The following is a 66,986-nucleotide window of genomic DNA, read 5'->3' as shown; positions in this document are numbered from 1 at the left end:
CATTGCCATGGCTCGTGCAGAAGCCCCGTGGACACTTGGAGGGCACGCAGAGTTCACCCCACAGCAATCCAAGCAGTTCAAGGGATGGAAAATGTCTTCTCTCTTTTTTTTCCTTCAAATTTTTTAATTGATTTTCCAAAAAACGTTCAAACAAACAAACATAAATCTCAACCGTATTTAAACCAAACTTAGTAACATTGTTAAGTGACTTCCTCGTATCCCCCTGGCTGAATTTCAGTGTATATCATTTTAACGGTTTTCAAAACCAACATTCTTATAAAATTAACTTACTCACTTAATATCTTTTTTTTTCCCTTTCCAGTTCAGCATTAAACATATTAATTCATCACATTACATATTTAAATCCTAAGCCTATCTGGTATTTGCAAGCTTCTCCAATTAATTTAACTTAACATATTTAACTAAGAAGTCTTTAAATTTTGTCCATTCTTCCTGGTAATCCTCCTCCTTCTGGTCATAGACTCTTCCAATCAGGTCGGCTAGCTCCGAAAAATCCATCATCTTTATCTGCCAATCTTCCACTGCTGGTACTTCTTGTGTTTTCCAATTCTTAGCTAATAAAATTTGAGCAGCAGTTGCGGCAGATAAAAAAAAATTAACATCTTTCTTGGGCAATTCCAAACCTATTATTCCAAGAGGAAAGGCTTCTGGTATCTTGATAAAAGGGATGGAAAGTGTCTTCTCTACCATGCAAAAGTCCATCTAGGTCAGCCTTTGCCCAACCTGCCGTCCTCGAGATGTTTGGGACTACATCTCCCATCAGCGCCGGCACATCCTGCTCTCTGGGGCTGATGGGAGTTGTACTCCAACATGTCTAGAGGGCACCAGGCTGATCTAGATATTTTAATCCAGTGGCATTTTATCCTTCCCAACATCTCTGCAGATCCTGGCCATGTTCATCCCTCTCAGGGCTTTTTCCCAGCCGGAACTATCCAGAACTCTCAGATGGGCACTATTGCCATTATAAGAGAACAAGGGAGGTAGTCATGGTGGGCTCCAGCACCTCTTTTTCTAGAAAAATAGCACTGACCCCTCTCAGACGCCTTGTTTTGGGCTCCCTCTCTTCTCCTTATTTCTCTAAAGCAGTCTTCCTCAACCTGGGTACTTTTAAGACGTTTTGGACCACATGGCCCTGTTGCCTGGGGCTGCTGGGAGATATAGTCCAAAGCACCTGGAAGGCCCCAGAATGGAGGAAACTTTCTTCCAGCCTCCCTTTCCTAGGCCTCTGATTCTTTTTCTTATATTTCCCTAGGACGTTCTGTCTGCACTTTACTTCTCTAAAGTCGGACCAGTTCATCCACTGGCAGCTGCTGAGATGACAAGAGTTTAGCCAATAGCAATTGGAGACCTAAAGAAAGAACTCAGCCAATTGGTGTCAAAGGCGTTCCTGATTGGTACCCCCTTTGTGACAGCTAGGCAGCTCAGCCAATCACTGTTAGAGTCCACATTGCCACCACAAAATCCGATAGTTAGTTATATTACGGCATCTCTTCCTTGAATCCTTTTGAAGTGATTTACACATTTTATTAATGCACAAAATTCATATAGGACCTACCTCTTCCTGCACAAACTTCCAATTACCCAACAGCTGCTTAACTGAAAGAGTCCTTTATTGGTGACTATAGTGAACAACAACAACTTAGCACTGATTAAGTGCTCTTTCAATAGTCAGAGAGAACAACTTGCCTGGTGATTTCACCTGTTAGGTTTGAGGCATGGACTATATAAGCTAAATTTTACTCTTAGTGCATATTTGAATTCCATACTTGGCAGGTGTTGTCTGGAGCTGATGGGAGTTAGAGCGCAAAACACCTGGGCAACACCAGGTTGAGGAAAACAGCTCAAGGATCACAGGAGGTGGCAGCCAGAAGGATGGGGAAATCCAAGGGAGAAGGTTGCCCAGAGGCTTACAGATGGGGCATGGCAACTAGCCTTCTCCAAATGCGTCAACACTATCCCCCTTAGTTACTAGGTAAGAGTCAGATAGGCTGTCCTCCAGGCGAATAAGCCATCAAGGGCATGGAAGGAATAGGTACCATTATTCCCTGCCAGGCTCAGTCTTGGTGGAAAATGAAGTTTATTCACTTGGGACTACAGTAGCATCCTCTGTAAAGACTGTGCACACACACAACTCACAACACACAACACACACACACATGGCTATACTCTTTAGATGCATTTATGCTGCAGATGTTATTTTGGAACATTACTTGTTTCTTTTTGAAAAGAGGATGCATCCACATCATACATTTAAAGCATTCCCACCCACCAACCCTTGGGAACTACAGTTTCTTAAGGGTGCTGGGAACTGTAGCTCTGTGATAGGTAAACTATAGTCCCTAGGATTCTTTTTGGCATGGAGTGCTTTAAATGTATCTTCTTTGGCGATCACTCGTAGCTGAGTAAGATTGTCTTCCATGAACACAGTCTTAACAGTGAGTCCGTAAGTGACTGTGGAGGTCAATTCTGGACCCACACATCCTTCCACAGTGGGGACATCATAGGTTTCCAGGTGGGAGTTGATCACGCTGAAGGTTTGCCAAATGTGCCTTCCTCTAAGCACATTCCTCCCTTTTGTCCTGAGTTTTAGCATCTTCAAAGTCCACGACACCTTTGGTAAAGGCTGTTCTCCAACTGGAACGCTTGCAGGCCAGTGTTTCCCAATTGTCAGTGTTTACGCTACATTTTTTAAGATTGGCCTTGAGAGAGTCTTTAAACCTCTTTTGATGACCACCAGCATTACACTTTCGGAACAGAGTAGTTGCTTTGGAAGATAATAATCAGGCATCTGAGCAACATGACCAGTCCAACGAAGTTGATGCTGATGAATCCTTGCTTTGACACTGGTGATCTTTGCTTCTTCCAGTACACTGGTATTAGTTTGCTTGTCTTCCCAAGTGATGTGTCAATTTTTTCGGAGACATCGTTTATGGAATCTTTCATGGAGTTGGAGATGGCGTTTATACGTGGTCCATGTTTCACAAGCATACAGTAAGGTTGGCAGTACAATAGCTTTGTAAACAAGCATTTTGGTTCCCTGCAAAATGTCCTGGTCCTCAAACACTCTGCACTTCAATCTGGAGAGAGCTGCGCTTGCAGAGCTCAGGCAATGCTGGATTTCGGCATCAATGTGTGGTGTGTATACAGCCTCTGTTACTCAGAGTCAAAACTGTAGTGACAGAATAACTTGAGAGTGACAACCCAAACTTCCAGTAAATTCTAAAAGGTGTACCGTATTTTTCGTCCTATAAGACGCACTTTTCCCCCTCCAAAAATGAAGGGGAAATGTGTGTGCCTCCTATGGGGCGAATGCAGGCTTTCGCTGAAGCCTGGAGAGCGAGAGGCATCGGTGCGCACCGACCCCTCTCGCTCTCCAGGCTTCAGGAAGCTATCCACAAGCCTTGCAAGCCCGGTGGGAGTTCCCGCGGGCTCGCAAGGCTTGCAGGCAGCAGCCTGCAGCCTGAAGCACGGGGTGCCCTCCGGAGGGCGCCCCATGCTTCACGCAGGTGTCCGTAAGCCTTGCGAATAGCAGCCTGTTCTGGGGGCTTGGGTCGGGGGAAGCTTGGGCTTCCCCCGCCCCAGCCCCGCGGCTGGGGGGGGAATATATTTTTTTTATTCATTTCCCCCCCAAAAATGAGGTTTGTCCTATGGGTCAGTGCGCCGAATAGGGTGAAAAATACGGCATTTTGCTATGATTCCTCATGGGTGTAAACTGACATCGCTCTAGACCTTTATCTATAGGGAAAACCCTATATACTTTTCATTGGAAATTAGTTCAGCTTTAAACTGGAAGTGCTCAATAAAGTCTGCAGTGGGTTTTGCCTCTATTTCTTTCTATATCTTTGTGCACAGCCTTTTTAGCGGGTGCCGTAACTCAGGATATACTCGGAGTCGAGAGTGGATTTCATGCTCTTCATTCAGCTCATAGTGGTGAGGAGGAATGGAAGTTCCCCCAGAATGTCTGCTTTATATAAATTATTTACACAATGGGCCCCATGTTATTGGCTAATTCCGGGATTCACCTGTAGGTCAATCAGGTTGAGGATTCACTTCCACCTGGAGCTGGATTGGGTGGCTCCTGTGGACCAATCAGACTGCTGCATTCTGGACCCTATTGTTCTAGGACCAATCAGACTGCTGCATTCTGAATCCTATTGTTCTAGGACCAATCAGACTGCTGCCTTTTGGATCCTATTCAACTCAGTACATAACACCATAACATCTCTTTTAAACCAGCAACAAAACTTTAAACATCTTAAGTGAGCTATTAACAGTTTCGTGCATGAATCAAGGTCTGAAAAACTGAGTAACCCAAAACATGTCCTGATTGTCTGACTGTTGTCTGGGGAATACTCCCTCCCGCTTGCAGTGACGCACGTTTGTTGTGATTTCTGACTTTCAGTGCTGTATAAGCTATTCTGAATAGAATGGAATAGTCCTTACAAATGCACATTAAGGGCTGTGGATTTTAACAGCCTTAAATTGTATTAAGTACAAATACAGGTATAAAGAACACAGGTAAGTATCAATACTCAACAAAGCCCACCGTAGTGAAATAGCGCACTTTCAAAGAATAGCACCATAAACACAGTGGCTGTCTAAGAGCCTAGCAGCATATTACCATCCCCTCCAACATGTTCCCATTAAAAATAGGAATGTCCTATTCAACAACAACAACAACAACTTTATTATTTATACCCTGCCCTATGACTTGGTTGACCCAGCCACTCTGGGTGACTTCCAACGTATATAAATACATTAGAAAACATTAAGCATTAAACAACTTTCCTACACAGGGCTGCCTCCAGATGGCTTGGGGGTCAGATAACTCCATTTCTCTGATGAAAATAGGGGCATTCTAAGGAAAAGCAGGACATTCCGTATCAAATCAGAAACTGGGGTGTCTTCTGTAAATCCAAGACTATCCCTGGAATATAGGGACTGAAAATAGGGCTTGAAAACAATTTTCTTCCATCTGCTATGGAACAGCTGACTCCACTACCTAGTATTTTATCTAGAATTTCCGATTGGCCAAAGTGATTTAAATTTACAAAGCAGGAGCGTGTGTTCTCAAGTTCCTTTAACTAGTGGCTAAGGGTGCAGCAATTTGCAAACCTGCACCCACGTGCTTCGTTTTGGGCCATGTTTGCGGCGCAGTTGCCTGGTGTGCTCTGCAAGCTGAAATTACATTCCAAGGATTAAAAAATAAAATAAAACCAGTTTGATCAAATGCTTGCGAGAGAAGGCACTGTTCCGAACCACTGCACTTATTTGGAGTCAGTCAGACTTCACTAAGTACACAGAAATGTGTATCCTACATTTCAACAGCTGAAACAAGAGGGCTACAGAAAAATGTAGGCGCAGCCATTTCCCCCACAGTCCTCTCTAATTAGATCCTTCTCTCTCCCCCCCGCCCCCCCAGCCAAAAAAAGTCTCAGAGACAAGCCTATGTCTAATCTCTCTCCAACCAGTCAGTACATGCACTTATCAGGAACCTTGGATCTGGTGAGTTGCCACTTTCACACTTTTCCTTCTCTGGGTGTGTGATGAAATTAAACCTGCATTTGAATTTAGCAGCTATAGTTTTTTTATTAAACAACCCCGTCACTTCAAGCTTTTGCACTTAAGAAGACAGGCTTCATTAAATGCATTAAAGGCAGCGGCAACTAAGGCCTTCAGGGTGGCTTATGAAATAAAAAAATTAAGGTCTCATATAATAAATGTTCATAAATGTACCAGTCAAACACGTACCACCTGTTTGAAGCAGCACAGGAAAATAGCCCTGAAAACCATTTTGACTCCCAAACTGACCAAATGATTTCTCTGCAAAGTCAAGGAAAATTGAAAAGCCTCCCCATTGTCTTTTCATTCACAAATCCTTGCCTTAAAGGTATGTCTGTGTATGAATAGGGTGAGCCTGTGACCTGGCTCGGGAACTAAGTATTTATCATTACAAAAGACTGGCCAGGCTCCCCAAGGTACCCAATCAAGTAAGCATTAACAGGTAACCTCCCAGACCGGAGGTAAACAACGCACTCAGATTTCTGTTGTAGACCGCCCTTTCTGTGCTGTAGGTATGATGTGTCTGGGGGTAGTCTTGGATTCCAGGGTGGGCAATTTAGAATGCCTATATAAGGGCGGGCACACCTTCGTTCAGGGTCCTCCTCCTTCTCCTGCGTTTGAAGGGGGCACCCTGTTGCAACAGTTCAATAAAGATCAGGCTTACTAGCTGCTTTGCTTCTCAATATTCTCTGGTTGGCCTCTGTTCTTTTCTCCGACCGATGGAGTACCTGCAAAGGGGTCTTGTGTCCCCCATAAGGGAATAAGGGCAGATTTTCGTTTATTACACATATGACAAAGTGTATATCAAATCATAACTGGAAGCAAGTTAGACGAAGTTTGAGTGACCAAAGCATACCCTGTACCACCCTTACAACAACCTTGCAAGGTAGGTCAGTATTATTATCCCCACATCGTGGTTGGGGCTGGGGAGGTTAAGGATGAGAATGAATGACTTACTTAAGCCCCCTGTCAAAACAAAAAAAAATTCCTTCCAGTAGCACCTTAAAGACCAACTAAGTTAGTTCTTGGTATGAGCTTTCGTGTGCATGCACACTTCTTCAGATATCTGTATCTGTAACTTAAGCCCCCTGGTGAGTTAATGGCAGAGACAAGCGTCAAAGGAAGGGGTCAGTGTCTTGCACTGTTTACTCAGACCTAAGTTCCATGGGTTAAACCACAGAGTCTAGGATTTGCTGATCAGAAGGTTGGCGGTTTGAATCCCCACGACGGGGTGAGCTCTCGTTGCTTGGTCCCTGCTCCTGCCAACCTAGCAATTCGAAAGCACGTCAAAGTGCAAGTAGATAAATAGGTACCACTCTGGCGGGCAGGTAAACGGCATTTCCGTTCACTGCTCTGGTTCGCCAGAAGCAGCTTAGTCATGCTGGCCACATGACCCGGAAGCTGTACACCGGCTCCCTCGGCCAATAAAGCGAGATCAGCGCCGCAACCCCAGAGTCAGCCACGACTGGACCTAATGGTCAGGGGTCCCCTTACCTTTACCTGTAAGTTCCACTGAGGGAGCTTATCTCTAGGTAAGTGTGCATATGATCTGTAGACACGATGGCATACCAGCTCTTTGCACCCCCTGGTTGCTAAGAAAATATTATTCTCTCTCATCCCCAAAGGCAGTGGCTTTCAAGCAGTGCGCCGTGGCACCCTGGGGTGCCTTGAATGATGGCCAGGGATGCCGCGGGAGGACAGGAGGAGAGAGGCCAGGAAGAAGAGGCGAGCATAGGAGCCAAATCCAGGGGGCCATGGGTGCTTGGGCACCCACAATCCTGAGGGCGAGTTGGCACCCATGGAGATGAGTCTGGCTGGTGAAGCATCACAGGTGTCTCCCCCTCCCTGTTGTCTCCCAGAACCAGAAGAGATGTGAACAGGGAGGAGGAGAGATTAGCGACACCCAGGCGCAGTCTCCGATTGTTGGGGGGAAGAAACCCTGGAGAGGAGTGGACTTAGACAGCTGTGGGGATGTGGAGATCTCCAGTCTCTTTTTATATATGGTGGTACCTCAGGTTAAGAACTTAATTCGTTCTGGAGGTCTGTTCTTAACCTGAAACTGTTCTTGTTATTGTGTTAGTGTTTTGTTGGAAGCTGCCCAGAGTGGCTGGGGAAACCCAGCCAGATGGGCGGGGTATAAATAATAAATTATTATTATTATTATTATTATTATTATTATTATTATTATCTTAACCTGAAGCACCACTTTAGCTAATGGGGCCTCCTGCTGCCGCTGCGCCAATGTTGCACAAATTCTGTTCTCATCCTGAAGCAAAGTTTTTAACCCGAGGTACTATTTCTGGGTTAGCGGAGTCTGTAACCTGAAGCATATGTAACCTGAAGCGTATGTAACCCGAGGTACCACTGTATATATATGTTTATTAGTTTTTTTAACATAACATTTTCAACATTAAACATACTTTTATACAATTTTTTTTATTTCCACCAATCACATCTGAAAATTTTACAATCTTTTCACTTAATTTACATTTCTTACTTTCACTATTACATTTAAATATCATAACTAATGTCTCTCTTCTTTCTGTCCTTTGCAATATTCCGTATATTTCTCCTTACAAAACTTCTTGCAGTCCTAGTAGCGTAATTTGTTCATTACAGTTGCTCTTCAAATAGTTCGTATATTTCTTCCAATCTTCTGTAAATCTCTGGTCCCGCAGGTTTCGAATCCTTCCTGTCAATTTTACTTGGTATTATGAGTGAGGATATTAATAGACAGGATGTTAAATTGTTTTTATACGCAACAACAGCAGCAAGAGTATTGTTGGCCCAGAAATGGAAGCAAGAAGAAATACCGACGAAAGAAGAATGGCAGACAAAATGAATGGACTAAGCAGAAAAGGATAAAGTGACAGGCAGATCTCCAGTCTCAGCATCCGCTTCATGGGGGCAAGACCTGCCAGAGATGAGCTACTGGGCTCATTAGGCCTAACACTCCTGTGCCGATTGTGTTTTGGCTAATAAAGAGTTAATTCCAACTTGCACCCTGGGATTTACTGCTGGCCATAGCTGTCAACTTACAGATTTGAAAATAAGGGACCAGCAGCCTTGAAAATAAGGGAACAGCAGCCAAAATAAGGGATTTTCCAAACACAGGTATGTTCAACTTCTGAGCCCCTCTGAGCCAAAGGCAGAAAGTCCAGCCAGCAGCCAAACGAAACCTCAAGCGGTGGTTCCCACAGCGCAGCAACCCGGCAAAGGGGATGCAGCAAGGAAAACCACCACCACCTCTCCGCTGGGAAGCGCTGAGCAAAGGCGAGTCCCCAGGCAACGCGGCCGATTTGATCGGCACAAGGCATGCAAGCTCCATCCCCCAGTCGTTCTTAGACTCCTTATTGGGTGAGCAACGCAGCCAAGCAACACAGTTGGAGCCTCCCTCCTCCCTGGCTAGCAGGGAGGGAGAGGAGCTGCTTCCTTTGAAACCCGGGAAATTTAAGAGACATCGTCAATAAGGGACAGCACCGGGACACGGCACTGGGATAAGGGACTTTCCCGTCAAATAAGAGACGGTTGACAGCTATGCTGCTGGCTCGCTCCTGCAGCATCAGGGGCTGGTGCTGGGTGCATGTGTGGTCTTCTTTTGCGGTTGCCAAGTTGCACACCCCACCCCACCCTTTTGTCACCTGCTTTGCCGCAGTCACCAACCCAGTATCCTCCACATGTTTCGACCATAGCTCCCATCAGCCTCCTGCCACCCCTGGTTGGCAAGGGCTGTTTTACAGACTGATCAGATGATGAAGAGATGAGAGGGGGCGATTGTATACCCATCGTTCGCCAGCCTTAAAGCCTCTCAGCTAACAAGCAGCAGAAGCCATGGGCCTGATCAGCGCCACCTGCTGCTTTGCAGCAGCAGCAACAACAACATTAAAATAAAAACGCCCCTTTGACTTTGCTTCTACTTGGGGGTTGCTTGTGACTTATATGACCAATCTCATGGCTGGCACATTCCCACTAAATAGGAGTTTATTTGGCAACATTCATGATTGTTTGGTGCGTTTGGTACCGACATTAACCTTCCATTGCACTATGGAATGTATTTTGTACCACTCGTTCTTTTTTAAGCTTTCTGTGATTAGGATGGCTATTATTTTTCTAGCTTGCAATTTTATTCTTCCTGCCTTTATGGCTGTGATTGCTTCTAGCTTGATGTTTTGTTTGTTTGTGGGGGGGAATGGGGGGGGATCAAAATAAAATAAAGATACCCAGACACAGCAGCCAATTGTGTGTAAGGAATAGAGGCTTCTAAAAATGACTTTGGAGGCCAGATATGGAATATGTGCCAGTCCTGCTTTAAAACTATAATTCAGTCACCTTTGGAATAGTGGGTCCAGATGTGGCTACCCACCTAAAAAAGCTGGGAAAGGCACCAGAAAGGTAAATTATAACTATAAAGGCACTGGAATACATCTCTCTCTCTCTCTCTCTCTCTCTCTCTCTCTCTCTCTCTCTCTCTCTCTCTCACACACACACACACACACACACACACACACAGGAGGATGCCTAAAACACTTGGAACACTTTAATTTAGAAAAACAGTTGATTAACATGGCAATCCTATACCAGCCCCATTGAACTCAGTGAAGTTTGCTTTTGATAAGATTTCTCTATCTAGATCTATACAGTGGCACCTTGGATCTTAAAACTTAATCCGTTCCGGAAGTCCATTCCAAAACCAAAGCGTTCCAAAACCAAGGCGCGCTTTCCCACAGAGAGTAATGCAAAATGGATTAATCCATTCCAGACTTTTAAAAACAACCCCCAAAACAGCAATTTAACATGAATTTTACTATCTAACGAGACCATTGATCCATAAATCGAAAGCAATAAACAATGTACTGCAGTCACACAATCAGTCAGTAGCTGAACTGGGTTCCACACAGTCACAAAAACGAAACAAAAAGAGCCGTAAAAACAAAAACGCAAAATAAATAGCAAAGACAGACAGACCTCAGCGTAACACTCAAAATGGAGCATGTTCAGCTTCTGAAAAAAGTTCGCAAACCGGAACACTTACTTCTGGTTTTGCAGTGTTTGAGTTTCAAGTTGTTTGAGTACCAAGGTGTTTGAGAAACAAGGTGCCACTGTATCTAGGACTGCACAGTAAGGGGGGAAAGGTAGGGCAGTGTTCAAAATCTTGAATGATGCAGAAAGAGCACACACATTTCTCCCTTACCCATAGTACACAGAGTTGGGACCACCTAATTAAATGTGTCAGCACTAGGTTCAGATAAAGGAGAGCAAAAAGAAAGCAGTTCTCCACACAACTCATAATTACAGATTTCACGGCCACAAGGGATAATGGAAGCTATTCACTTAGATAGCATCAAAACTGAATCGGACCAATTCATGGCGGCTTGGAGAGCCAAATGGAGGTCCCATGTTCACAGGCAGTACACCTTGAAGTAACAACGGATGTTTCCATCCAGCCTGGTGTTTAAGCTTTGCAAAAATATCCAGCGGGCCCACAACTGGGGAAAGAATCGTGGATTTGATGGGTCTCTGGGCCAAGACAACAGAGGGCTTGTTATGTCTCATTCACATCAATACATTTTCACTGGGTAACACAAAAGGAACCCTTTTTTTTTTTTTTTTTTTTGGCCAAAGGATGTGCACTTCACTTTGCCTAACGTCCTGGGTGGTATAACACTGGTTTCTAGAGTTATGACTCATTGTATTCTGGGCTCTGAAGATCAGGAAGGTTGCCTCCCTTTGCATGTTAAATTATGCTGGAGGACTCCCTGGTCCTGAATGGGGTAACTGTGCCTCTGAAGGACCAGGTGCACAGCCTGGGAGTCATTTTGGAGGCACAGGTCAATCCTGTGTCCAGGGCAGCTGTTTACCAGCTCCATCTGGTACACAGGCTGAGACCCTACCTGCCCGCAGACTGTCTTGCCAGAGTGGTGCATGCTCTGGTTATCTCCCTCTTGGACTACTGCAATGCTCACTATATGGGACTACCTTTGAAGGTGAGCTGGAAACTGCAATTAATCCAGAATACAGCAGCTAGACTGGTGACTGGGAGCGGCTGCTGAGACCACATAACACCGATCTTGAAAGATCTATACTGGCTCCCAGTATGTTTCCGAGCACAATTCAAAGTGTTGGTGCTGACCTTTAAAGCCCTAAACAGCCTCGGTCCAGTATACCTGAAGGAGCATCTCCACCCACATTGTTCTGCCCGGACACTGAGATCCAGCGCCGAGTGCCTTCTGGCGGTTCCCTCTCTGCAAGAAGCCAAGTTACAGGGAACCAGGCAGAGGGCCTTCTCGGTAGTGGCGCCCGCCCTGTGGAACACCCTCCCACCAGTTGTCAAAGAAATAAACAACTATCGGACTTTTAGAAGACATCTGAAGGCAGCCCTGTTTGGGGAAGCTTTTAACGTTTAATAAACTACTGTAGTTTGATATTTTGTTGGAAGCTGCCCAGAGTGACTGGGGAAACCTAGCCAGATGGGTGGGGTATAAATAATAAATTAGTAGTAGTAGTAGTAGTAGTATACTAATTTTTAATATATTTATTTTTATGTGTTCTCTTCCATTGTAACCTGGAAAAATGAATGAAAACAATCCAACACAACCATTGTCGTTAGGATGCACAGCACCTGAGGCAAAGCCGAAATGGTACCCCTTCCTTTGTTATTGACCTTCAGTTCTCATAAGCCTCAGCTGGCATGGGAACATTGACCATCTCTGGAGAAGAGAGTCACAAAACCCTCTTCTCGTGGCAGCAGCATGCTCAAGTTTTCTTGGCATGGCTGGTTTGAGATACCGGTAATATGGGATACAGACTCTGCAGCAATACAACAGGGCCGGATGCGACAGTTTTGCTGTTTTTGAAGCACCTGTATATTAACAAGAACTGTCTCCAGCATCTCATGTCAAGCTATGCAGATTACTGATTCAAAGTAACACCTAAAATGTCCTTCCTAAAGAGAAAGGAACCAAGAAAATGTAGCAAAATCTGTAATTTAAACAACTTCATTTTGAATGGTCCACAGTCATAATTGTACTCTGTGTTTTTAATTTGAATTTTTTTTTATGTTACAGAAATATAAAATAAAAGCAAGAGTGTTGTTGTTTTAAAAAAGAAAAGCACACTCCCATCTCTAATCCCCTTGACTATCAAGCAAAGGGAAGAGCAAGACACTGGGAGACTATAGGAATTGGACTACAATGGTACCTTGGCTTTCGAACGTCTCCATTAATGAACATTTTGGTTTTTGAACGCTATAAACCCAGAACTAAATGCTTTGGTATTCAAACACGCCTCAGAAGTCGAACAATGCCAGGCAGTTTCTGTTGAGTGCAAGCCTAGCTGTTGGCTATTGAGTTTTCAGTTTTTGAACATTTCAGAACTTGAATGGTCTTCCGAAATGGATTACGGTCAAAAACAGAGGTACCACTGTATTTCTGTTGCATAGAGGGTAGCATTTTGCTGTGAGATTTGGAAAATACACGCACGGATCTCTTTTGGTGTCAGAGTAAAGTGAAGCGAATCCAGAAAAGAAGTGATGCTTCGGTCATTTGGGGGAAATGCTTTAAAATTGTTGTTGTTTATATTGTATCATAAGTAGCGTTTAAGCAAAAGGGGGGGAGAGAAATTATCTGCCCCCAGAAGCTTGCATTCTACATTTCAATAACGGAGGGCAAAAAAGGGGTAGAGGAAGGAAGGAAAAGATAATAGTGACAAATTACTGAGCAGTATAGGATTGGAAGAGTTAAGTATAACAAGGGATGAGCAAATGCCAGGACGAACAGGGTAAAGTAAACACAGCCTGTCAAGTTATTAGTCACTTCACTGATATAATTATTGCGATCATGCTCTTTTGTTTTCCACATGTGCTGAATTGATTTTGTTTAAAATAAAAGTTCTGCAATCAAATGCATACAACTTGCAGACCAATCATGTAGTCAATAACCTAGCTTTTCAAAGTCATGTAATTAAATGTTTCTCCTTTTGTACACACATGCTGCACCCTCTTTTGTGATGAAGTGCGTTGAAATCATGGCAGTCTCTGAGAGGACCACCCAGAGTCAAATGGAGGAATGCTTTCACACAACTGACAGCCTCTGGGCTGCTGTTTTTTCATGTTCCTTTCAATCTGTCATTCATAAAACAATAGATTCCTGTACTGGTGGCAAAGTTCAGTTTTCTGCTTATTCATGCTGTTGACAAAAAAAAAAAAAAAACCACCAAAACCCTACATCAAGATTAGGGGAGGGGCATTTTTCCAAGGAGTACATGAATGGGGTAAGATTAGCCAGCTACTAATTTATTTTCTGAAGTTAGCCCACAGCTGTACTCTTCAGAATTGCAAACAAAGGCCACACTTCAGCAAATCCACAAACTGCTAGTCAGTGTTTTGCACATGACGGTGTTGATATGTTGGAGAGGCCCAAAAGATGTTAGCAGATAATATGGCCTGTCGCTTTTCTCAGTTTCTGTAAGACCTCCCTTCTGGTCTTATTGGCTTAGCCCATACATTATCAGCGTGGTTCTGTTGATCCGCTGTTCTGTTGATACCACTGCATTGCTATCCCCTAATTTTATGTTTATATTAATTAAAGAAGTTAAGTGTATTCTTGTCTGCTAAGAGCAAGGGTGCAGAAATCTCTTTTTTTATATAATATTTTTTTATTAATTTTGACATATAAATTATAAAATGTATCACAAAGCTTATCACTTATACAATCTTTTTGGACTTCCATCAGCACCTCTGATGATCCACCATTTTAACCACTTCTTATGCATTTCTTAACTTTATATTGCCTTTACATCTCTCAACAAATCATCCTCCCCCTTATCCATTTTTAGAATACTTCTAATAATACTCCTCACAAAACTTCTTGCAACCCTACAAACGTCGTCTGTTCTTCACCATTACTTTTCAAATAGTCCGTAAATTTACTCCAGTCTTCCGTGAATTTCTGGTCTCGCCGGTTTCGAATCCTTCCTGTTAGTTTATATAATTCTGCATAGTCCATTAACTTCATCCTCCATTCTTCAATCGACGGTAACTCTTCTTGCTTCCAAGGGGTTTGGAAATCTCTTGTCCTCCAGTTGTAGTACAGCAACATCTGGAGCAGCAGAAATTCCTCATCCTTTGCAAAGAGCAGCAAGATAGTTCTGTGCTGATGGATAGCTGAGTTGGTTAGAACGTGGTGCTGATAATGCCAAGGTTGTAGCTTCAATCCAACTGCATATTCCTGCATTGCAGGGGTTTGGACTAGATGATGTTCAGGGTTCCTTCCACCCTTCCAACTATGATTCTATGAATAGTCTTTAGCTTATTCAGACTTGGGGCCTGTCTTTTATCAAAACGTGTACATAGTACCCACTTTTAAGATTTTTGCCACTGCATTTGCTTGTCTCTCCCCAACTTTTCTTTCTTTAAGAACACCCTAAAGAAAAGGAATGGGAGGTGATGCAGTTGACATGCTTCACTGTAGACCACATCCCAACTCACAAACTGAAAACTTGTGTTCTAACTTCATCAGTTCCCCAGGAAAGGAGGAAGGAAGGAAGGAAGGAAGGAAGGAAGGAAGGAAGGAAGGAAGGAAGGAAGGAAGGAAGGAAGGAAGGAAGGAAAGCTTCTGCTCAACTCAGAGCTACCTTCCAAAAGTTTCCTTTTGGAATATGGGATGTAATCCACTGGGAGCAGTCAAATACAACATTCCTTGTTTTGCTAGAGTGGACATGCAAGGAAACGTTTGGTCCAGCCAGTTAAAACTTCCTGTTCCTCCTGGTCTGGAGCATCCTTGCTTGCATGTGACTAGTGGGCGGGCCAGGAAAGTATTAGAACCCAATTCAATCTGGACATGCCAGATTGAATTGCATTTGTCTTAAGAAACTCACACAAATTTGCAACTAGTTTTCTGCTGTGTAAAGGGGAATGCACTCTGCTAAGTAAAGGAAGTTAGGAAGGATATTAATAAACAATATATCCTCTCCTGCCACCCTGAACATTCCCACATGGAACTGCCATTGTGGTATACATATGTGATTTCCGAAAGAAATGAGCTTAAAGTATAAGCTCATTTGGAAATCTAAAGATTTCATTCATACAGAACACTCTGAGAAATAAAGCCTGGAATTGATTAGAAGCCGCAGCATTCATTATGATGTTTGATGCCACGAAAAACAGAGAGAAATGGCTTATGCCCTTGGTCCTGATCTTGCGAAGAGTTGCTGTGTTCCATCGGCCTGGGTGTCTCTGCTGGACTGTACCACGACCAACTGCAAGAGGGGCCCAAAGGTCTGAATGATCTCTCTTGCTAAAAATCAATAACACAAAACCTCCCACTGCGGATGTGTGCCTGGTCTACTCACACATCATGTCAGGGAGAAGGCCAAGATCCTGTGGATGTCAGCTCCTAGACCTTGGGGTATAGATAAAGCGTGGAGTGGAGCTGTTGTTGTTGTTTAGCAGTTAAAATGCTGGAATGCCTGCATCTCAGTACCTGTGTGGCATTTTGTCACAATGCCCAAAGAGTTTTGGTCTAGGGAGACTGAAAGGCAATCTTTGGCAGCAGCGATTCGACTAGAAAATCACAGCTTTCTTACTTCCCGGATTACCAGCTGACAACGAGAGCGTGCTGAGTACTTTGGCGGCAGAACAGCAAGCACTGACGCGAGGGTTCATGTGTGTGATGGAGAATCCCAAGTGAATCCCAGCTTTTACCTGACTCAACCTCCTGCCACTTTCTTGTCCAGAGATGTCGAAGCACCTCCCCTGATCTACTGGAAAGTGATTACGCTGGGATGTAAAACCCTGTTGAATAACAGTAATAATAATGACAAGCCACACAGTGGTGTTTTTTTCTTTTAAAAAAAAGACACAAGGCATGCTCACATCCTGCCATGTCCTCCTGTCGTCTCCTGTGATAATAACAAAAATAACAAACTTGCATTAAGGTTGCCTGTCAGGGAAGAGTGCCAGTTTTTTTGCCCTTGAATATTTACACTTCAGTTTTACTTGCATACCTCAGCTTTTCAGTTCTGGGGCAGGAGCTTTCAACACTTGATGTGCTTCCTTAATTGCCCATCTATCAGCCAAGTTCACAGACAATAGGTGGGAGATGATAAATGAAGCAGAAAGACAGCAGAAAGACTACAAAATGAGCCTTCCCACCAGGTGGCAAGCAAAACCAAGATATATTGGAATAGGCACCGTTTATTTATCTTATTAATTCAATTTCTAAGCCATCCTTCGTCAACTGTGATCACAGGGCAGCCTTAAAACAATAACTTTCCATAAAATAACATGAAAGCAATAACTAAAAGTAAGTCAACTTAGCTATACCAGAAAACAGACCTCTATCAATCTATAGCTGGCCAGGTCAAATCGACTTCTTCCAAAATCCCAGGTGAAAAGGTACGGCTTCAACTGGCACCAAATTGACAGTGGTCCCATTTGTACCTCCAAGGGAAAGGAGTTTGATAAATTAGGTGCCACCACAGAGAAAGCCCTATCTCATGTCTTCACACACTGGCAGGACATCAAGAAGGGCTTCCCCTGCAGATCTTTATATATGTGGGCAGGCTGCTATAGGAAGAGATGCTATTTCAAGTATTTGGTTCCTAAGTCACTTAGGGCTTTGTAAGTTAACAATGAATTGGGCTCAAGAGCATACAAGGTGTGACCGGAATGTTCAGTGAATGGTCACAGAAATCGGACAGCGAGAAATATTTGAACACACATATCTTACAGGCCTTCAAAGTAGGCCCCCTCTGATACAATGCAGCATTGACAATGTTCATAGAACTGTTGAAAACTTCTGGAGAAGTCCTCTTTTTGTACTGCTTTCAGTTCCCTCATCACAGCAGCTGCTTGGATGTGTGAAATGTTGGAAAATCTGTGCCCTTTCAGTGCAGATTTCAGTTTTGGAAAAGAAAGAAATCCGGTGGGGCCAGATTGGGAGAATATGGAGGGTGGGACAACCCAGTAACCTCAGCAACAATTTCACGTGAAATATGCAATTCTTCCGCCATCCTTCAGATGGACAAACACCGATCCCGCATCAATAACTCACGAACTCTGTTGTCATTTGCCGCCGTTCTGCTCGTCAATGGTCTGCCAGACTGAGGGTCATCTTCAGTGGTTTGCCCCCCTTCACGGAAACACTTAAAGCACTCATACACTGTCTTTCGAGTCACAACTTCATCTCTATACACAATTGTGAGCATTTCGTGGGTTTCTGATGTTGATTGTATGTTCGAAAATTTCTCGCTGTCCAATTTCTGTGACCATTCACCAAACTTTCTGGTAATATCTTGTAAAAACGATCAGTACAGATCCTGCAGAATCCATGCTATATAACTCTGATGAGGAGAACCACTCAAAATTCTGCCAGTTGCCAATTCTGAACTGCTGTTGTTATTAATTTAATTTTTTTATCTCCCCCCCCCCACTTTCACAGAAATTTTTAAATGTTTTCTCTGTGCAAATGGCACATAAAATCTGACTAATAATTACTGAAACCCTGTATGGCAGGCCAAGTTATTATTATTATTAGTAGTAGTACCCTGCCAATCTGACTAGGTTGCCCCAGCCACTCTGGGTGGCTTCCAATGCATATAAAAACATGACACGTTATGTAATTACATAATTAATTCCAAAATAACTTAATCCACATATTGGTGATGCTGGGACTTTTAAGGCAATTTGCACTCTGAACCCAAAAACTGTTGTTGAAAACATGTTCCATTGACATCAATTAGACTAATTTCCAAATTACCATTCTGGAAGCCAGAAAGCAATGCCATTATGTTGAATGGGGATAAATGAGTTTTCATTAAAAATCTGGATTATTTTAGTTCACATTGAACTGCTTGTTAGTATATGATCACCATTAAGGCACATGAGTAACATTGTCTGATTACAAGCATTCATGTATTAGAATACTGTACTGATCTTATGATCCATTGCATTTGAATCCCTCTCTTTGGATCTTTTGAATTCAGTACTCTCAACTTCCAGTTTAGTCAAACAGTGTGTTTCCTCTCTCCTCACGTCAGGTCAAACAAGAACAAACAATAAACCTCAATCCTAAATACAATTGCTGTCCAATCCAGCACCAATTTTGCTCCTGAACTCAGTGAAACTTACTCCCAACTAAATGGGCACAGGGTTGCAGTTTAAGGCTATTGTACCATCAATTCTACATTTGTATGAAAACTGATGTACAAATCCACAATGCTTTTAGCGCACTCTGCTGTCTGTTGTCATGAGTGCCACACATTTGTTTTACCTTCCTTGCCCTAAGCTACTGAAGGCAATGGGACCCTTTATATGTCCAGCTGTCCTTTGTCAACAACAAATTGTCGCTGTTTTTTGTGTTGAATATATGCTATATGGTAATTTATGGACCTAATAGGTATCTAACACCATTTGCACACACAGAATAAAGGCATCCTATACAGTGGTACCTCGGGTTAAGAACTTAATTCGTTCTGGGGGTCCATTCTTAACCTGAAACTGTTCTTAACCTGAGGTACCACTTTAGCTAATGGGGCCTCCTGCTGCCGCCACACGATTTCTGTTCTCATCCAGAAGCAAAGTTCTTAACCCGAGGTACTATTTCTTGGTTAGCGGAGTCTGTAACCTGAAGCGTCTGTAACCCGAGGTACCACTGTGTATAGAAATGAGCAAACCAGTGATATTTTAGGGAGCGGGCTAGCAGGTGGGGCCCATTATTTACATCACGGGAGCCTAAACAACACAAAACGCCGTTGCTGTATGTAGGTTTTATTTTATTTGTTGTTTTTTATCTTATATTTTGGAAATTTACATCCAGGTTTTTTTCCCTTAACTTTTTTGGGGGCCCCCAAGAGAGTGGGGCCCTAAGCTATAGTGTATACATAAATCCAGCACTGTAAGGTGGCCATCCAACCTGTGGACCGTGTTGCATAGAATCATAGCATTGTTGACTTGGAAGGGATCCCAAGGGAAGGATCATCTAGTCCAGACATAGGCAAACTCGGCCCTCCAGATGTTTTGGGACTACAATTCCCATCATTCCTAGCTAACAGGACCAGTGGTCATGGATGATGGGCATTGTAGTCTCAAAACATCTGGAGGGCCGAGTTTGTCTATGCTTGATCTAGTCCGACCCCTCCATCCAATCTTGAAACCATGCTTTGCAAAAAGTGCTAGTAGATTTTACTGCTGCACCATTTTTTCTTGGAGGCGGAGCCACACTCTGCTCTTGATTGATACGGCTCTCATTTCTGCCTCAAAGTGTTGTTGTTTAGTTGTTTAGTCGTGTCCGACTCTTCGTGACCCCCTGGACCAGAGCATGCCAGGCACTCCTGTCTTCCACTGCGTCCCGCAGTTTGATCAAACTCATGCTGGTAGCTTCGAGAACACTGTCCAACCATCTCGTCCTCTGTTGTCCCCTTCTCCTGGTCAAAGTCTTGGAGCCTCAGCTTCACGATCTGTCCTTCCAGTGAGCACTCAGGGCTGATTTCCTGAAAAATGGAGAGGTTTGATCTTCTTGCAGTCCATGGGACTCTCAAGAGTCTCCTCCAGCACCATAATTCAAAAGCATCCATTCTTCGATGATCAGCCTTCTTTATGGTCCAGCTCTCACTTCCATACATCACTACTGGGAAAACCATAGCTTTTACTATACGGACCTTTGTTGGCAAGGTGATGTCTCTGCTTTTTAAGATGCTGTCTAGGTTTGTCATTGCTTTTCTCCCAAGAAGCAGGCGTCTTTTGCATATTTTTTTTAAAAAAAACCACACACAAAACAGGCCTCTGAGTAGGAACGAGGAAGTGTCGTCTCTATGGACGGCCGCCTCTACACTTTCGTACTTCTACAGTCACGGAAGTAGCCGACCGCTTCTAAAGGGACGGCTTCCCTCCTGGAGCATGCGCACACGGCTTCAAGAAGCCAAGCCTTGTGTGGGCAGGTAAGGTTCCTTTTTCCGGGTCCTATTGATGTCTTGGGCGCCTCTCACTTTTGCAGAAGGGCTGAAAGCGGCTGGCAGAGGCAAGTCCGCCTTTCCCCTGGAGCTTGATCGGGGCTGGAGTATTGCTTGTTGGGTTTTGTGGTTGTTTCTGCTGCTATACATATTTTGCATCTTTTTTAAAAAAAATTAAAAATCTCATGCTTTTATTTTATTTTATTTTTTAACTCATTCTTCTATTTGATATTAAAATTTTGTGCCTTTATTTCTTTTAACTACTTATAACGTGGCAGTTGCTCCATTTTGTGGACTTTTCGATGCGTTCTGCTTATTGTTTGTGACTGCTTTGCTTTTGTAATCGGGTAATTTTTTTCCCGTGTCGTAAGCTGCTTTGAGCATGGCCTGAATTATACGAATAAAATGATGATCTACCGGTTTGGTAAGCGCAAAACAAGCATTTGCTTTCAGATCTGCCTGTTAGAACAAATGCTAGGAAAGGTCTCGTTTCAAGGTGCAATCTCACACCCACTTCTACCTGAAAGTCCCACTGAATCAGGGTGGATTTGATTTAAAGCAAATCGATTTAAATGACGATTTAAATCATGATTTAAATCACTAGTCAGTAAGACTTGATTTGAAATCATTTTATTTTTTTACAGAAAGGCATTCCTGCCGGTATAATCTTAATATTTACAACCAGATGAAGGTTTTCTTTGTGGAACAATAACTTTTCAGAGTAGTTTTTACAGTTATAACAAAAACGACTGATTTGGTTATACTGTTAGAAATACATAGACAGATAATTATGAAATTATTGTGAGATATAGTAAGTTAACTGCTTATATATATACAACTTTTCTGCTGTACTTTATTGGAAGGAGAAAAATAATCATTTCCTTAATAACAATTTAAACAATTTATTTCACTAATACAATAACGCTATAGCATATGTATCCATGTTTGTTAACTGATGTGGTTAAACATTTTTTTAAAAAAACTTAGACTGATTTTCAGCAAACCTGAAAAACTTAAAACAAATCCTTATTTCCTGTACTATAATGTAACTTAAATAGAAAGCTATCTTTAGAAAAATATTTTCCACCAAAAGCATTTTATTTTTAAAATCCAATTTCAATTTTAAAATATCAGTTTTTAAAAAATCATTTATTTTTATCTACCCTGCATTGAATTCAGTTTCAGAAGTACGTAGCTATGCATAGAACTGTATTGTTGGTGACTAGGAAATTTATTAGGGACGCGGGGTGGCGCTGTAGGTTAAACCACAGAGCCTAGGACTTGCTGATCAGAAGGTCGGCGGTTCAAATCCCTGTGACGGGGTGAGCTCCTGTTGCTAGGTCCCTGCTCCTGCCAACCTAGCAGTTCGAAAGCACGTCAAAGTGCAAGTAGATAAATAGGTACCGCTCCTGTGGGAAGGTAAACGGCGTTTCCGTGCACTGCTCTGGTTCGCCAGAAGCGGCTTAGTCATGCTGGCCACATGACCCGGAAGCTGTACACCGGCTCCCTTGGCCAATAAAGCGAGATGAGCGCTGCAACCCCAGGGTCGGTCACGACTGGACCTAATGGTCAGGGGTCCCTTTACTTTACTTACTTAGGAAATTTATTGGTGCATGAGGCATTGAGGACTTTACCAGACACATGAAGTTGGCAGATGGTCCAGAATTATGGGACCAACACCTGCTGCCTATTCCCCTGGTTGGTAGCTAGCAATCCTTTTGGCTACCTTTATGATTCCACCTGGGGACGCAGGTGGCGCTGTGGGTTAAAGCCTCAGCGCCTAGGACTTGCCGATCGAAAGGTCGGCGGTTCGAATCCCTGCGGCGGGGTGCGCTCCCGCTGCTCGGTCCCAGCGCCTGCCAACCTAGCAGTTCGAAAGCACCTTCGGGTGCAAGTAGATAAATAGGGACCGCTTACCAGCGGGAAGGTAAACGGCGTTTCCGTGTGCGGCTCTGGCTCGCCAGAGCAGCGATGTCACGCTGGCCACGTGACCCGGAAGTGTCTCCGGACAGCGCTGGCCCCTGGCCTCTTAAGTGAGATGGGCGCACAACCCCAGAGTCTGTCAAGACTGGCCCGTACGGGCAGGGGTACCTTTACCTTTACCTATGATTCCACCTCCTTCCTTATCATTATTATCATGGGGGCTGTTTTTACAGCTGGAACTTGCTGCAACTCTGTTCCTGCACCTCTCAAGTGGGCGCCATTGCCATTATAAGAGAAGAAGGGAATGGATACAAAAGCTTATGGGTTATGCAGAAATGGCGAAACTTACTGAACAAATACGAAATCAAGATAACGAACTTTTTAGAAAAGAATGGAAATAGTTTATTGAATATTTGCAGATAAATTGTAAACACAGAAAATTAGCAGGATTAATATAATAACCTTCAGTTTTGTAAGAGTATATATTTACTTTAGATTATTAAACGAGCAAGCTAAATGGATATGAAGAAGATATTTAAAAAATGATTTTAAGGAACCGCAGAAAGAGGAGGAAGTCAAATTTTGAAACGTTAAATTGACTGTAAAACTAATGAAATGTATAAATTGGAAAAAATTAAAAATTAAAAAGAGAAGAGAAGGTGAGTTCCAGTTCATGGTGAGTTCCAGCTCCACTTTTGATAGAAAAATCATTCTTATTTCAATTTAACCATTCCAGGTTTCCGTCTCTGAATCCGGCCATGGAATCTTCTGCTCCTGAAGGGGAGAAACCCGCACTCTCTGCCGCGATGAGGGCAAAGATAGAGCGGAATCGCCAGCGGGCACTGATGCTGAGGCAAGCAAGGCTGGCGACTAGGCCCTACCCTCCTACCGGCGAAGGTTCGCTTGGCACTGCAATGTAATACACGATGGACAGGTCCAGGTAGCATGTGCAGGTTAGCCTCCAGCTGGTAAGAGAGGCATGTGGATAGGGAAGAGGGAAATCTTAGAATTTTGGGATGGAAAGGGACCCCCAAAGCTCATCTAGTCAAACCCCACCTGCAGTGGAGGGTTGATGTTGTGACCAAAGAGCAAATTCTCATGCTTTTCGACGTTGGGCTTGCCTCTGAAGCTTCTGTAGTCTGAGCCAGTTGTGCAATTTAGGGCAGTTCGTAAAAAACTTTAAATAAAAAAAAAAGCCTGCTCCAAAGGTCTTATCTTACTACATTATATAGCTAGATCTGAAATTTCATGCACATCAGTTAATATCTTGACCCTGCTCCACTGAATTGAAATTTCAGCCTTCACAACATAGGAAAACGGCCAAGAAAACAGCTATTTTCTTGAAATTTCAGACCTTTGGAGCAGGCATTTTCAAAAAAAAAGTTTTTTATGAACCGCCCTGTCGTGCATATGGCTAGCAAATGTATACAGGAAAGTAAAAGGCACATTACGATGGGAAGTTGTGGGTTTCCTTTGTGGCTGTGTGATGCTGAAGTCTGTGAGCTCCTGAAGGAGGCTAATGTAGTGTTCCTTAAAAACATCCAGGCAAGAAGGGAAAGCCTTCAATCTGTAATGCTACAAAGCAGAAAGGTGGTTGCCACCAGCTATGGAGTTATGGTCCAGGGATAGAAAATACCTGGGGTGATCCTTGATGTTGACAACCCAAAAGAAGACTTTTCAGAGACCTCAGGCCCATCTTCCTCGTTAGTTCTAGCAATCTGATCCTCCGCCTTCTTAAAAGTGAATGGGGATCTCTTAAATGTATAGAGAGCCAGTGTGGTATTGTCAGACTAGGATCTAGGATAGGTCTTTGGACTACAATTCCCATCATCCCTGACTACTGGTCCTGCTAGCGATGGATGATGGGAGCTGTAGTCCAAAAAACCAACAACCTGTTGGATACCCAAGTTTGGGAAATCCTGATCTAGGAGACCAGAATTCAAACCCCAAGTGACCTTGAAGCTTGGCCTTGGGTCAGTGACCAACCCTCAGCCTGACCTACCTCACAGGGTTGTTGTCAGGATAATATAGAGAGAGGGAGAACCAGGTATTCCACCTTGGATGAAATATAGGATATAATAGGATATTAAAGCAATGCAATAATAATGTATTGGATTTCAATAGATACTCCTTTGTGGGGGGATTGTGGGCTGTTTCTTAACATGTGAGCAAGGTTAGACATGGCTGCCTCACCTACCAATATACTTTATTACATTAGTGTCAGGTACTGATTGCAAAGTTTATTTTTGTGGTTTGTCTCCGCAGGCAGTTCCAAAGTGAAAGCACCTCCAAAGATAATCGATACCGGGGGAGGATTCTTTCTTGAAGAGGAGGAGGAAGAGGAAAACAAAGCAGAGAAAGTTGTGCATCTCCCTGGTAAATATGGCAGTGAGGAAACTGCTGCTGTTGTAGTTAGTGGAAGGTGCCATGATAGAGGAAAATGGAAACTGAACCAAAAGCAAAATTCCTTGCTTGCAGACATAAAAATATTTGTCTGAAAGGCTGGTACAAGCACACATTGCAATGTGTTCTTCTAAAAGACCTGATGAACATTACAGTGGTACCTTGGGTTACAGACGCTTCAGGTTACAGACGCCTCAGGTTACAGACTGTTAACCCAGAAGTAGTACCTTGGGTTAAGATCTTTGCTTCAGGAAGCAATCGTGCGGCGGCAGCAGGAGACCCCATTACCTAAAGTGGTACCTCGGGTTAAGAACAGTTTCAGTTTAAGAACAGACCTCCAGAACAAATTAAGTACTTAACCCGAGGTACCACTGTATTGTGCATCAGTTCATAATTATCTAACAGTCTGGTCTCACAGGGCTGGGAATGTAAAGAACGTTAAAAGGAATATGAAGGCTGCATGCATAAATACTATATTTAGCTATTTAGCTGCAGGACAGAGAGTCAGAAGTCCTTTTATTCCTCTTTCTTTCTTTCTTTCTTTCTTTCTTTCTTTCTTTCTTTCTTCAGGTTTTCCTTTTTCTTGTCTTTTCTCCTTTCTGCCTTTGTTCTTTTTTAGACTAAGTAGCTGTTTTATATCAGTACATTATAAAAAGATACTTTGTAATGGGTATTTTTTGTGTAGCTCTGAATAAATATCAATAAATAAATTTAAAATTAAAAAAAAAAAATTTGCTATCTTGAATGCACTTTAACAGCTTACGCCCTGTTGTTGTTTATTCTTTTTTTTTAAACAGGGCCTGTGTTAGAATTTGATTACATTATTTGTGAAGAATGTGGTAAAGAATTCATGGATTCCTACCTCATGAACCACTTTGATCTAGCAACATGCGATAATTGCAGGTATATAGCAAATAATGAAAGGGGGGAAAATGGCTTGTATGCAATGCTGTGGCCAGCAGGATTCTACTGACCTTTAGCACCCTGAATGGCTTTAGCCCTGTGTACCTGAAGGAGCATCTCCACCCCCATCATTCAGCCCGGACACTGAGATCCAGCACCGAGGGCCTTCTGGTGGTTCCCTCAATGCGAGAAGTGAAGCTACAGGGAACCAGGCAGAGGGCCTTCTCGGTAGTGGCACCTGCCCTGTGGAACGCCTTCCCATCAAATGTCAAGGAGATAAGTTACTATGCAACCTTTAGAAGACATCTGAAGGCAGCCTTGTATTGGAAAGCTTCTAATGTCTGATGTTTCACTGTGTTGTTTTGTATTCTGTTGTAAGCTACCCAGGGTGGCTGGGGAACCCAGTCAGATGGGCAGGGTGCAAGTAATTGAATTATTATTATTATTATTATTATTATTATTATTATTATTACTGGCAAAGCGGCACTCACCTTTTTTCTCATTCTCCCCGCAAAACTGCTCTAGAGCAGGTTTTCCCAAACTTGAGTTTCCAGCTGTCTTTGGACTACAACTCCCATCATCCCTAGCTAGCCGGGCCAGTGGTCAAGGATGATGGGAAGTGTAGTCCCCTAAAAGCTGGAGACCTGTTGGATCCTCCAACTCTCTGGAGCTGATTTGGAGAGTGCACAGAACAGCTAGAGGGGACAGAAAGTGGAAACTCCATTGCGCACATGGAAATATTTTGTGCCAGTGGAGCCACAGCTTGGGCGGTGGCTCAATGCCCTCAATATTTCATATTTTGTGTTCGTAGTTTTGTGTGGTAAAAATTATTCTTGTTTCAATATAAATGTTCTTTGATAAACTTCATTTCAGCAAAGTATGATGAAGTTTGTTAAAGGTCGTATGTTTCAGCTGAGCAAACGGGCACCTAAATTTTCACGCTAACATGAGCTGCCCGATGTAAAGGCGTGTACAGGGTTTGTGAAGCACATGCTCAAGTCTTGCGTGGAATGAAATGGTATTTGAATGTAGCCCAATATTATGTATGTTTACCTGGATGGAATACACACTATGCCCAGTGCAGACCATAATAATAATAATACAGTGGTACCTTGGTTTATGAACGTAATCTGTTCCGGAAGTCCCTTCTTAAACCAAAACGTTCTTAAACCAAGGCATGCTTTCCCATAGCAGTGGGGGAATCAATTTACAAATCGAACACACTCAACAGGAAGCAGAACATGTTCTTATTCCAAGGCACCGTTCACAAACCAAAACACCTACTTCCGGATTTGCGGCGTTCTTAATCCAAGTTGTTCATAAACTAAGATGTTCTTAAACCAAGGTACCACTGTAATTAATAATAACAATAATAATAATTTATTACTTATACCCTGTCCATACCCTAATAAGTGGATTAGGGATTAAGATTGTGTCCAAAATTGCTGAACTTTGCCTGGATAATTGCTGCTTCGGTGCAGTTACTGAGCAACTAGAACCAGGAATGCCTTTTAACTATGAGATGCGATTCATGGCTGGCTTAAGTTTTGTGGGCTGCAATTCTAGGCACACTTAGGACAGTGAGCCACATTAAAATACAGTGGTACCTCGGGTTAAGTACTTAATTCGTTCTGGAGGTCCGTACTTAACCTGAAACTGTTCTTAACCTGAAGCACCACTTTAGCTAATGGGGCCTCCTGCTGCTGCCGCGCTGCCACCGCACATTTTCCTTTCTCACCCTGAAGCAAAGTTCTTAACCTGAAGTACTGTTTCTGGTTACAGATAGGTAGCCGTGTTGGTCTGCCATAGTCAAAACAAAAAAAATTCCTTCTGAAGAAGTGTGCATGCACACGAAAGCTCATACCAAGAACTAACTTAGTTGGTCTTTAAGGTGCTACTGGAAGGAATTTTACTATTTCTGGGTTAGTGGAGTCTGTAACCTGAAGCGTATGTAACCTGAAGCGTATGTAACCCGAGGTACCACTGTAGTAGGATTTACTTGTGTGTGTTTATGTATAGGACTGAAGGGAGAGGGCCATGGCTCAGTGAGAGAGACCACTCTTTGCTCTCAGAAGGTCTTGGCTTCATGCCCGAGCATCTCCTGGCAGAGCAGGGGAACTGCTTCTAGTCAATGTAAGCAATAAAGATCTCGTGGTCCGGGGGACTAACTCTGTGTAACGCACCTTCCCATATCAGATTGCTGACGGACTGCTTTACAGCTCAGAAAATAGCAGCTCATAGATAATAACGGTCTTAGTTTCACTGAATGGGACCTTGTTTCAGAGATGTTGAAGAAAAGCATAAACTCATAACAAGGAGTGAAGCCAAGCAAGAATATCTTCTGAAAGACTGCGATTTAGACAAGAGAGAACCGGTGCTAAGATTTATCCTGAAGAAAAACCCTCATAATCCGCGATGGGGTGACATGAAACTTTACTTAAAGCTACAGGTACTGAGCTTTCTTCAATGATGTGTGATCTCTCTATATAAAAAAACACCCAGTTTTTATTTGCAGTAGTGAAGACAAAAGGCTGCCCTCATGCTCTGGTCCTCAAACTGAGGGAAGAACAAGCTGTGAGGCGCTGGAGCTAATTCAGCTTTTTTTTTGCCTTAGTGCCCAGGCACTGGGGGCAGAGGGAGTGTGGAGGAACAAAATGCATTGGCTCACTGGAGTGAAATTGCCAATTCTCCTGCCAAAGAGCTGAGGCAGTTTCACCCCAGCGCCTCGTGGGACTGGGCCCAACGCAGCTCGTTCCTCACTTCGCTTTTCAACATCACAGTGTTTGGCTGGTGATACATCACGATGTTGAAAAGCTGCTATCGCCAAGCCCTATTCTGAACACTTAGGGACGCGGGTGGCGCTGTGGGTTAAACCACAGAGCCTTGGGCTTGCCGATCAGAAGGTCGGCGGTTCGAATCCCCGCCACGGGGTGAGCTCCCGTTGCTTGGTCCCTGCTCCTGCCAACCTAGCAGTTTGAAAGCACGTCAAAGTGCAAGTAGATAAATAGGTACTGCTCCGGTGGGAAGGTAAACAGCATTTCCATGCGCTGCTCTGGTTCGCCAGAAGCGGCTTAGTCATGCTGGCCACATGACACGGAGGCTGTATGCGGGCTCCCTCGGCCAGTAAAGCAAGATGAACGCCGCAACCCCAGAGTCGGCCACGACTGGACCTAATGGTCAGGGGTCCCTTTACCTTTACCTATTCTGAACACTTGTGTACATTCCACAGCATCCCCTCCTTTACATGCAGGAATCCCTTCTACACGTTAATTCAGAAGGGCAGCGTTGTTATAAATGCCTTTGCTGGATACAGGTTATGTATCTAGTTTATTAAATGTCACACTACTTCTGTACCAACATGAATAAAACAAATGAGGTGGGTATCTGCATAGTTTTGTGTCCCATTTTTATAGTGTGGAGGGAACCAGAGGAATTCCCTTGGAACAGATCCATGCAGGCTTGAGGCCTACACTTGAGGCCTCTGGGAGTAGACCACAGTGCGCTGCAACAGAGATCAAACTCTGAGACTGGTTTTTTGTTTGTTCAAATGTCTTATTCTACAGGTGATCAAGCGTTCTCTTGAAATCTGGGGTAGCGAAGAAGCGTTAGAGGAAGCGAAGGAAAACAGACAAGACAACAGAGAGAAGATGAAACAAAAGAAGTTTGATAAGAAAGTTAAAGGTGAGTGTGAATTGAGCGTTCTCTTGACTACCCCAGCCCACAAACCTACCAGTTAAACAACAGGTGTCTTCATCTTCTAGCACATTGAACGGCTTCCTGGGTACTTGTACAACGCGGGTGGCGCTGTCGTCTAATCCACTGAGCCTCTTGGGCTTGCGGATCAGAAGGTCGGCAGTTTGAATCCCCGCAATGGAGTGAGCTCCCATTGCCCTGTCCCAGCTCCTGCCAACCTAGCAGTTTGAAAGCACACCAGTGGAAGTAGATAAATAGGTACCACTGTGGCGGAAAGGTAAACAGCGTTTCCGTTCGCTCTGGTTCCCATCACAGTGTCCCGTTGAGCCAGAAGCTGTTTAGTCCTGCTGGCCATATGATCCGGAAAGCTATCTGTGGAAAAATGCCAGCTCCCTCGGCCTGAAAGCAAGATGAGTGCCATACCCCAGTCACCTTTAACTGGGCTTAACCATCCAGGGGTCCTTTACCTTTTTACCTATGGTGGGGGGAGGGAGTTAGTCCCATCTATGGGATAGTTTCTCTGTAGTTTGGTCCTCTGAAATATTTCAGTTTGGTATAATTGTTTTGGAACTTCCAATGTTGGGAAGACTTCTGCAGTTTTTCTGCTCTTACAAATCCTGGACTACAATATACAAATCAGGGATCGTGGCTGAAAGCTGGAGCCCATCTCCAGGACACAAAAGAAAAACGTGGGGGCTTCTGGTCTGCCTTGAATAATTTTCTTCTTCATTTTGTATTAGAACTGCGCCGAGCTGTAAGGAGTAGCGTATGGAAAAAAGATACAAGCGTTCATCAACATGACTACGGAGATGAAGAAATGATAGATGAGGACCTTTACAAGAAAACCTGCACGACGTGTGGTCATGAATTAACATATGAAAAAATGTAGTATGTTCTTAGTGTTACATTAAAATGTACCTTTTGTAATATTTTTTAATCCAACGAACTAAGTGCTCAGCGACTTTTTTTACACGCAGCCTTCCTCATCCACAATTGAAATGCAATGTTAAAAATCTGATTTCATGGGAGAACTGTGCAGCCTGCTGAATCATGCGAGTATTGAATTGTATTGTGTATCACTGCTAATAAAATAAAATAAATGAAAACAATGGTATTCTCGTCCCTTTTTTATCTTTCATTGCACCACATTATCTTCAGTAATTCCTGCTGGATATTCTAATAGTGTGATACTAAGTGTGAAGACTTCCACTGGGTGTACATCCCAATAGCATTTTGTTCACTTAGGACAAAAGATGCTATTGAAGTAATTTACTAGGGCTTGGTAATGCTCTACAAAAGTTGGAAGTACAGGAAGTGGCCCTCCTTAAATTATGCACGTGTATGGTTTTGTAGTTTTGCTGGGTAGAGGAAAAGCCAGCGGACCCCTTCCCTTAACCACTTGAGATCTTATTTAGCCAGCAGTCCTTAGCACACTTAAGTACATGTAACTTTCGTTAGTTAAAATGAAAGCTGAGAAGCAGCAGCTCAAGTGTGAATCCAGTGGCATCTCACATATGTACACAAAGCAGTGACTTTATGTCCACCACAGCAAGGGCTTTTAAGCCAAGACAATCTCAAGGCTTTTCAGTAAGAAACAACTTCAGTAACGAGGTGTGTAGAGAAACCGGATGCAAGTTAAGTGTTTGGGGAAATTAATCAGAGGGAAATGGTTCTGTGCAACGAGGAAAGGTAGGAACACCAAGCAACACTTGGGACTGCAGATACTGATGTACACTCCTGTGAGAATGCCTCAGGAGGCAAACCTCAGAGACAAGTTACATAATTTTGTTAGAAGATGACAAATTCATTCTGAATCCTTGTAAGATACCATCCGGATCCGGCAATCTTTTAGTTTTTCAATGCAGCCTAATACTTGGTTTCTTGTCTTAATTTGTCCGACTCCGTTCCTGAGTTAGTCAAAGATTAGAGAAAAGCTAATTTAGACCCGTAATTTAGGACTGCTAAAATACTCTTTTCTAATATGAGACAGTAGCCTGTCCAGTCTTTACCATCACTCCCAAGTTTTGCCCATCCTTTATAGTTGTTCATGGCCAAGATGATATAGGTGAGAAATACAACAGTATCACTCAATTGCAGAATGTGAGGTCTTCGGAAAAAACCACCAAGTCGTCTTCACACAGTCCTTGGGCAGAGAAACAGGTTCATGGCATGTGGGAATACAATTAAGCCCTGCGGTGGATCTGGATAGGTTGTTTCTCCCAGAGCTAAGAAGGGTGTGACCAAGATGTCTTGCGAAGCCATTTCTAACTCCGCACATCATCCTGGCCAAATTCCTGAGCAAGTATGAGCATTTAGGACGATGCACAACATGCATCAATGCTTTCTTATTATTATTATTATTATTATTATTATTATTATTATTATTAATTATTTTACAGCAGACCAGGCTGCTTTCTTCTTAACAAAGTGAGATGGTCTGGAGACAAGGTTCTTCCCAGTCCAGCTCACAATTTGCTTTTTTCAGAAAGTTACCCTGTAATGATGGCTGGAGTAGAACACATTCTGGAGCTTGGGCTGCCAACTTCTGCTAAGTAGGTGAACGCCACACCTTCCACTGTTACGAAGACATAGGAGTCTTAGGCAAGTAACTGTCACTCAAACCCCATCCCACCCTCCATCAAGAACATATGTGAAACACTTAAGAAATCATTATGTATTGTAGTTATTTCTTACAGGATGTTTGCGACCCAAATATAAGTTTCACCTATTCGTTGTGACCCAAAATAAGTACAATAGGCAGATTTAAAAAACATATTCTGATTGTATTTCAACCATGTTTCATACAACCATGAAAATTAATTTTGATAACAAACATATACTCTAGGCTACTCTGGAGGCTTGACCTGTTTAGCATTTCACGTGTCCTATGCTCCCGTCCCTCAGAGAGTTTAATCTTACTCATTGGGAAGCTGCTCTTCAGATTCACAAGCTTTGATGCTTGCTTCACATTATTAATAATGAGGGAATTCATTCTTATGTCAGGGCCAAGCAAAGGTAACCAATCCTATTTATTCCCTATTTTTATTTTTATACAAACAACAGAAGGGGACAAAACAAATGCCACGATGAAGCCAGCATTCAAACCATTTCAAAATTAGAAATCCACACATTATTCCATCCCAGTCACCTAGCAGTCGTAAAACAGAGTTAGGCCTCTACTGCTAAAAGAACTGCCCCGTTTGAGTGCCGAGTAGCTTATCTACGACAGCACGGCAAGCTTGTTTTCCAATTAAAAGCTTCTTTCCTCCTCTTCCCTCATCAATTTTCCCATTTTTGTTTTAAAAAGGTGAAGTCAATTGAGTCCTGTACAAAAACGAAGTCTCTCAGGCCTGCAATGCACAGAACTGCTGAAATACAGCCAATATATGATGATCCAATTCTGCTGTGAAGAGAAGGTTCTCCAAGGTCACCATGTACTGATGGATGATCTGGTGATGCTGCAAACAGAAAAGAGCCGTCTGTTACTCATTACTGGTCTTGGCAGGACATAGTGAGAGAAAGCACATTCCCCCCGCATTCACTCGGCAGCTGAGGAACACCAGAAACTTATTGTGAATGGATAAAATACACCGAGAATGTCGCCTGCAATTCTGGTCATTCCACTTAAAAAAAAGAGAGAGAACCTGAGAAGAGCAGCCAGAAACAGGGAGAAGAATAGTACAAAAATGCTTGAAGGGCTGGAGAGTCTTAATCATGGGTAGGCAAACTAAGACCCAGGTACTGGATCTGGCCCAATTACCTTCTAAATCCGGCCCGCGGACAGCGTGTTTTTACATGAGTAGAATGTGTCCTTTTATTTAAAATGCATCTCTGGGTTATTTGGTTTTTTTATAATATTTTTTATTAATTTTAACATATAAATTATAAAATGTACCACCAAACATCACTTATACAATCTTTTTAGACTTCCATCAGCCCTTCTGATGATCCACCGTTTTAACCACTTCTTATGCATTTCTTAACTTTATATTGCCTTTACATCTCTTAACAAATCATCCTCCCCCTTGTCCATTCTTACAATACTTCTAATAATACTCCTCACAAAACTTCTTGCAACCCTACAAATCTCTGGGTTATTTGTGGGGCCTGCCTGGTGTTTTTACATGAGTAGAATGTGTGCTTTTATTTAAAATGCATCTCTGGGTTATTTGTTCATTCCCCCCCTTCAAAATATACCGTATTTTTCGCTCTATAGGACGCACTTTTTCCCCTTCAAAAATGAAGGGGAAATGTGTGTGCGTCCTATGGAGCGAAGACGCCATAGCCCCACGACCCTCTCCCGGCTGGAGAGGTGACGCGCGGCTATGGCTGGAGCCTCTCCGCTGCACCTTTCCGCTGCTCCCTGACCTGCTCTTTGGGGCTGGTGGTGGGCTTTCCCCGCCAGCCCCAAAGAGCAGGTCAAAAGGAACCTGAAGCCTGCAGAGTGAGAGGGGTCGGTGCACACTGACCCCTCTCGCTCTCCAGGCTTCCAAGGTAGCTGCCTGAAGGCGTCTGAACGCACCTTAAATGGCACCTTGTTTTAGAGCGGGAAAACAAGAGGGGGAAAATCCCCCCCCTCTCTGCGCAGCGCCTCCTGCCGCTTCGCTGAAGGGGCGCTGGGCAGAGAGGGGGAGATTTTTTTTTTCTTGTTCTCCCCCCTCTAAAACAAGGTGCGTCCTATTGTCCGGTGCGTCCTATGGTGCGAAAAATACGGTAGTCCGGCCCCCCACCAAGGTCTGAGGGACAGTGTACCGGCCCCCTGCTGAAAAGGTTTGCTGACCCCTGGTCTTAATCATAAACGAAAGTGACAGGAACAATCAGTCGGTTTCAGACAAGCAAGATGTGCTTCTGTATGGAAAGAGTAAGTGAAACCTGCCTCAGGTTTATATTGGCCTCTAGCATAAACGATTTTGAAAAAGCCCATTAATATGGACTATCAGCCGAATATAGCTTCCTCCTGAACATTTACCTCAAGCAAGTCCTTGCGAATGCAGAATTATCATTTCTGTGCGACCACATTTCTATGCAATTTCTAGTTACCACATTCGTGACTTTGGAAAGGAATGAGACCTACCTGTAAGAAGATCTGCTGCAGCCTCTCTATACAGTTCTTGTACCAAGGTGTAATCACATCAATGCCTCCTGTTTCACATCGCACTAAGTGCTCCGTGAGGATCATAATGAAGCGCTGGAAAGGGCAATATTAGCAACATCTTTCAAATACAGGGAAGTCAACGTCCACAGACAAGACAAGAGAATGAGGACACATGAGAAATAGTATTTCTGAATTAAAGAATGGAAATTTCATGACAGAACAGCGCCACTTAGCGCAGAATTCATTGCTAATTTCCAGAGATCTTTTCCTGGGTTCAACGAGCATGAGAGCAGGCCAGCACAATAGTTTCACTTCTTGAAGCTGGTTGTGCAACAGCATCAGGGCTACAGCAATCTGTTGCTTAACCACAGCTATGAGACTATGCTGCCTTCCAGAGCTTATCCGGCACAAGCCATTCTGCTAGCACATGGGTAGGCAAACTAAGGTCCGGGGGCCGGATCCAGCCCAATCACCTTCTCAATCTGGCACGTGGACAGTCCAGGAATCAGCGTGTTTTTACATGAGTAGAATGTGCCCTTTTATTTAAAATGCATCTCTGGGTTATTTGTGGGGCATAGGAATTTGTTCATTTTTATTTTTCCCCCAAAATATAGTCCGGCCCCCCGCAAGGTCTGAGGGACAGTGGACTGGCCCCCTGCTGAAAAGGTTTGCTGACCCCTGTCCTAGTACAACTAGCAGTTCCCAAATACTTGGAATTGCTTCCTCTACTTGAAACTTTTCATATCATTTATTTGGTTCCATTTATGAATCGCTTCCCATAAAATACCTCAAGCAATTTCACACCAAAAACACCCACAGTAAAACTGGCTAACTTAAAGGGTTAAAATACACATTATAAAGTTTTGCAAAGATGAGGTTCACAGCTTCCCCAACACTCAACAGCCCATCGTCTATTACCGTACTTTTCCATCTATAAGACTAGGTTTTCTTTACTCTAAAATAATTTTTTAAAATGGGGGTCGTCTTCCCACATTTTCATAAATTTCAGTCCCCCAAAATAGGGGTCATGTTATACACGGAAAAATAGGGTAACTCATTTTCCAAAAGCCAATGAATATTTCTGCATTTACCTGGAATATTACAAGGAAGAGGTTTTTTTGTTCACTTTGAGCCGATTCAACTTTTTCTTGCAGGCGTTCTATCTGCTCTTCGAGGGGTCCATCTTCCCTGTCGCTACTTCGATCGTCGTCATCGTCATCATCATCACTGTCTCGCTGGGGAGGAATAGTTAACATTTAACAGGGGGGTCATAAGTGCTCCGAGACCAAAAGGATAGCTAGGGCACACTCTTGTTTCATTCCCTCTTTTAATTTATAGGGCCCTGTCCCACCAAAGTGCCGAAAGCTTCTCTCTTCCAGCTTGAAGTGAGCTACAGTCATGATTTTAGCATGCATCTATAGCATTTACTAAAAGAATAAATGCAACGTGTAAGATATAACAAAATAAAAAGGTACTGCTGCTTGTGTTGCCTGAAGCCATGAAATATTGATCTACAGTGGTGCCCCGCAAGACGGAAAACCCGCTAGATGACAGAGTTTTCCGTTTTGGAGGTGCTTCGCAAAATGAATTTCCTATGGGCTTGCTTCGCAAGATGAAAATGTCTTGAGAGTTCCTGCGGGTTTTTTCCCCTCCCCCCCTTTCCCCAAGCCGCTAAGCCGCTTATCAGCTGATCCACTAAGCCGCTAATCAGCTGATCCACTAAGCCGCTAATCAGCTGATCCACTAAGCCGCTAATCAGCTGATCCGCTAAGCCCACTAAGCCGCTAATAGCGCTAATCCGCTAATGGGCTTGCTTCGCAAGACGAAAAAACCGCAAGACGAAGAGACTCGCGGAACGGATTCTTTTCGTCTTGCGAGGCACCACTGTACAGTAAAGATAAGCTGACCCAGCCCAGGAAACCACTTGGGATTCCCAATATAAGCTGCTCTGGGGTTCTCAGGGAAAGAAAGTGGGTTGTCACAGTGGCACACAATACAATGAGAAACTCAACTCACTGCAAGCATTTCTGATCTCTGCATGTCCTATTAGATTCCCAGCATAATTTAGGCCAGTATTCACTGCACACTTTCTATCAGTGCAAGGACTTTTGGCTGGGCAACAGAGCTTCCTCTCCCCTTGAGCCCCCTAACTCTGTTCTGGGGTTTCCCCCAGCCCCATGGAGCAGATCTGGGAGAATTCAGAGTGTGTCAGAGATGTGTGTGTGTATTGTGCAAAAATAAATCTTGCACTGATGGAACGAGCGGTTTGGCTACTGCCCAATGCTGCAGCTGCAGAGGTCGCCAATGTCATCAGGAACATCGTGTGCAAGGCAGGGGGGTCTGAGTCTTATCAAAAACAAAAGCTTGCACTGGCATCAATGGGAACTTCTCGTGTAAGCCTCATAGCTAGACTAGGGTGCAGCAATTTTAGTGAGGATCATTGATAGGAAGGAATGGGGTAAACCTCTCCTCCTTGTATGTGTTCCTGATGACAATCAGTCAATTGTGCCTGGGATTAAATAAAGAAAAAGCTCAGATGTAGCTGCTTGCTACACAATGAAAGTAACGACCTAATTTGGTTCTTTGGTCTGCCAGACATAACACTCATAATCAACATATTACCTCAAGATGTGGCGATTGCTATTTGCTCGATGGCTTTTTAAAAAAGGGCATGGGCACATCCATGGAAGATAGGTCTACCAATGGCTATTTGCCAGGCTATCCTCCATTTTTCAGAGGCAATGTATCAGATCATGGAGACAAACACAGGATGACGTTTACAGAAGCCTCTGGCTGGCTGCTGCTGAAAACAGAGTGTTGGACTTTTACACAGTATAGCAAGTCTTTCGTTTTTATTGTTGGTGGAAAAGAGTTACAATACTGCTGTTTATACACATCTTTACGTCAAGTAACGTTTTTTCCACAGCCCTGGAAAATGGTTACCTACACGTTTGTGCTGTTTGGCTAATCTCGCTTTGGCCTCCTCTAGCTCCTTTTGGATCATCACCACGTGCTTGTTCATCTTACGGATTGTTGAGTGTAAGATTTCCCAGATGTAAAACCTAGCAGAGAAAGAAACAGACGCTCTAGTTCATACAATATGCTTTGGCTCGTTTCAGTCATAATTGCTAATGTACACATCGTATATGCTCTCTTGTAAAGCTGGCTATTAACTGCAGGATACAGGAGGCTGTGGATTAGGAATAAACAACCTGTACCATCAATGGATCTTCCCTACAATTCATTTTAAGGGGCATTTCATAAATGATGTCTTAGATGTGCAGTAAAACCTCGGTTGTCAAACATAATCTGTTCCGGAAGCCCATTCGGCTTCCGAAATGTCCAACAACTGAGGTGTGGCTTCCGATTGGTTTCAGGAGCTTCCTGCACTCAAGCGGAAGCCGTGTTGGACGTCCAGCTTCCGAAAAATGGTTGAAAGCTGGAGCATTTACTTCTGGGTTTTCGGCGTTTGGGATATGAGGTCTGACTGTACTGTAAACCACATCTCCTGAAGTATCAAGCATGAATGTAACAATTCTGTTTGCAACCTGGAGTGCATTGTACATGTACAGTGGTGCCCCGCAAGACGAACGCCTCGCAAGACGGAAAACCCGCTAGACGAAAGGGTTTTCCGTTTTGGAGGTGCTTCGCAAAACGAATTTCCCTATGGGGTTGCTTCACAAGACGAAAAAATCTTGCGTCCCCCCGCAGGGTTTTTTCGCTTTTTTCGCCCTTTTCTTAAGCCGCTTATCAGCTGTTCTGCTGATAAGCCGCTTAACAGCTGATCGCTGGAAGCCGCTTGACAGCTGTAGCGCTAATCCGCTGACAATGGGCTTGCTTCACAAGACGAAAAAACCGCTAGACGAAGAGAATTGCGGAACAAATTCTTTTCGTCTAGCGAGGCACCACTGTACATGAGAAAGAACCGGCACTGGCTGTGGCCTATTGTCATTCACACACTCTGGCAAATCCAGGTTTGTTGCAGCATAATGTGTGTGCATTAGGCCCAACGCACCAGGATTTTGCTCCCTGCCATAAACAGAAATGGTTGAATTACAAAAAAATTCTGTAATTTCTTCGTGCGAGTTTTGAAAAACTGAGTGAAAGACTGTTTACTCAACGCGAGTATTTTGAGAAAGTTAAAAGGTGATCTGCTGCCAGCATCATTCAAATCACAACCCAAACAATTAAAAAAGGGAGGGGTGGAAGAGGGCGATTTACATCTAGTTACCTAGTGAAATCATGAGCCAGTTCTGGAGAGAAAATCCAGTTTGCTACTGCAGCACAATCCACAATCTGGGTGCGAATCATCTTATCCACCAGAACAGCAATCATCTGTGTGAAAAGGGAAGCAAAAGGTTTCTGGATCAGCTTATCAAAAGCAGGTGCTCATTTGCTACTGAGAACAGATTAGGCAAAAGAATGGCACACCCCTGTCTCTCCTGCTCAACTATCTTATAGTGGTGACAACTCAGGAAGCACAATCTAATGCTGCTTCCTAAATTTTTGAAAGCTATGGTACACTTTTTATTTCTGAAATTTAATTCAGAATAAAAAAAGGTTGCAAAACCAAAACCATGAGATGAGCTTACTCCCCTGTGCTTTGGTGCGAGTCAGAAAAGAGAGTTCAAGGTGCGTCACTTAAGAGAGAAGTCTCTGCATTGGGAGGCAATATTAGCTGTGTTATCCCTGCTGCCTGCAATTTAAACCTAAAGGAAACTACACTCCAAGTAACAAAATAGTACCTTTAATTGTTAAATCTGCATGCAGGGTTTATTCCAGCTTAATTGCTATACAGAAACAGGAGTCTAGGGCACTTTGTCTAATTATTCAAAGATTGGGAATCATTGCTGCATGGGGTGATAATGAGCTATCATGATGATTACAGGGAAAATACATGTGGAATGTTGTTTAATACTACAAAAAAGGTACAGTGGTACCTCTGGATGCGAATGGGATCCATTCCAGAGTCCCGTTCACATCCTGAAGCGAACACAACCCACCTCCGCGCATGATGTCATTTTGACCGTCTGCGCATGTGCGAGCGGCGAAACCTGGAAGCAACACATTCCGTTACTTCCGGGTCGCCGCAGAGCGCAACCCGAAAATACTCATCCCGAAGCTACTGCAACCCGAGGTATGACTGTATTACCGTATTGACCCGACTATAAGCCGCATCCACAAATAAGCAGCACCTTTAAAATTCATGGCATATTTGCGGGTGCGGCCTGCCTCCTGGCACTACCGCGCTGAATGGGGGACGGCCGGCGCTTTGTGCACTGCTCCCCAAGCCAGTGCTGGCGCTCGGCTCTGAATATAAGCCGCACTAATTTTATATGTCGTATATCTTATCTCAAACGCATCATCGATACATTCTAATGTACAATCAATGCAGAGCCTGCAAGAGAAAGTGAACTGCAAAATGGGCAGCGGAAAGTGAAAGGCAAGACTAAAATAATCTCCCACAGATTTACGGCAGGCTTTCTCAACCTCGGCCCTCCAGAAGTTCTGATACTACAATTCCCATCATCCCTGACCACTGGGTCCTGCTAACTAGGGATCAGGGGAGTTGTAGGCCAAAAACATCTGGAGGGCAGTGGCGGAGCTTCATGCTCCAGCACCGGGGTGGGGGTGAAGAGCAGGCGGGGGCGGGGCGCGCTGCCTGCGGGGGCAGCCGCACACTCCTCTTCCTCCGCGAGTGCTGGAAGGCCGAGGTTGAGGAAGCCTGATTTAGGGCCTGGTGTGCAGCAGACAAAATTTACACCGAAATCAATCAATGGAACTTAAAGGTACTTTTTGGATGAGTAGGAAAAGGAGGAAACCTACAAGTCCATTCACTCTCACCTGTGGATGATTCTTCCACACTTCATACGTAACTCTGAGCACGTGCAGCTTCCCTTCATCGCTTTCCGCCAGCGCTTTGAAGACTTCGCGGAATCTTATCAGGACAGGGAAAGATAGCAATGAAAGGCCGTTAAGGGGTAAAGTATATTGTCTGCTCTTTCACTGGCTGTGACCTGACATTCAAAAGCTGATTGCTGAACAAGGGCTACAGCTCACTTTGGACCTACAGCTGTTGAGTGGCAAGGCTGAGAGGGTGAGAAGAAAGCTAGATGATTCTGTGCCCTCCTTTTCGAGTCATATAGAGCAGAGTCTCTTTCAGAATGGGAGGAGGCAAGGACTCTGAGCTCTGACAGTCTCCCACAGGGATCCAACATGCGCTTGCTGTTGTCAACCAACAAGGTGATTTGGGGAAAACTCCACCTCATCTCAAGCGTCTCCTCCGCAGCCCACCTGCTGGTTACAAGTAAAATAAGATAGGGCAGCAGTGATAGCTTGTCTGTTACCAGGAGTACCACACAAGGGCAGATAGTCCTGCTAACCAAGGTGCCCATAGGTTCAGCTGACTGACAGTATGATAGAAAAAGCTGACTGACAGTATGATAGAAAAAGCAATATACCGTAGATCTCATCTCTCCCTACAAGTAAACAATAATGATAAATACTTTAATCGAAGGTTTCTGCAAAACTGTCCTGCAGTTTCTGCCTTGTGAATCAATTCCAGGCAGGCTCTTCATAAAGTAAGAAACAATTAAAACTGGTTATATGAGCCAGTAGCAGTGTGTTATTGATAGCACTGGAAACTTTGTGGTTATACTTACCTTCCCAGAGCACTGAAGGAGTGACTGAATGACTTTGCGGCCAAATGCAGCAGTGTCTGCACAAACACCTCTATTTTTAAAGGATTAAAAGAGAAGCCTTCATCTGGGGGAAAAAAGTTACATTTGAGTCAGTACTTCCAGTAGAGCCTTTGATTCAGCACCCAAATTTTTCTGCCTTAAAAAAAAAGTCTATGCCTACGTAACCAAAGGCAAGTACGATCTCTCTCTCTGTGTAACTAAGCCTAAGTGTGTGCACATGAAACCAAAGAGTAGCCATTTTCTTCCCCAATTTTTCTCCGCTTCTGTTTTCGTCTCTTGTGCCATTCTTTGTAAAGCACCAAATACAGATGTTGCTATATAAACAACAGCCATTGCGCAAAGCTAAACTGTGGTGTGTATGAGGCAGAGAGCAGATGACTGGTGGGGTCAGCTGTCCAAAGAAAGTCAAAAATTCCATGGGAGGGTCATTCCATATCAAGTGATCCATCTTTTTTACCTCATGTCATCCAGTTTCCTTAATATTTTGTACACTTGTTGAATGATGGCAACTAAGTTTAAATCTATGCAATCAGAGAAGACGACGTTGCAATGTAGCACTTCTACAGAACAAGGAAATAAGCTTAAATACAGAAAGAACTAGGAGCACCTGACTACAGCTATCAGAAGTTCTTACCATCATCATCATCCTGATTAGGGTTGGGCACATCCTTCAAAATAGTGAAAATCTCATCGTTGCTTGCTTTGTTTTTAATGGCGATGTTTAAGCAGAGTGCAACGTTGTATCCTGGAAGAGACTCTACAAATAAACAAAGAAGCAAAGTTACCTTTAATTTTTTTTAAAAAGCCAAGACAGCAGAAGCACCATTCTTTGGAAGTCATCATCTTTCAGACTTCAAGGTCATGTAATGAGTAGAATGAACAACCAAGTCAAACTTCACCCTCCTTCTTTCTTTCTTCCACCAGCCTAGATGTTAAGTTTTAAAACTTGTTAAGAATGAACACACTGTTCATTCCAGAGTTGCCTGCACACTAATAGGCTGGCCTGGTTTTCTGCACAGCAGTTTGCCAGGCTCCTCGAACTCTTTTGAGGAGCTCCAAACATAAAAACTGGACTGCCATGCAGGAAACTGACAAATACAGTAGCACCTTGGGTTCACAAACACCTTGGTACTTGCATGTTTTGGCTCCCAAATGCCGAAAACCCGGAAGTGCTTTCAAAAGTTTTTTGGAAGCCGAACATCCGACGCGGCTTCTGCTTGCGTGCAGGAAGCTCCTGCAGCCAACTGGAAGCTGCGCCTTGGTTTCTGAACATTTTGGAAGTCGAACGGACTTCCGGAATGGATTACGTTTAAGAACCAAGGTATGACTGTACATCTTTAGGGGCACCTTCTGCTATCATATTGTTGAATCAAAGCAGATGTGGACCTGGATTATAGATTAGGAGCTGCTTGTAGGCTGTTCTGGACCTTTTACAGCAGCGGTTCTCAACCTGTGGGTCCCCAGATGTTGTTGGACTACAACTCCCATCATCCCTGAGATCTGGCTTTGACTAGCTAGGGGTGATGGGAGTTGTAGTTCAACAACATCTGGGGACCCACAGGTTGAGAAAGGCTGTTTTAGAGGAAGCTCAGGCTATTAGTATAACAAAACAAACAGGGCTAAAGAATTTCCTTGTTCTCTTGTAATCCTTACAACATTCCATCATTATTCTCATATGCAGATGGAGGTTGTAGCTTTGAGAGAGCTGCTTGCTCAAGAATGCCTGTTGAGTCTATGGCAGGGGCCAAATTTGAACCAGGACCCCTCCTCAATCCACAGCTCAGCCTCTTACCCACTAGACTACACCAGTTCCCCAAAGACAGATTCAACAAGACTAGTCCAACTATTAAAAAATAGAAAGAAAACACTGCAGCAAGTGCATAACCCATATACATACTGTTGCTTTCATCTCCGTATTTATAAATACATGCTGGATTTGCAGGAGTTAGGACTGAAAAAGTAGCAGGAACAATATCCACTATTCGTTGGTGGTAGGAAAGCCTAGGGAAAAAAAAGATTTTGCATAAGATGAAGAAGTGATACTCCTATCATGATACAGGTCTATGGAGAAAACCCAGCCAAGCATGAACCCTTACTCAGACTCAGTGAATGCAGATTATAAACCTAGATATGGCGAAATCAAAGTCTATGCTTTACACTGAAACAGGAAAGGAATTATGCCCCTTAAACAGAAGTCAGCTCCACTGATCTGAATAGAAGTTACTTCCCAGTAACTATTTAGGATCATTTATTTGTACGCTCAATTGTTTTCCATTTAGTCAATTTTGTTTTTGTTGTTTGATCATTAGACATTACAAAACAAGGAATTAAACTGAGGAATCTAAACTTAAGAGAGAATTTTAAAAATTCATTCAAAAGCACTATTTTAATTTACTGCTTTTTCTCCCAGCAGAATATTTCCAACTACTGTTCCCCTCCTGTTAGTGAGGCAAATACCATCCAGATGGTGTCTTAACTCATAGTACGTAAGTGCCCTATTCCTGGCCAAACATACAAAGACTAAGCAAATACTATTGGTTTGGAGTGGGAGCTGATATTATTTTTTCCTCACTTTAGCAACTGCATTAAGTTGGGAAAATAGGCTATATCTATTAGAATACTACCCCTTCTGCAGTTCCGACGCCTCACTCACCTCATACATTTTTCCAAAACTTCTCTTACGAATTTAGGTCTGGGTTTGTCAAGGTCCTCAGAAAGACAATCTGACCTATCATTGGAACAAAATTGTGCAATTGCCATTACCCAGAGAAGCATATAAAGGCTTATTTGTCTAATATGCACTGATTTAGGAAGCTTCATTCTTCCCTGTAGTTCTTCTTTGGCTCTCTGCATTGTCAGAGCCACTAGGAAGCAAATTCATACAGTACTGGGGGTTACAGTTTAAGGCAGCAAAGCTTACATAATTACACATAATGACATTTTAAACCACAGATACCTGTGGGCTATTTAGTCTCCCACAGAAATCATTGAAAATATATCACGTTTGTAATTTGACATTTGCAGAATTTAGCACCATTTGGATATTTCATAAGGAGATAATAAGAATCACTGAAAAATTACAAAAGTATACGTGAAAGCAATTGAGAAGCTAACAAGAAATAAACTTACCAGTCTTCCCAGCTCCAACGGAATTGAAAATTATTCAAATGGTGCGAAAACCAATTAATGAACCTTCATGAAAAAAGAAGGAAACTTTCACAAACTCCCAGAAGACCAAACCACAGCCATTCACAGTGACATTATTCACACTATATCCTAGCCATTACAAAGAATGCCACAACCCATTTTGTTGAAATGGATTCCTGGAAATACTGGTTATGAAGCGCAAGTACATACAGAACTCTTAAAAAATTAAGATTAAGGTGCAGAATACCCAAAGCTGTCAGATAACTGGATCTTCTGCAAGTTCTAATTATCTTTGAAGTTAGTAAAACAAGCTAATTGTATAGTCATACCTCTTGTTGTGTTTGCTTCACATTGCGGTTTTTCAGGTTGTGAACGCGGCAAACCCGGAAGTGTATATTTCCGAGTTTCGTCACGCGCGCATGGGCAGAAGCGCTCTAACGCGCTCAACGCTTGCGCAGAAGCACCGCTCTGCTTGCAGACTTTTTGGGGTGCGAACGGCACCCTGATATGGATCGTGTCTGCAACTAGAGGTACCACTGTAGTTCAGATATGGAAGCTTCAGATAATAGTTTTGTATGTAATACTCAAAGTGTATTTTCAGATGCTCCTGTCCTCTTCCAAGCCAAGATGTACTTGGCTACCCCCTCTCAACTAAGAAATGCTCTTTGATAATTACTGTGACCAGGAAACAACAGCTATACATTTATTCAGTTCAAATAAGCTGATGCCACAGAAACCCACAGAAACCCAGAAGTCACACAGCTCAAAAATGGAGTTAACTTTTTAGTAGCACAAAAACATGATCTGCACAGACTTTGTTGAGTTTCAGGCCTAGTGACCAGAGCGGCTCATTCCCTGCGGCCTTCCTCCATGAAAATCAAATGCCAAGACTGAAAGTCCCTGCCTTCTCACAGCTGTCTTAAGTCCCCTGCTCTCCAGTGGTTTCCCGAAGCAATCGGAGACGGCATCAGCATGCAGCCAATTTCTCCTCTGCCCTTTTCATGCCTCTTCTGGTTCTGGGAGTCGGGGAGAGGGCAGACACCTATAACTCTTCACCAGCCTGACTCATCTCCGCCTCTTGGCCTCCCTCTTTCCACTCTGCTCCTCCTTCAGTTTCTGCCTGATTCTGGACTTCCCCCTGCCAGACTCTCCCAGCTCACTAAGCCCTGTTACCTCTTCAGTTTCCAACACCTCTTCCTCCCGGTCTTCTCCCTCTCACCACTCACCGTTGTCCCCCCACCCCACCCCAGGTTCTGAGCCGTCTTCCCTTGGTTGATTCCTCCCACCGTTCCTCTGCATCCAACCGCTCCATGACATCTGATGAAACCTGCTTCACAAACGTCTTAGAAATCTAAGGGTAAGTGCACTTACTTACCTGTCTATGCAAGTAGTGTTCATTGTATCCAAGCGCATGTACAGCATTTCTGTGGCTTGTGCAAGCTGCAAGATTCCATTTAAGGAATAATATGGATGAACCTTTAACTCTCCCTTTGTTAAGAGAGAAACTGTGTGTTCCCAAACCTAGAGTGCTAGGCTACTGAATCAGATTCAAATCAAGTACAGTGGAACCTCGGTTCTCGAACGTCTCAGTTGACGAATATTTGGGAACCCAAACGCCGAAAACCCGGAAGTAAACACTTCCGTTTTCGAACGCACCTTGGAAGTTGAATGACTTCTGCTACGTGTTTTTCAATTTTCTAAACTGAATTTGCTGACAGCCCTTTGTGCCTCCACTGTCGAACGTTTCGGAAGTCGGTCTTCTGGATCAGATTACGTTCGACAAACGAGGTTCCACTGTATCTTGGATTTAGACACTTTAAGAGGCAGGGCAATATTTTATTTGCCATGTAGAATTATTAGAATTGTTATTTTAATTCATTACCTGCCCTTCAGCCTAAGGCCTCAGGGCAGGCTACAACCATTACGCTTCTGAGCAGCCTTCCTATTTTTGCCTGATAAATAAGATTGGCTCCCAATGAAAACATTTTTAATCACAACTTTCATTTCAGCGATTAATCAAAATAACCTGCATCGGCAACCAACCGACTTCTAATACAGCTGTGAACACTAATACATAATGCATTAACATTTTTTCCTACAAAAAAATGTGCTAACTGATATCAGAGTTGTTGAGAAGAAAGGATACAACTTGGGGTAAGGAGCCGGGCTGAAGTTTGCAAAGTTCAATAAGGAGTGTTGTGTACATGACCTCAGTGTGTGGTGGAATAGGAAGCTGAAACAGCTCGGCAAAGATTACCTGGGGGAAAAACATGACACAGATACAATGAACTGTATACCTGTCTTATCTGAACAGATATCAGAAGGCATTATTAGTATTAAGTCTGGCAAGTGTTGGGGTACAGTGGTGAAATGACCCTTCTTATGCTCTAAGAACAGCAACAGCAGCAGCAGCAATAACATTTCATTGATATGCTGCCCAACTGACTGGCTTGCCCCAGCCACTCGGGGCAGCTTCCAGCAAATTAAAACATCAAAACAGGAAAATATCAAACATTAAAAACTTCCCGACACAGGGCTCCCTTCAGATAGCTTCTAAAAGCCAGATAGTTGTTTATTTCCTTAACATCTGATGGTAGGAGGCCACTACTGAGAAGGCCCTGTGCCTGGTTCCCTGTAACCTCACTTCTTGCAGTGAGAGAACTGCCAGAAGGCCCTCGGAGCTGGACCTCTGTGTGTGGGCTGAACGATGGGGGTGGAGACACTCCTTCAGGTATACTGGGCCGAGGCCGTTTAGGGCTTTAAAGGTCAGCACCAACACTTTGCACAAATAAGCACAAACTTGCATATTTATTAAATTTATTTCCTGCCTTTCCTCCAAGGTCTAATGCCCCCATTTTATCCTCACCACTGCCCTGTGAGGCATGTTAGGCTGAGCGAGAGGGACCGACCCCAAGGGCACCCAAATAAGCTGGATGGCTGAGTTGGGGCTTGAAATTAGCCTTAGGTCAATTGCTCTAACCACTATCCTCAGCATTTATATATTCTATAAATTGCCCAGCGTGGCTGGGGAAACCCAGCCAGATGGACAGGGTGTAAATAAAAGAACAACAATTTAGCCAGATATAGTTCATCAGTATTTAACATATTTATTTATAGATGAGGTTTGACGCAGATCCAACCTCCTTTTCTGCATAGTTGGGTGTGGTTTTTTTGCAAATGAGTCTGGGTAAATTATAATAGCGTTTACAGCATAGGAAGTAAAGGCATTTTGAAAGAGGAAAAAGATAAATATGGTAAAGAGATGCATACCTCAACTATGTGGTAGTTCAGAGGGATCTTGTTATTCCCTGGGTAGCTCAGTAACTGAGCAGCACTAGAGGAAAAGGCAGACTCAGTGATTCAAAGAATGCAAATACAGAAAAAGGTCAGTTAGGAAGCACACTGAAGCCTTGCTAAAGAACAGACTGTGAGTTAAGTGCATGTGTATCAATTCACATGCAGCTGGCACTAAAGTGACAGTAAGACTCATAAGCATAGCCAAAGGACTATGCAAACTGAAGATGACTCCAAGTATCTGTATATATCTCCTCAAAACCCACCATAAGCTCTTGATTGACTAGAATGAGAGATCCATGTGCCATTATTACAGAAACTGCAAGAATAGAGTTCTGGATGTTGAAAGCATTATTTTGTGAAATTCTTGTCAAGACACAATTTGATAAAGAGCATTTCGCGCCCAAGTAGACAGCAGCAATTCTCTAGGATGCTAAGTGTGTTCCTTTGCAGCTACCCAACTCTAAACTCATATCCCTCCTGGATACATCAGTGACTCACGCCATTTTTAAAGGTAAAGGTAAAGGTACCCCTGCCCGTACGGGCCAGTCGTGTCCGACTCTGGGGTTGTGCGCCCATCTCACTTAAGAGGCCGGGGGCCGGTGCTGTCCGAAGACACTTCCGGGTCACGTGGCCAGTGTGACAAGCTGCATCTGGCGAGCCAGCGCAGCACACGGAAACGCCGTTTACCTTCCCGCTGGTAAGCGGTCCCTATTTATCTACTTGCACCCGGGGGTGCTTTCGAACTGCTAGGTGGGCAGGCGCTGGGACCGAACGACGGGAGCTCACCCCGTCGCGGGGATTTGAACTGCCGACAATGCGATCGGCAAGCCCTAGGCGCTGAGGTTTTACCCACAGCGCCACCCGCGTCCCTTGTGCCATTTTTACAGTTCCTCAATTCTACCTTTGCATTTGAAAGCAGTCAAAATTAGAGGAGCAGTTCTGCTTCCAGCCTAAATCTGAGGTGGCTCAAACAGGAGTAACCCCAGAAGTGTTTTGTCCTTTCAGGGGACTGTATCCCAGGAGGCCCTCTCTTCTCAGTTTGTTTTCTACAACCCACTTGGCAACTGGAAATTATATTTCAGGAGATATTTTATCCTGATCACTTTTCATTATGAAGAATTCCTTATAGGGTTTCATTTCAAAGTTTAAGACATTTGGGTTTTTGGTAGGTCACTGTCTGCCAGACAGGAAAGATACCTTTTCCCCCTTTATCAGATAATAGATCTTATTTTTATCAAAGGTTTTAATATACTGCACTTGTGAAAGGGCTGGCTTAGCCAGTGGCAAGAGGTTGTGTGGAGACACTGTGAAATATAACTTTTCCAGATCAGTGCAATTTGCAGAAATTTGATGCACATGCAGCTGAAGAGTTTGAGGTTTTCACAGCAGAAATTGGATGAAGGGGCAAGCTGCTTTTTAAATGAATTGGTGAATTGCAGCCATCCTCACCTCACGAGCAAATATGCTCTTTAGCCACACTCAGAAAACAGTGCTGTCGGGTAGGTAGAAAACAAAGGTCTTTTGATCTCCTAATGGTTGCCCTGCATGAAAAGTAACTCCTACCATGTCTTCCTTTCTTTCCAGTGTGATTTAATGATGCAGTGAAGATTTTCCTCTATCACAAATCTTTCAGCGGAATGACTGCCAGGCATAACAGGACCCTGTTGAAGGAATTAAGAAGCGGCAGAAGTGATATAACATAAAAGTCCATTTTAAACAAAATAAATGACGAAGTTTGGCTGCATTACTGGCACTATAGCTTTGACAATAGTTATAATCCAATACAATTTATTCTTTCTGGGGGCTTTAACATTCGCAAGCAATTTCAAAATGCTAAAAACTATTTTACCCCATAATAAATTTTGCTGCTGTTAAAAACAGGTCAGGATTCAAAGAACTGTGAAACAAGTTCCATGACCTCAGGGAAACTTTGGATCCTTTATTCTTTTTTGAGTAGCCCCCTATGGCCTACGAAAAGCAACTTTTGAAACAAAAGTTTCAAAAATATATTTGTTTGTCATGAGCAGGTTGGGACAGGCTATGCCCTGAAGAAATCACTTGACTACCGCAAGCCTCTAGTGTTGGTCTACACAACTCTTTGTCTAAAACTGTCCAGGACCCAAAGAAAGTGCAAAAACCAAATTTTTAGAAGGGAGAGAAGACAATACTTTGTACCCCCATTATAAAGTCTCTCTCTTATAGTCAGGGACTGCAATGAATTAAATGAACACCCCACCCCTCCGATTTAAACTGTAGGCACACTTCATGCTTGCAAATAATTAATTATAATTTACTTGTACCCTGTCCAACTGAATGGGTTGCCGCAATCTCTCTAGTTGGCTTCCAGGAGAATATAAAAGAACACAACAAAACATCAGACATTAAAAGCTTCCCGATACAGGGCTACCTTCAGATGTCTACAGAAAGTTGATCTCTTTGACATCTGCTGGGAGGGCATTCCACAGGGCGGGCACAACTACCGAGAAGGCCCTCTGCCTGGTTCCCTGTAACTACACTTCTTGCAATGAGGGAACTGCTAGGCGGCCCTCAGGGAGCTGAATGATGGGGGTGGAGATGTTCCTTCAGATATTCAGGGCTGAAGCCATTTAGGGCTTTAAAGATCAACACCAACACTCTGAATTGTGTTGGGAAATGCACTGGGAGCCAGTGTAGACCCTTTATGTTTCATATGGTCTCAGCGGCCACTCCTAGTCACCAGTCTAGTTGCCACATTCTGGATTAGTTGTAGTTTCCGAGTCACCTTCAAAGGCAGCCCCACGTAGAGCACATTGCAGTAATCCAAGCAGGATTACTCTGCTGGAATACCAGAGGGAGCTGGACACAGAATTGACCTGCGCCTCCATGGACAGCTGTGAGTCCAGAATGTCCCCAAGGCTGTGCACCTGGTTCTTTAGTTACCCCATTCAGGACCAGGGAGCCCCCCACACCTGTCTGCCCCGTCCCCCAGAAACAGTGCTTCTGTCTTGTTGTGATTCAGCCTCAATCCGTTAACCACCATCCGTACATACACGCAACTCACCTCGGGATCATCAGTGTAGTCAAACATTCTGAAGATAACTCTTGGCATTGGGTAAACGGAGTCTTCGGTGTGAGGTGGCGGAGTGAAGGGAGGCAGATTGTGCTGCAGCGCCTCGCAGAGGACGTTGTCAAAAGCGAGGTATGGCCTTGGGATGTGCCTTTCTTGCCAGCGGTCTTTCTTCAACTTCTGAACCTGAGCCCACAGGCAATCCAGGTACTGGAAAACAAAAGTGCCCATCATGCAGGAAGACGCCCGCTGCCAACAGAATGGCATTTCTTCTTCCATCCACTCCACTGCCCGACTTGGAAGCCAACTCTCCATCCATCCCCGCAAACGTCCTTTTGCCCTCTGCTGCTGTTAGCGCCTCAGGAAGGAAAGCAGAGGTGGCTGGCCTGTGGGGCTTCAGAACTGGTTCGACTGTAACTCCCATCAGGCTCAGCCTACACAGTCAATGTTCAGGGGTGATGGGACTTGTAGTCTGGCAACATCTGGAGTGCCACGGTTTAGCCCCCACCCCCTTGAGCTAAAGAACCACGTAAGTAAGATGACTTGGATTTGAAAACAGCAGCCCACAGTGTCGCAGGACAATTTTCTTTTTTTAAAAAACCGAGGACTTTATTTGAGGCCTACTGGGTGCCAACATTTGAAGAAGAACAAGAAGAGTTTGGATTTGATATCCCGCTTTATCACTACCCGACGGAGTCTCAAAGCGGCTAACATTCTCCTTTCCCTTCCTCCCCCACAACAAACACTCTGTGAGGTGAATGGGGCTGAGAGACTTCAAAGAAGTGTGACTGGCCCAAGGTCACCCAGCAGCTGCAGGTGGAGGAGCAGGAAAGCGAACCCGGTTCTCCAGATTACGAGTCTACCGCTCTTAACCACTACACCACACTGGCTCTCTATTTCTATTTCTCTCATTTCTTCTCCTTGCCAGATAAAAACATCTTTTTTTATTTTTCCAGGGTTTATAATGTATTGATTTTTAAAATGTGCTCGATTGGTATCTTATCTTGGACCTGTAAACCACACTGCAAGCTCTACAAAGGACAATATATTTTAAATAAAATTATTCAGATATATGTGGCGACTCCTTGCCACGTTTTACCTCTTCCTGTGGATGTGGCTTATCAGCAGACCAAACTTGCAGCATTGGCACGTGAATCTTTTGACGCCGTCTGAAATAGAGCGAGAGGAGACATAAAAGTTACTCAGATAAGCAAGCATGACCGATAAGAGGGGTGGGCTTGTTGCCAGAGTATGGTTAGGTATGCATTTTCAATTATCCAATTCCCAGCTCAGTCCCCCCCCCTTTTTCTTTTTTGTGAGAGTTTATGGGGTTTTTGAAAAGAAAGTCAAGACCTAAGAGCACACACTTTTAAAGTTACATGATAACCATGATGACTTCAGCACAATTCAAAAAACAAAATCTAATAAGGTTTGAGTCTATGACGTACAATCAAGCTAGAGATGTGATCTCCCGGAGACTGAGTGACATTGCCAGACAAGAGGACATAGCCCAGGTAAAACCTGGGATGTTCCTAGAGGACCAGATTTATCGGACCATACCAGCCCCCTACCTTGCAGAAATCCACTATGTGGAATACCGCAGACTTCTTACAGCAGCTAGATTAAATGTCCTTGACTCTGCGATACTGTGGGGAAGGTACAGGGGAGTACCATACGCCCAGAGAACCTGTCATTGTGCTATCGGTGTGGTTGAGTCCACCGAACACATTCTCTTGACTTGCCCTTCTTATGCAGAGCTTAGACAAAACTTTATAGACCCACTCCTATGTCAACTTAGCTTCCTACCCGGAGAAAACCAGGTTTTACACTTGCTGAATAATGTCACTAGAGCTATACCTTTCTTGGTGGCCAAATTTCTTTTTTTAGCCTTTAAGCGTCGCAAGACCATAATTGATTGTATTGACATGGGGCTATCTGTTTAGCCCTTTTAGTGTTGGCTAGGCTCTAAAATCTTCTTGGATGTTTTAACTGTGTATTGACAAATGTATTTGTATTCTTTTCTCTGACTGACGGTCGAATAAAAAGGCTGATTGATTGAATAAAGTTCTAGGGCCTGGGTTCCCAAAGTGTGGTCCGTGAGCTTTGTACAGGTGGCCTATGACGCTCCTGTGGATTTGTCTTTGGGGACATGGTGGCATGGTCCTGAACCCAGTTCCTAACCATCTGGGTTGCTTATTACTGTTTTAAGTGTTTTGTCTGGGGTTCAGGAAGCAGAGAGCCTGCTTCTTAGCTCTTTCTTCCTCTGAATCTCGGTGCAGTCTGATAATCTTCCGTCCCAGACTGGTTGGACATAAGGAGTGATGACAGTTGTAGTACTTTGCACAGTAATGTGTCCTGTGTCCCAGCCCCCCTTAGGGGCAGGGGGAGAGGAGGGCGGGGACAGAGACTGTGATAAAACAAATACTTTTTTCTATTCTGCTATCTAATAAGGCAAAGAAGATTGGTTACTGTTCTCTTACTTCAGGTAGCTTTCAACCTGGGACAAGATGCGGTCCATCTCGGCATCCTTCTTCTCATACAACTCCTTCCCCACCCAAGGTAAGGATGAGAGAAAAGCATACACATACCAGTCACAGCGTACCTGTGGCAAACAGAAGTGATGATAATGTTCAGGCGCATAAAAGGAACAAGGGCAAGGGGCTTGTATTCCGATATAATGCTTCAAGCACAAATTATCATCAAGAAGAGGAGGAGGAGGAGGAGGAGGAGGAGGAATTTGGACTTGATATCCCGCCTTTAACTCCCCTTAAGGAGTCTCAAAGCAGCTAACAATCTCCTCTTCCTTCCTCCCCCACAACAAACACTCTGTGAGGTGAGTGAGGCTGAGAGACTTCAGAGAAGTGTGACTGGCCCAAGGTCACCCAGCAGCTGCATGCGGAGGAGCTGGGAAGTGAACCCAGTTCACCAGATTACGAGTCCACCGCTCTTAACCACTACACCACACTGGCTCTCTAAAACACAACAGGCCAATTTCCATAAACAGCTATCTAAATATCTGTAACTAGACTACAAAGAGGGCAAATTCTCAAAAGGTTGTTCATACATCATACTGGTTCAGTGGCGTAGCGTGGGGGGTGCAGGGGGGGCCAGCCACACCGGGCGCAACATCTGGGGGTTAGGGTTAGGGGGCGCAAATCCACGGGTTAGGGGGCGCAAATTACTTGCCTTGCCCCGGGCGCTGACAACCCACGCTACGCCACTGTACTGGTTGCATAAGCATTTATTTAAGTTATACTTTAATTGACCACATCTTTTCTCCAATTTTATTTAGGATGTACCCTCACTTTCCCTAGATCACCCGTGGCCTGGAAAATGCCCAATCTTGCTAGCAGTTGGCAGAAATCAGCCCACAGATCTAGATATTTTAAATACCGATTCTAAAACTATACCAATATGAAAACAGCTGCAGAAAATACGCAGAAGATGAACAAGCCAGAGAACGGAAAGGCCATATAGCTCAGTGACGGAGCACATACCATAATGTTGTAGAGATGTCAGTGGGTGTGTGCAAGATGATCTTGTCTAGAAATAAGCAACTGGTGGCCCCCCCAACCCAAATCCAGCACCCTGCTGTTATTTGGTCTCCTAAGGCAAAGTTTAATATGAATAAACAGAGTTTCTGGTAGAGGCACTAGCAGCATGTTCTGGTGATAAGTGATGGGTTCTCTGATCACTTGTTTGTGTCCAGGCCTCCTAAAGGGTAAATTCCTATCCCTGACAATTTGACATTTCAGTGTCTGTTTTATTCAAGGAGCTTCAAATCCCAAACCTAAATTAGGGTTGGCTCTAGCAGCTTAGAATTATAGATCCTTCAAGAATCCTGATGGAAAGTTTCTGAATGTGTTGCAGCATTCTTTTTCTCAGGCTTCCTCAACCTCGGCCCTCCAGGTGTTTTTGAGACTACAGTTCCCAGCATCCCTGACCACTGGTCCTGCTAACTAAGGATTATGGGAGTTGTAGGCCAAAAACATCAGGAGGGCCAAGGTTGAGGAAGCCTGCTTTTTCTTCTTCCAAAGGCAGGTATCTTAAAAGCAAAATCATCAATGGAACAAAAGAATGTCTTTGCTTACCTGAGGCACATCCTCCTCCTGAGTCACAGCAACGAAATTTTCAAACATGGCCACCATTGATGGGGCAGCTATTACATGACAATTCACAAGATCAGACAGAAAACGGATCTAGAGAAAGAGAAGGGGGAGCTGGGAGTTTACTTGTGGTGAGAATGGAATCTGCTTTGGGATCCTCCCTCAGCCGATAGAGAAAAGCAGGCTCTCCAAAAATCAGAGTCCCACTGTGACTGCACTACCATCTGCCCTTGGTGAGGGAGCAGGAGAGGAAGCACATGAGACCAAGGCCCAACCTTATCATCGGCTGGAATCCCTTAAAAAGGCAGCAGCAAGACAGAAAACGAAAAAGCTTCACCTGTGAGTTGTAAATTACAGTTGTACCTTGGATCCCAAACACCTTGTGAGTCGAACGTTTTGGCTCCTGAACGCGGTTTGTGAACGTTCTTTGGAAGCCGAATGTCTGACATGGCTTCCGATTGGCTGCAGGAAGCTCCTGCAGCCAATCAGAAGCCGCGCCTTGGTTGTTGAACGTTTTCGGAAGTCGAACAGACTTCTGGAACAGATTCCGCTCGACAACCAAGGTACGACTATTAAAAAGACGCAGTGAATAAGAAAAAAATCTACCTGCTGGATCTCAATCCTTTGTGTGCCATCAGCGTAATGAGGATGCTCTCTGAACAAGCACTAAAATCACACAACATGCCATGCCACTAGCACTGCAGTAAAGCTACAAATAGATGGGCAAGTGTGGGTTCGGATGGGTGCATTGGGGAGAAAATGAGACTGAATTTTCCACAACTGCACCCTGCAAGATGAAAGGTAAGCCCTTCAGATTCACTGGAAAGGAAACTAAATAAAGGCTGTAAGATGGAAAAGGAACTTACTAAAACCACAGCTTCATTATACATGTTGACTTTGAAACACTCCTTGAGTTGACGTATCATGGCTTCTACAAACTCTCCGCCAAAGTTGTAGTTCCTTGCATTCAGCAGGCCGACTAAAGTAGTGTAAACCGTCAGCTTTATGGGTAACAAACGTGCACTGGTTTTTTTTTCCCATTAAGGAGGAGACACAAACACCAGGCATTAATTCAGATTGCAAACATTGGGTTATCATTCTTCAACATGGCAAATTCAAACCGTTAGGTGGGATACAGATATTTTTTGAACTCAAGAATCTATATCCTAGAACAAGGTGAGAAAAGGCTCTGCTTGGATTTGACTTATTTTTCAAACTCTCCTTGGAAAACTAGAATAAAATACATATAAATTATGCAACATGATCTACTGTGTTTTTTCCTCTTAGGGTGAAATTCAACATAGAACTAAGGAGATCCTACCACAGCGCAAGTATTTCTGCTTGCCCAATGGAATGATCTCCCCACTCCTCTCCCTGAATATTATTGGGGGGGGGGAATCTCCCGACCCTCCAGAGCAGATTTGGGGGAGGAAGCTCCTTTGCAATATCAGGAGTCCTCGTGCCGTCTTCCGCTAGCAGAATGGGGCAGCTGAGTCCGGCCTTTAGTTCAGCTCCACTGTAGAGTAGCAGTGTCTCTCCTTGTACTGCAGGGCACTGGTTGAAAAGAACAGAAGAAACAGGAGGAAGAGCAGGAGGCAGAACTGAGGCAAAGTTCTTATACTTTCCTGGAGCGCCTTGAAATATCTCCCAGCAATCTGGAACTACAAAACATGCTTCAGTTGATTGCTGCAGTCAACAGACCAACTGTGGCATTTGAATTGTAGTGTATGTGGCTAAATGATCAGCAATAGCACTCCAGAAAGCACACACGCACATACACACAAGGCAATACAGTGAAAATAAACACATACCAACACACTACTGCTCACCTCATCATTGCCACCCATTGCCAACAACCACCTCAAAATATTTGGCAAGTGGTGCACTTTTAATAAAAACCTGAGGTCCTTTTCCCCATTTCTGACCATGAACTGTACGCACATTTACTCAGAAAGGCTAGTCAATGATTATCAGCTCAAAAACTTTCTGCCTAAGGTAAACAGGCTATTGGTTTTACTCAGTTTGTTCATTTCCTCCCTGAGATTTCCTCTCAGTTTCAACATCTAAGACAGAAAACATCTAGGACAGAAAATTAATGACAAACACACACACACAAATATACAACGTAACCTTATGTTTAAAAGCATTTAGTGTAGATAATACATTATCACCTGGATCCATAAATCTTTTGCATACATACACTGTACAAAGGATTCTTAGTATCTTGCTTTTGTAGTTTGGTAAATCTGCCTCCAAGACCCCAGCCAGGCCTTCCAAGTTACTCTCCAAAGAAGAAGTACTCTGAGAGGATTAGAAGAAGAAGAACTCTGTGTAAAGGTATTTGCACTGCAATACACAATTTAAAAGCTTCTGAAACCACACGTGCAAAACAGTATAAAGCTGCAGCCCCTCATACCTTTTCTCCTACTCTGCATATTAAGGATTCCAGCCGCTCTTCAATTTCAGATGGCTCAGATGTTCTCCTCCTCTTGTGTGGCTGCCCTCCTGTATCAATGAGATAAAGCAGAGAAGAACTCAGCCCACAATATCGTCCATGCTGATGATTCACTCTCAAAGGCCATCAGTGAGGCGGTGAGCTGTTCATCTGACCTTCATCTCTTGAGAAAGCCAGTCTTTTTGCACCTTTGGTCAGCAGAGAGAAGTCTGCTCAATCTACCAGGGCAGTGGCAGGGGGGGCTATATCAAGACCTGGGCCAATAGCGGTGGCACCCCTCCCAGAAGCGAGCAACCTCAGGGAAAGGCAAGGGCCATAACATCATTTTCTCTGGGGATAGCCTTGCTCTAACTGTTTCAATCCTGTTTTAACTGTTTTTTAACGTGTGTTTTTAAATTTGGGGTTCTTGTTGTTGTTTTTTAAATTAAAGGATGTAAAATCTGGCTGGGATGAGTGGAGCTGGGGGGAGCCCAATCATAGTGGCTCTGGACGAGGGGAGGTATGGTGTGGGGTGGGCTAGGCCTGGTAAGGAGCAAACGGACAGGCAGTTAGTGATTGTGCTGTGTGCCAACCCTCCCTCCAACCTGGGGAATTGTGACTGTCCTATCATCCAACCGTTGAGTCTGTGCCTGCTGCTGTTGAAGGCCAGATTGGCTTTGAAGAAGGCCTCTCTCATCCGTGATCTGATTGTGGATGAGGAGGCCGATTTCGTTTGCATCACTGAGACCTAAGTGAGCAGGGTGGAGTTGGTCTTACCCAGCTGTGCCCACCTGGGTATCAGGACACCATCAGGGCAGACTTGAGGGTCAGGGAGGGGGAGTTGCAATAGCCCAGATATTCCAACTCAAGACTCTCTGTCCAGTTGAGTGAGGGCCCAGAGTGCCTGTCCCTGATGTTGGCCAATTCTGGTTTACTGGCTGCCTTGATGCCCAACAGCCCCGCTGCCTGAGCTGACAGAGTTGGTCTCGGAGGCAGTGTTGAAGACTCCCAGACTGCTGTTGCTGGGGGTCATCCATGCCAAAGCAGTTACCTCTGGGGTGGCTCAGAATTTCATGCCAGCCATGAAAATCATGAAGCTGTCCCAATATGCCTTTGGCTCAACACATTTGGTAGGTCACACTATGGACTTTGTTTTCTCAAATAAGAAGGGAAAAGGTGATCCGAGAGTGGGGGATATTGACACCAGTCCTTTGTCATGACCAGATCACTTCTTGTTGAGATTTAGGCTCTCAGTGTCTTTACAGTTTGGAGACCTATAAGGATGGATGGACCTATGAGGCTGATGGATCCAACTGGATTCCAGATGGGCCTGGGGGATTTGCCAGCTGGTATGACTAGTGCTCCTGTTGAAGCCCTGGATGACTTGGGGGATATCTGGATGGCTTGAGTCATTGAACTGACACACTCACCCGAGCACTCTCTCCTGTTTTGTGGAGCCTACTTGGCTCCCCTGGTATACTCCAGAGCTTAGGGTGAGGAAACAAGCTGGGAGACAGCTAGAACGTGAGCGGGGAAAAACTCTGGTCAAATGCAATCAAACCTGGGTAAGGGCTTGTCCTTGAGCAGTGAAGGGAGCAAAGCAGCATACTTTGCTGCCTTCATTACAAAGCTTTTGCAGGCTGTGCAGGGCCTCTTACAGTCTGGCCTGAAGGAAGTGGCAAAACTGATGGTATCTCACTGTGACATGCTTGCTAAGCATTTTGAGAATAAAATTGCTTGCATCCACTGGAATACTGAATCCACTCAAGGAGTATCCAGAGCAGTGTTAGAACCTCAGATATGGAAGCTAGGCACCAAACTGCACCTTCAACCTAAGTTACTATCGCCACAAAAGAATGTCTATTCGCCATGGGGTTGGACCAGATGGGGTCCTTTCCGGTGCTACAATTCTATGATCTCAGCTACATTGCTTTACTGCAGCTTGCTCTTACAACAATTCAATTGTCCCAGTATGCAAGAAAGAGAAACACACACAGTGGAAATGGAATCAACTATGGACCAAGCAGACGTTTTTAAACTGTGGCCTGTGAGATTCATTTGGGTGGCCTGTGGACAGGCTGCAGCACAGTCAAATATATCTGTACTCAGCCCTGCACTTACTTTCCTTGCTGTGATGATAGAGAACTGCGTGTGAGTCAGCTGGCTCAATGGAGATGTCAGGTGCCAACATGGCACCCAAAAATCTCCATGTAGTCGCAGTCACACCAGTAGCAAAGACACACCTGGCGAATTTCAAACTTGGTCCATAGCACTGTCTGGTCCTGTTGTGTTGGATGAGTTTCAGTCGGTACGGCTTGAGGGCATGGACAAGGTACTTGGATCAGTCAAGGCAACTACTTGAACTCTGGACCCTTGGCTGATAAAACTACCAAAGAGGGGACAGCTGGCTGGGCCAAGGAGGTGATTAATGCCTCCTCCACAATGCCACTGAAAAGTCGCTTTCCTCCCTCCCCACTGTTCTGAGTGTCCCATGAGTGGAACTCCACCCACATGATGTTCCTGCTGGCAGAAAAAAATGCAGGATCTAAGCCATTATTTATAGAGCACCTGGAATTTTCTAGTTGCTGTCCTAAGATGAAAAGCATCCAACACGCTGCCCACAGGCTTACAACTTAACAGACACGATACAAAAGGAGGAAGATCAAACAGAACAAGCCAATTCAGACAAAAACTATTTGCAGATATAAAATGTGTAATGCCTACGTGGAAAAGTTCTGGGAGAGGAGCAGCCAAAACAGCAGTTGTAGCTAAGCTGATGTGAGTGGGCCATGCTGCCTCTGACCCTGCCAGGAAGAAAGCAAGGCCAAAAACCCCCCACCCCCTATTGAGAATATAGCAGGGCTCATTTTAAAGACTTGAAGGAAAGGAGAGTAAGCAATCAACCTTTTATTTCCAAAGGTCAAGGAGCTAAACAAGGCATGCAAAACTGAAATGCATGTATATGAACCAATCATTTTCCATCGCCAATCGGAAGTGAAAATGTTAGCTGTCAACATAGTTTTAGACTACCCCTCATTGTACTTGCATGTTGTTGTTTAGTCGTTTAGTTGTGTCCAACTCTTCGTGACCCCCTGGACCAGAGCACGCCAGGCACTTCTGTCTTCCACTGCCTCCCGCAGTTTGGTCAAACTCATGTTCGTAGCTTCGAGAAGTACTATGTACTTGCATAGTAGTATCCAAATGACTTAATAGGTGGCACAGGTCTAAATTACAACACAATCCTAACCATGTCCTAATTAATTCAATGGCGCTTACTCCTAGGCAAACAAGGCTTGGATTGCAGTCTAGGTTTAAAGGTAAAGGTACCCCTGCCCGCACGGGCCAGTCGTGTCCAACTCTAGGGTTGTGCGCCCATCTCACTTAAGAGGCCGGGGGCCAGCGCTGTCCAGAGACACTTCCGGGTCACGTGGCCAGTGTGATGAAGCTGCTCTGGCAAGCCGGCACCAGTGCAGCACACGGAAACGCCGTTTACCTTCCCGCTATAAAGCGGTACCTATTTATCTACTTGCACTGAAGGGTGCTTTCAAACTGCTAGGTGGGCAGGAGCTGGGACCGAAAGACGGGAGCTCACCCCGCTGCAGGGATTCGAACCGCCGACCATGCGATCGGCAAGCCCTAGGCGCTGAGGTTTTACCCACAGCGCCACCCGCGTCCCTGTTGTCTAGGTTTAAGTGACTCTTAAAGTGAATAGCAACAATCTTAACGGGTGGTGCCAAAGAACAGTAAGAAACTGTTCCAGGAACAAAGCTTACCAGCATCTTTTAACAAGAAGATTAGTTAAGGGAAGAAAAGCTATCCAACAGACAGAGAAACACAATATTCTTATTTTGCTAACAAATTCTGAATCTAAAGGAAAAAACACTGAACAACACCAGAATAACCCTACATTTGGATGAAAGCCTCTAGAGCAGTTTCCCACCCAGTTACCCTCCATAAATCCTTCCGTATTGACCTATCTATCATGGAGCCCCTGAGTATAGGAAAGGTCTCTGGAGCACCTTCTAGGGTAAAGTTCAGCTTGAACTGGCCCTGAGGGAGGCCTGTTCCATACAACTACTGCATCCATGCAGACTAACTGGGCCCAACACTGCAAGCAGCTTTGCACTTAGAGGGAAAAATAATAATGTAAAAGTTTGTTTGCCCTAATATTTTTGTGCAGGAAATGACGATAGGCTGTCTCCACAGACCAGCTTGAAATAATTTGTTCTAGGCCAGGGGTCAGCAACCTTTTTCAGCAGTGGGTCGGTCCACAATCCCTCAGGCCATGTGGTACGCCGGACTACATTTTGGGGGATTTTTTTTTAAAAATGAACGAATTCCTATGCCCCACAAATAACCCAGAGATGCATTTTTAATAAAAGCACATATTCTACTCATGTAAAAACACCAGACAGGCCCCACAAATAACCCAGAGATGCATTTTAAACAAAAGGACAGATTCTACTCATATAAAAACACGCTGATTCCCAGACCATCCGTGGGCCAGATTTAAAAAGCGATTGGGCTGAATCTGGCCCCCAGGCCTTAGTTTGCCTATCCATGAACTAAAGAATGCCTGACAAGTCTGACATATTGCAAAGGTGTTTTGAACACCTTCAGTTATTTTGCCAAATACCTTCTGCTTTCAGCTCTCAAAATTAAGAGTAAGACAAGAAAATCAGACACTCTTTTCAAAGCTCAACATTAAACTCCATTTCTTCCTTCTATGGAAACCCCACCACCAAATCCTATACTCATACAAAACTTTACAGCATTCCTTATACCACTCCTTCCTGCTCACACTGAATGAGGACAAGCCAAAGCTTATTGAACTGCTAATCGATTATCTTATTACTTAACAATGGTACCTTCTATGATATCTATGTTCCCACGACACAGAAGAGGAGGGAGCTGCTATTACACAATATGTGACATGGTGCTAGGACACCAATGAAACCCAAATGGTAATTACAGTTAGTTTTCTTTTCTTGATAATACAACTTGATTAATCTTTACTTGGCTGCCACTAAATTGTGCAAACTCTGCATAAAAAGTACTTCGTTTAAGTCAGCAACAGATGGCATGAAAAGCGTCTGTGAAGATAGTTTATTCATATTTGAAAATGGTCACTTTATTCTACAATCAGCAAACGATGAAAATGCACATGACCTGGGACAATGGGGTCTTGGCCCAGGGCTGGTACTGGGCAGCCACAACACTCCCAGCAATAGCCTAAATAGCATTTCCACCCATTAAATAAACCACACATCTACTGCATTTCTTCCCTGTCCTCCGAATCCCTTTTCGTCAAATATATCCATTAGTCTTCTTTCTTTGGTTGGAATTGTTCATCTGATAGAGCACAAGGCTCTTAATCTCAGGGTCCTGGGTTTTGAGACCCATGTTGGGCAAAATATTGCAGGCGCCTTGGATCAGAGACCCTAGCCGTCTCTTCCAACTCTATGATTCTATGCTGCAACTAAGGTATATTTAGGGCTAACAACACATACTCATACCTTGGGTGGGGGGGGGGGCTCAGTCACAGTCTCCCCTAAATAAAATAAATCTACACCAGGGTTTCCCAAACTTGTGTCTCATGCTGTTTTTAGACTACAACCCCCATCATCCCTAACTAACAGGACCAACGGGCAGGGATGATGAGAAGTGTGGTCCAAAAACAGTGGGACACCCAAGTTTGGGAAAACCCGGATCTCCACACCCCAGACATAACTGGGCTGGCCAAGTGCTGCCAAGCAGAGCAGACACAACTGGCCTGGCCAAGTGCTGCTAACCAAAGCAGACATAATTGGGTTGATAAAGTGCTGCCAACCAGAGCAGACACAACTGGGCTGGCCAAGTGCTGCCAACCAGAGCAGACACAACTGGGCTGGCCAAGTGCTGCCAACCAGAGCAGACACAACTGGGCTGGCAAAGTGCTGCCAACCAGAGCAGGCACAACTGGGCTGGCCAAGTGCTGCCAACCAGAGCAGACACAACTGGCCTGGCCAAGTGCTGCCAACCAGAGCAGACACAACTGGGCTGGCCAAGTGCTGCCAACCAGAGCAGACACAACTGGGCTGGCCAAGTGCTGCCAACCAGAGCAGACATAACTGGCCTGGCCAAGTGCTGCCAACCAGAGCAGACACAACTGGGCTGGCCAAGTGCTGCCAACCAGAGCAGACACAACTGGGCTGGCCAAGTGCTGCCAACCAGAGCAGACACAACTGGGCTGGCCAAGTGCTGCCAACCAGAGCAGACATAACTGGCCTGGCCAAGTGCTGCCAACCAGAGCAGACACAACTGGGCTGGCCAAGTGCTGCCAACCAGAGCAGACACAACTGGGCTGGCCAAGCGCTGCCAACCAGAGCAGACATAACTGGGCTGACCAAGTGCTGCCAGCCAGAGCAGACACAACTGGGCTTGGCATTGAGTACTGACAGAACTCGGTCTGTGGCGCCTTCCTGTGCAGGTTCAATTGAATAAAATAAATAAATTTAATGCGCACGGTGTTGTTGTTGTTTTTTTTAAAAAAAGTTGGCGTGCAGGAAGGCGCGCGCCGAGGCTGCCGTTGTTCCCCGAAGCACGTGCCCCAAGGAGGGGGGTTGGGTGGGTCGCTCTCTCCCCCGGCGGGTCACCTGTGGGGCCGGGCGGAGGGAAGAAGCGGCCAACCCCCCCGGACTCTCCCCGCCGCCCGCCCTCCCGCCTCCTCACCATCGTTCTCGTCGCTGTGCCGCCTGCGCGACATGGCCCGGCTCCCGCCTCGCCAGCGGCGTCCAGGCGCGGGGAAGGCTCTGCCGAGGGCGTCCCGCGAGCTCGGAACCGCCGCTCTCTCGCCGGAGGCCTCGGCCGCCGCCGCCGCCGCCTCACAACGCCCGCCGAGAAACCGCGCGCGGAGAGCTCCGTCCTCCTCGCCTCCCTCCCTTCCGGTAGCCGCTCGCAGGCTTCTTCCGGTAGCCGCAGACTGTGGGCGAACCAGCTCAGCTCTGAGGTGAAGGGGGCGGGACAGGAAACGAGCAGGAGCTCTTCCGGGGCAGCCAGGAGTAAGGGAAGGTCTGCAAAGTGGCTACCTCGGGAACGAACGAAACGCGCAGAACCGGTTTTTTTTTAATGTCAGCCTTCTTTGGACTCCTGTTCCATGTTTTCATTCACATTGCAGTTTTCATTATTATTTTTATTTGGAGTCGTGTTTCATTTTTTAATTCATATTGCAATTTTAATTATTTTTCTTTCGAATCGTTCAATTTTTTAATTCATATTGCAATTTAATTTTTCTTGGGAATCATGTTTGATTTTTTAATTCATATTGCAATTTTAATTATTATTTTTCTTGGGAATCGTGTTTCGTTTTTTTAAATTTAAAACTGCAATTTTAATTATTATCTTTCTTTGGAATAATGTTTCATTTTTAAAATGCATATTTCAATTTTAATTATTATCTTTCTTTGGACTAGTATTTCGTTTCTTAATTCATATTGCAATTTGAATTATTATTTTCATGTGCAATCAGGTTTTATATTTTAATTCATATTACAATTTTAAGTATTATTTTTCTTGGAATCATGTTTCATTTTAAAACTATTATTTATAAATAACCCTTCACCCTGTGATGCAGCGGGTAGCGTTTTGCTGCTATTTGCTTTTTAAAGAAGGCAAACGTTTCGGTGTAGGCTGCAAAATCAGAGCATACCTGCGAGGTGGAAACAGGCTCTAAATTCAGCAGCAGCTGTCTCCAGGTTTGGTCTTGAACTCAGACCAAGGCTGCACTCTTATCATGGAATCATAGAATTGGAAAGGACCCCAAGGGTCATCTAGTCCAACCCGCTGCAATGCAGAAATCTTTGGCCCAACATGGACCTCTAACCCACAACCCTGAGATGAAGAGTCTCATGCTTTACCAACTGAGGTATCTCTCACACAGTTACCTGGGAGCATCACATTGAACTTTATAGGAAATGACACATTTGTTGTTGTTGTTTAGTCGTGTCCGACTCTTCGTGACCCCATGGACCAGAGAAAGCCAGGCACCTCTGTCCTCCACTGCCTCCCGCAGTTTGATCAAACTCATGCTAGTAACCTCGAAAACACTATCCAACCATCTTGTCCTCTGTCGTCCCCTTCTCCTTGTGCCCTCCATCTTTCCCAACATCAGGGTCTTCTCCAGGGAGTCTTCTCTTCTCATGAGGTGGCCAAAGTACTGGAGCCTCAGCTTCACATGACACATTGCTGTTCAAAATGACACATTACTGTTCAAAAATTTTAAAAATCCCAGTGTGCTGTGGTCAAGGATCCGGGTCCAGAGTATGACTATGCAAATAAGAGTAGACTTGAGTGTCCCCATGTTTGTGCCACTACAAATCATATACACAAATCTCCAGGAAAATATCCTTTATGACGTGGCAGCGCCTGCTTTCACTTGTTTAATTTTTCCTTACTTTGTGTATTACCCAGCCCAATGAAGCTCGCTCACTATATTCAATTGTCCCAGTATGCAAGAAAGAGAAACACACACAGTGGAAATGGAATAAACTATGGACCAAGCAGATGTTTTTAAACTGTGGCCTGTGAGATACATTTGGGTGGCCTGTGGACAGGCTGCAGCACAGTCAAATATATCTGTACTCAGCCCTGCACTTACTTTCCTTGCTGTGATGATAGAGAACTGCGTGTGAGTGTTTTCCCCCCTTTAAATTTTTTGGGGGGCCCCAAGAGAGTGGGGTCCTAAGCTATATAGCTTGTTTGGGCTTTTCTGGCCAATGTAGGACCAGTCTGGATAGTTGGCCTTGGTGAAGATTTGACGTTTTCTTTCCCCCCAAACAGTTTTTGATCTGGGCTTCCACTGAAATGAGGCTGCATTTTAAGTAGTATTTTAATTTTGTTTTGAAGTTGTATTTTAATCAATTGTTTTTATACCTGATGTTAGCCGCCCTGCACCCGGTCTTGGCCGGGGAGGGAGGGAGGGGTGTAAATAAAATAAAATAAATAAATAAAAAATCTGGCACTGTCTGTCCCATACAGGGATCGAACCTGCAACCTTGGCATGATCAGCACCACGCTCTAACCAACTGACAAGCACAGAGAGTGGGCTCCTCTTACACATAAAACCTATTTTGGAGGAAGAGTGAAGGATGGCACTGCCTCCAATTTTCATTGTTTTGTTGTTGTTGTTTTAAAGGAAAGGCTGCTTCTGCTATCAGAAATTTTGGAAATACTGGTTTCAGGTTCCAGAGATTTGCCTGTTAGGATGTCCTTACAGGCTGCTAGCCTTTTCCCCTTGCAGAGAGAGCGCCACCCCCGCCCAGCTTTTGTCTCCTTTCCTCTTGCCATTGCAGGCTTGTTGTTGTTGTTTAGTTGTGTCCGACTCTTTGTGACCCCATGGACCAGAGCACGCCAGGCACTCCTGCCTTCCACTGCCTCTCGCAGTTTGGTCAAACTCATGCTGGTAGCTTCGAGAACACTGTCCAACTATCTCGTCCTCTGTCGTCCCCTTCTCCTTGTGCCCTCCATCTTCCCAACATCAGGGTCTTTTCCAGGGAGTCTTCTCTTCTCATGAGGTGGCCAAAGTCTTGGAGTCTCAGCTTCAGGATCTGTCCTTCCAGTGAGCACTCAGGGCTGATTTCCTTACTCAGAAGGAATCCCCACTGATTTCTGTAGGGCTTATTCGCAGATAGGTCTTGAAAGACATTGTGTGTTTTAGAGGGTGCAATTTGCT

General features: G+C 44.2%; 2 protein-coding genes across 5 annotated transcripts; one reads left to right on the top strand and one right to left on the bottom strand.

Annotated features, from left to right (window-relative positions):
* Positions 1 to 16,223: 16,223 nt before the first annotated feature.
* On the top strand, positions 16,224 to 30,560 carry XPA (XPA, DNA damage recognition and repair factor). 3 transcript variants are annotated; one of them, XM_081894713.1, is made up of 7 exons: positions 16,224 to 16,243; positions 23,189 to 23,349; positions 24,718 to 24,828; positions 25,653 to 25,758; positions 28,042 to 28,207; positions 29,322 to 29,439; positions 30,192 to 30,560. In XM_081894713.1, coding segments are annotated over exons 1-7 (813 nt in total). In that variant the 5' UTR covers positions 16,224 to 16,241; the 3' UTR covers positions 30,341 to 30,560. The 3 variants fall into 3 exon arrangements, with proteins under 3 accessions (XP_081750839.1, XP_081750837.1, XP_081750838.1); XM_081894711.1 differs by lacking the exon at positions 16,224 to 16,243 and adding an exon at positions 20,535 to 20,658; XM_081894712.1 differs by lacking the exon at positions 16,224 to 16,243 and adding an exon at positions 22,145 to 22,227.
* A 1,653-nt stretch (positions 30,561 to 32,213) lies between these two features.
* Positions 32,214 to 64,201, bottom strand: NCBP1 (nuclear cap binding protein subunit 1). Of its 2 annotated transcripts, XM_081894046.1 has the most exons (23): positions 63,989 to 64,201; positions 57,260 to 57,348; positions 57,044 to 57,144; positions 55,710 to 55,866; positions 54,829 to 54,936; positions 53,218 to 53,339; positions 51,837 to 51,906; positions 50,732 to 50,947; positions 49,255 to 49,352; positions 47,665 to 47,728; positions 46,541 to 46,651; positions 45,770 to 45,834; positions 44,377 to 44,439; positions 43,901 to 43,975; positions 43,145 to 43,248; positions 41,882 to 42,004; positions 41,209 to 41,311; positions 40,391 to 40,484; positions 38,778 to 38,881; positions 37,494 to 37,608; positions 35,638 to 35,781; positions 34,526 to 34,639; positions 32,214 to 32,909 (listed from the first exon to the last, which is right to left on the bottom strand). In XM_081894046.1, exons 1-23 carry the CDS (start codon positions 64,020 to 64,022, stop codon positions 32,796 to 32,798), a joined length of 2,388 nt encoding a protein of 795 aa, XP_081750172.1. In that variant the 5' UTR covers positions 64,023 to 64,201; the 3' UTR covers positions 32,214 to 32,795. The 2 variants fall into 2 exon arrangements, with proteins under 2 accessions (XP_081750172.1, XP_081750173.1); XM_081894047.1 differs by lacking the exon at positions 63,989 to 64,201 and having other exon boundaries at positions 57,015 to 57,144; positions 57,260 to 57,299.
* Positions 64,202 to 66,986: the final 2,785 nt, after the last annotated feature.

Source organism: Podarcis melisellensis, assembly GCF_964234715.1.
Source record: "Podarcis melisellensis genome assembly, chromosome: 17".
Classification (NCBI taxonomy): Eukaryota; Metazoa; Chordata; class Lepidosauria; order Squamata; family Lacertidae; genus Podarcis; species Podarcis melisellensis.
This window is presented reverse-complemented; position numbering and strand designations above follow the sequence as displayed.

What these genes read in the sequence shown, in the direction of transcription:
- XPA (XM_081894711.1), top strand. Translation starts at nt 20,546, where the DNA reads ATGTCTTGGGCGCCTCTCACTTTTGCAGAAGGGCTGAAAGCGGCTGGC. An exon ending in GCAACATGCGATAATTGCAG is followed by an intron (nt 25,759 to 28,041) that starts GTATATAGCAAA and finishes ACCTTGTTTCAG; the next exon opens with AGATGTTGAAGAAAAGCATA. An exon ending in AACTTTACTTAAAGCTACAG is followed by an intron (nt 28,208 to 29,321) that starts GTACTGAGCTTT and finishes CTTATTCTACAG; the next exon opens with GTGATCAAGCGTTCTCTTGA.
- NCBP1 (XM_081894046.1), bottom strand. Translation starts at nt 64,022, where the DNA reads ATGTCGCGCAGGCGGCACAGCGACGAGAACGATG. An exon ending in AGGAGGAGGATGTGCCTCAG is followed by an intron (nt 53,340 to 54,828) that starts GTAAGCAAAGAC and finishes TGTTTGCCACAG; the next exon opens with GTACGCTGTGACTGGTATGT. An exon ending in TCCTTCAGTGCTCTGGGAAG is followed by an intron (nt 40,485 to 41,208) that starts GTAAGTATAACC and finishes TGTCCTGATAAG; the next exon opens with ATTCCGCGAAGTCTTCAAAG.